Source organism: Nycticebus coucang, chromosome Y (assembly GCF_027406575.1).
Source record: "Nycticebus coucang isolate mNycCou1 chromosome Y, mNycCou1.pri, whole genome shotgun sequence".
NCBI classification, from domain to species: domain Eukaryota; kingdom Metazoa; phylum Chordata; class Mammalia; order Primates; family Lorisidae; genus Nycticebus; species Nycticebus coucang.
Window position 1 is genome coordinate 32,843,383 of NC_069805.1, and position 72,089 is coordinate 32,915,471.

Here is a 72,089-nt window from a genome sequence, read left to right on the forward strand (position 1 = left end):
ATGTTTTAGTGCTTCACAAACCCCCAGTCAAAAGAGATCTGTGCTTACATAGATACTTATAAACTTACATATTTGTGTTAATTAAATTTAAATTTTGCCATTTTTATTTCACATTTTAGGGCTTTTACCTTTAATCTTCATATGAAGATATTTGACTGTAGCTATAGGAATTTGAGTCATTTGCTAATATATGGGGAAATAATTATTTGCATTTTCTCTTCTATGAATTGACACTTCATATCCTTTGGTCATTTTTTTCTCTTTGTTTCTTCTTACTCAAAATATCTAAAAGTAGCAATCAAGAATTTGAACAAATAACAATTTATTGTTTTTACATTGCAAAATTAATTATGCCATTGTTACAATAAAAAACTTAAGTTAAAAAAACAAATTTAATGCTCCAGTTTCTTTTTGCATAATCCTTAGCAATTATTAATCTTTGCATGTTGCAAATATTTTTTCTTGCCTTTTTCTTTTGAATGACAACTTTTATAGCACCGTTGCCCCTTCACAAACCCTCGAAGGATTTGACTCTCTCCATGTACTACCCTAATGGGGGTGATTGTTCTTTTAAATTCTTTCATAATTCCATTCACACTTACAGTCCAAGAGTTTCCCCTGCCTATTGCTTTTGTTGTATACTTAGATATTAGCGAGGAGGCAGCAGAAAACACTGAAAATCCTTTGAGCATAGAAGGAAACATGTAGTCTCACACTTTGAGTTAGTCATTATGAAGTCCTAATAGATGGTAGAGGCATAATTACATATGCTCTGTAGTAGCTAATTGTTTTCCTACATAAATTTTCCTTGGCTCCTTGCAGTTATCTTTGTAAAGTTTACCTTATTCCTGTTATGCAGATGAGATTCCAGTTAAATCATTTAAATTTACACATACCTAGTGAGTGGTGTTTACTTGGGTCTTTTCCAAACTGAATCTTCAAAGGTGATTAAGAGAAGAAAGTATTAAATCATGAGCAAATTTAAAACTTTTAGGGAACAATACATAAATCATTATGATTATGAATTTGTATAGAAAGTGAGATATCTTGAATTATCCAGTCTGAAAACGTGATGGTGGCTAGGGCGCCAGCCACATACACCGGAGCTGGCGGGTTCAGACCTGGCCTGGGCCTGCCAAACAACAGTGACAACTACAACAACAAAATAGCCGGCATTGTGGTGGGCACTTGTAGTCCCAGCTACTTGGAAGGCTAAGGCAACAGAATCACTTAAGGACACGAGTTGGAGGTTACTGGAGCTGTGACACCATGGCACTCTACAAAGGACGACATAAAAAGACCGTCTCAAAAAAAAAAAAAGTGATGGGTTTTTGAATTCAAAAGTAATTAGAATTTTTTTGTCTTTTAATTTCTGAATTTTCCAGTTTTGCCACAATGCACAAGTATTATGTATATAATAAAGTTTTAAACACCTCATAATTAGCCATTGTTAAAGGAGTGTTCTGCACCCAGCACTGCATTTAGTTTTGTTGAGGCAGGTATGCGGGAAGGTATCAACAAAGACAATACTATAGTTTGTCTTATTAAGGTTTCACACTCAGGGTACAAAATACAGATGTATGAGAGGGTAATAGTATTTTTTAATGATCCAAATTGTGTTTTAGTTGATATAGAAGGGAACAACATGGTAAGCCCTGTGAAGACATGGAACATGTATCTCTTTTTCTCTATTCCATCACATTGTGGATGGTCAGCACATATTCATTAAATGAAAATGAGAATCATCTCAATGTCAATGACAGGAGAATGGTCTGTCATAGAGGATGAACTGGGAGAAGACAAGGGTAGCAGTTGAGAAGGGCTAGAATTACTAGGATGAGGGACTTATGATGTAAATGAATTTCGAAGGTGGGAACTCATGTTTCACAAATTTTCTTATAAACTAATTCTGGAAGTTATATGGACTTTAAATTGTGAGATCATTGGTTCTTCGATTTTAAGGTTTTAGTGTCCAATTCTTTTATTTATTTATTTATTTTTTTGAGACAGAGTCTTACTTTTTTGTCCTCGGTAGAGTGCTGACATCACAGCTCACAGCAACTTCCAGCTCTTGAGCTTGGGCGATTCTCTTGCCTCAGCCTCCCGAGTAGCTGGAAGTACAGATGCCTACCACAACGCCCAGCTATTTTTTGTTGTTGTTTCAGTTTGGCAGGGGCTGGGTTTGAACCCACCACCTTCAATATATGGGGCCAGTGCCCTATTCACTAAGCCATGGGTGCAGCCCTAGTTCCCAATTCTAAGCACATATCTGAAGAAGACTTGCTCTTGAATGCAGCTTAAAATCTGTTAGGAAGAGGTAATTTATTTATTTTATTTTATTTATTTATTTATTTATTTATTTATTTATTTATTTATTTATTTATTTATTTTGAGTCTCAGGCTGTCACCCTGGCACTCACCCTGTGAGTGCCATGACATCACAGCTCACAGCAACTTCAGGCTCTTGGGCTTAAGCGATTCTCTGGCCTCAGCCTCCCAAGTAACTGGGACTACAGGCACCTGCCACAATGCCTGTCTATTTTTTTGTTGCAGTTGTCATTGTTGTTTAGGAAGCCCAGGCTGGGTTCAAACCAGGGATACATACATAATCAGTGTATGTGGCTAGCACCCTACCAACTGAGCTATGGGTGCTACTGAAGAGGTAATTTCTTAAAACAAAGATCCATGATTAGGAGAAGTTCTGTGAATATTTTGAAGTAATACTGCAGATTTTAGGGGGTAAATATATATTCAGGGCAAAGGGCCTACACGTTTTGTGCTCTAAAAAATAGGTCTTTCCTTAAAAAGGATAAGAATCACTCACTGATTGGAAATTTATGTTCAGTTTTTGATGTAGAATACTTACAATCTTAAAATAGTCCTAAATTTCTTATAGCAGAAACAGTCATTTTCCTTTACATATCTTATGTAAGGGAAATACATAGATAGATTAAGCTGTTTTGTATTTGCCTCTTCAGTGAGATTTGCTTTTCTTTCCCCTAATTACAAACATTTTGGTGCTTATAAATCAGGAAATATTTTATTTTAAATATAAAACCAAATATACTTTTAACTCTTTTAAGTTGGTGTTGGAGATTTCAGAATACTGACCTTTTTCATGCTGCTTTATTCTGGTCCCTCACCTCTTAACCATATTTCTGCTTTGGCAGGAAAACAGTCTATAATTCTAAATTGCTCTGGCAGACAAGCTATCAGTGGCACATACTGCTTAAAACCTCTATAGAATGGAATGCCTTGGAATATACAGTTGTCATTAAATGTTATGTGTATAGTAGAACGTAGGTTTACATTGGGGAATGGAGATAGAAAAAGTGAGGCAGCAGATCAAAAAAGTCCTAAAGACCTGGTAGGAAGTCATGGTAGTGACTCTAATTGTGGGCCCTAATTGAAGCAGAGTTATAACTTACACCACAACATTGTTGGGTCAGGGTTTAAAAGGTGTGGTATACAAGTTAGAAATAGCTTAATACTTTCTTTAGCATTGCTTTATTGTAGGGTACTGAATTCAGCTGATTTAAAGAGTTTAGGTAGAGTTTTTAGCTCATAGAGTTATTGTAGAGGCAGTGACTGTCATAAACTATGATGGTTTTTTAAAAAAATTTTATGATCTGTCCCAGTATTGTTTATTTTATGTATCACTGTTAAAACTACTCCCATTATGTAAGCAATTAAATATACTTTCATTTAAGGCTAAATTGTATGTTACTTATTTTTAAAGAAACCAGTCCAAGTGAAAAAGGCCCTATTTCCTTTTTTTCCTTTAATTTTTTTTTTTTATTGTTAAATCACAGCTGTGTACATTAGTGCAATCAAGGGGTACAATGTGCTGGTTTCATATACAATCTGAGATACTCTCATCAAACTGTTGAACTTAGCCTTCATGGCATTTTCTTAGTTATTGTATATAGACATTTGTATTCTGCCTTTAGTAAGTTTCGCCTGTACCCATTCTAAGATGCACCATAGGTGTGGCCCCACCCATTACCTCCCTTCATTCTAACCTCCCCCCTCCCTTTCCCTTCCTTGGCCCTTTCCTCATAGTCTTGTGCTATAGTTGGGTTATAGCCTTCATACGAAAGCTATAATTTAGCTTCATATTAAGGCTGAGTACATTGGATACTTTTTCTTCCATTTCTGAGATACTTTGCTAAGAAGAATATGTTCCAGCTCCATCCATGTAAACATGAAAAGGTAAAATCTCCATCTTTCTTTAAGGCTGCATAATATTCCATGGTATACATGTACCACAATTTGCTAGTCCACTCGTGGGTCAGTGGGCACTTGGGCTTCTTCCATGACTTAGCAATTATGAATTGGGCTGCAATAAACATTCTGGTACAGATGTCTTTGTTATATTGTGACTTTTGGTCTTCTGGGTATAAATCTAGTAAAGGAATTATAGGATCGAATGGCAGGCCTATTTTTAGGTCTCTAAGTATTCTCCAAACATCCTTCCAGAAGGAACGTATTAGTGTGCATTCCCACATGCAGTGTAGAAGTGTGCCCTTTCCTCCATATCCACGCCAACATCTCTGGTTTTGGGATTTTGTTATTTGGGCTACTCTTACTGGGGTTAGGTGATATCTCAAGGTAGTTTTGATTTTCATTTCTCTGATGATTAAGGATGATGAGCTATTTTTCATGTGTTTGTAGATTGTGCGTCTGTCTTCTTTGGAGAAGTTTCTCTTCAATTCCCTTGCCCACCCTGAGATGCGGTCATGTGTTCTTTCCTTGCAAATAAGTTTGAGTTCTCTGTGAATTATGGTTATTAAACCTTTATCGGAGGTATAACCTGCAAATATTTTCTCCCATTCTGAGGGCTGTTTGCTTGCTATACTTACTATGTTCTTGGCTGTGCAGAAGCTTTTTAGTTTGATCAGGTCCCAGTAGTGTATTTTTGAAACTGCTTCAATTGCCTGGGGAGTCCTCCTCATAAAATATTCACCCAGACCGATTCCTTCAAGAGTTTTCCCTACACTTTCTTCAAGTATTTTTATAGTTTCATGTCTTAAGTTTAAATCTTTTATCCAGTGAGAGTCTATCTTAGTTAATGATGAAAGGTGTGGGTCCAGTTTCAAAATTCTACAGGTTGCCAGCCAGTTCACCCAGTACCATCTGTTAAATAGGGAATCTTTTCCCCACTGACTGTTTTTTTTTTTTGTTTGTTTGTTTGTTTTTTGTAGAGACAGAGTCTCACTTTATGGCCCTTGGTAAAGTGCCGTGGCCTCACACAGCTCACAGCAACCTCCAACTCCTGGGGTCAAGTGATTCTCTTGCCTCAACCTCCTGAGTAGCTGGGACTACAGGCACCTGCCACAACGCCTGGCTATTTTTTGGTTGCAGTTTGGCCAGGGCCGGGTTTGAACCGCCACCCCTGGTACATGGGGCCTGCGCATACGTCACTATGTTTTTAATTGGCTTGTCAAAGATCAAATAACGGTAAGTAGCTGGATTCATCTCTTGGTTCTCTATTCTGTTCCAGACATCTACTTCTCTGTTTTTGTGCCAGTACCATGCTGTTTTGATCACTATCAATTTATAGTATAGTCTCAGGTCTGGTAGCATGATTCCTCCTGCTTTGTTTTTGTTTCTGAGTAATATCTTGTCTATTCAAGGTTTTTTCTGATTCCATATAATACGAAGTATTATTTTTGCAAGATCTTTAAAATATGACAATGGAGCTTTAATAGGAATTGCATTCAAATTATATATTGCTTTGGGTAGTAGGGACATTTTAACAATGTTGATTCTTCCCAGCCATGAGCATGGTAAGTTTTTCCATCTGTTAACTTCTTCAGCTATTTCTTTTCTTAATGTTTCATAGTTTTCTTTGTAGAGATCTTTCACATCCTTTGTCAGGTATACTCCCAAATATTTCATCTTCTTTGGCACTACTGTGAAAGGAATAGAGTCCTTGACTGTTTTTTCAGCTTGGTTTTGTTGGTAAATATAAAGGCTACAGATTTATGGGAGTTGATTTTGTAGCCTGAGACATTGCTGTATTCCTTGATCACTTCTGAAAGTTTTGTAGTAGAATCCCTAGTGTTTTCCAGATATACGATCATATCATCTGCAAAGAGCGAGAGTTTGATCTCGTCTGACCCTATGTGGATACCCTTGATCGCCTTTTCTTCCCTAATTGCAATGGCTAAAACTTCCATTACAATGTTAAAGAGCAATGGAGACAATGGACAACCTTGCCTGGTTCCTGATCTAAGTGGAAATGATTTCAATTTAACTCCATTCAATATGATGTTGGCTGTGGGTTTGCTGTAGATGTCCTCTATTAGTTTAAGAAATGTCCCCTCTTGAGATACTTTAGTAAGAATATGATCCAGCTCCATCCATGTAAACATAAAAGAGGTCATGTCTCCATTTTTTATGGCTGTATAATATTCCATGGTATACATATACCACAATTTGTTAATCCATTCATGGGTCAATGGACACCTGGGCTGTTTCCATAAGTTGGTGATTATCAATTGGGCTGTAATAAACATCCTTGTGCAAATGTCTTTGTTGTAAAGTGACATTTGGACATCTGGATACATACCTAATAGAGGAATTACAGGATAGAATGGCAGGTCTATATTTAGTTTCATAAGTGTTCTCCAAACTTCTTTGCAGAAGGGACATTTAGTTTGCATTCCCAGCAGCAGTGCAGAAGTGTTCGCTTCTCTCCACATCCATGCTAACATCTGTAGTTTTGGGATTTTGTTATTTGGGCAACTCTTACAGGAGTTAGATGATATTTCAAAGTGGTTTTGATTTGCATTGCTCTGATGATTAACAATGATGAGCATTTTTTCATGTGTCTGTAGGCCATGCACCTGTCTTCTGCAGAGAAGCTTCTGTTCAAGTCTCTTGCCCACAATGAAATGGGATTACTTGTTCTTTTCTTATTCATAAGTTTGAGTTCTCTGTGGATTCTGGTTATCAAACCTTTGTCAGAGACATAATCTGCAAAAATCTTCTCCCATTCTGAGGGCTGTCTGCTTGCTTTACTTACTGTGTTCTTGGCTGTGAAGAAGCTTTTAAGTTTGGTCAGATCCCAGTAATATGTATTTGGTGTTGCTTCAATTGCCCAGGGGGGTCCTCCTCATAAAGTGTTTTCCCAGGCCATTTTCTTCAAGTGTTTCCTCTGAACTCTCTACAGGAATCTTCATTAAGTTTAAATCTCTTATCCAGTGAGAATCAATTTTTTATAACGGCAAATGGTGTGGGTCCAGTTTCAGTCTTCTACAAGTCTCCAGCCAATTAACCCAGCACCATTTGTTAAACAGGGAATCTTTCCCCCAGTTTAAGTTTTTGATAGGCTTACCAAAGATCAAATGATGATCAGTGTCTGGGATCACCTCTTGGTCTTCAATTCTGTTCCATACATCTACCTCTTTATTTTTGTGCCAGTACCATGCTGTTTTGATCACTATAGATTTACGTAGCACAATTCCTCCTGATTTGTTTTTATTTCTGAGTAGTGTCTTGGCTATTTGAGTGGTTTTTTAATACCACATAAAATAAAGTACTATTTTTTCCAGTTCTTAAAAGTGTGACAGAGTTGCTTTAATAGGGATTGCATTAAATTTGTATATTGCTTTGGGTACTATGAACATTTTAACAATGTTGATTCTTCCCAGCCATGAGTATGGTATGTTTTTCCATTCGTTAACATCTTCAGCTATTTCTTTTCTCAGAATGTCACCGTTCTACTTATAGAGATATTTCATGTCTTTTGTTAGGTAAATTCCCAGATATTTCATCTGCTTTGGCACTACTGTAAAAGGGATAGAGTCCGGGATTGTTTTTACGGCTTGACTATTGTTGACATATATATAAGCTACTGATTTGTGAGTGTTGATTTTTTATCCTGAGATGCTGCTGTGTTCCTTGATCACTTCTAAGAGTTTTGTTGTTGAATCCTTGGGGTTTTCCAGGTATAAAATCATATCATCTGCAAAGAGTGAAAGTTTGATCTCCTCTGACCCTATGTGGATACCCTTCATTGCCTTCTCTTGCATGATTGTGATGGCTCAGGTTTCCATTACAATGTTAAATAGCAGTGGAGACAATGGGCATCCTTGCCTGGTTCTTAACCTGAGTGGAAATGTTTTCAATTTTACTGCATTCAATGCGATATTGGCTTTGGGTTCATTGTAGATTGCCTCTATTGGTTTATGAAATGTCCATTCTGTACCTATTTTCTTAAGTGTTCTGATCATGAAAGAAAGTTGGATATTATCAAAAGCTTTTTCTGGATCATTTGAGAGAGTCATATGGTCTTCATTTTTTATTCTGTTTATGTGATGTATTATATTTATAGATTTATATATATTGAACCCTGGGATCAATCCAACTTGGTTATGGTGTATACTTTTTTCAATGTGTTGCTGGATTGTGTTTGCTAGGATCTTATTGAATATTTTGGCATCTATATTCATTAAAGAAATTGGTCTACAATTTTCTTTTCTTGTTGGGTCTTTTCCTGATTTGGGAATCAGGGTGATATTTGCTTCGTAGAATGTGTTGGGGAGTAGTCCCTATTTTTTTTTTTTGTTTTGTGGAAAAGGTTATGTAATATAGGTAGTAGTTGCTCTTCAAAGGTTTGGTAGAATTCTGCTTTGAAGCCAACTGGTCCTGCACTTTTCTTTTTTGGGAGATTTGGTATAACTGATGCAATTTCAGTACCTGTTATAGGTCTATTCAACATTTCCAATTCTGTCTGCCTGAGTCTAGGAAGATGGCATGCTTCCAGGTATTGGTCTATTTCTTTCATATTTTCATATCTCTGGGAATAGAGCATTTATAATATTTATTAATGATTTTTTGAATTTCTGAGGTGTCTGTTGTTCTTTTGCCTTTGTCATTTCTGATTAAATATATTAGGGATTTTAATTCTCTGTTTTTGGTTAGCCTAGCCAAAGGTTTATCAATTTTATTAATCTTTTCAAAAAAACAACTTTTTGATTCATTGATCTTTTGAATGACTCTTTTGTTTTTAATTTAATTTAATTATGCTCTAATTGTGGTTATTTCTTTTCTTCCACTGGGTTTCGGTTGAAATGTTCTTCCTTTTTCAGTTGCTTGAGATGTTGACTTCTTCTCTTTCCATTCTCTTGGGGAAGGCTAACAACACTATATATTTCCCTCTTATGAATGCCTTTGAAGTTTCACACAAGTTGTGATAATTCACGTTTTCATTATCGTTCTGTTCCAAAAAAATTGGTAATTTTCTTCTTAATCTCGTCTGTGATCAAGCTATCATTCAGCATAAGATTATTTAGTTTCCATGTCTTTGTAGGAGTATGAAGATTACCGTAGTTATTAAGTTCAAATTTTATTCCCTGATAGTCCAAGATAATACAAGGAATAATTTATATTCTTTTAAATTTGTTGAGGTAAGACTTGTGACCTAAGATGTGATCAATTTTGGAGGAAGTTTCATGGGCTCATTGAAGAATATGTATTCAGCTTTGTTGGGATGAAATGTTTGGTAGATGTCTGTTAAGTTAATTTGTTCTACAGTCAGGTTTAAGTCTAAAATTTCTTTGCTTAGTTTAATCTTGCAGGATCTATCCAACACTGTCAAAGGGGTGTTAAAGTCTCCAACAGTTATGGTGCTGGAAGATATCAAATCATTCCTGTCAGTTATGGTCTCCTTTATAAATTGAGGAGCATTCTGGTTGGGTGCATAAATGTTAACAATTGAAATTTCTCATGTTGAGTATTTACCTTGACAAAATCTAGTGACCATCCTTGCCTTTCATTACCTTTTTTGGATTAAAGCCTATTGTATGTGCAAATAAAATTGCAATCCCTGCTTCTTTCATTTTTCCATTTGCCTGAATTATAGATGACCATCACTTTATCCAGAGTCTATTTTTATTCTTTAAGATAGATGAGATTCTTGTAAGCACCAGATATCTGGTCTGAGTTTATGTATCCAGTCAGCCAACCTATGCCTCTTTAGAGGATAATTTAAACCATTTACATTAATTGAAAAAATTGATAAGCCTAGTAGTGATTTAGGTGTAAAATTTTTCAAAATTTCAGTGGAGAATCCAACCCTCCCACTATAACACAACCAAGTTACAACTCTACATCATTTTTAATGGCTGAATAGTATTCCATGGTATACATATACCACAACTAGTCAGTCTATTCCTGGATTGCTGTTTGTTTCCACATTTTTGCAATTGTAAATTGAACTGCAATAAACAGTCCAGTACAAGTGTCTCTGTGGTAATAGAAATTTTTTTCTTCTGGGTGGATGCCCCGTAATGGGATTGAGGGATCAAATGTGAGGTCTAGTTTGAGTTCTTTGATGGTTCTCCATACTTCCTCCCCAAAAAGTTATATTAGTTTGCTGTCCCCCCAGCAGTGTAAATGTGTTCCTTTCTCTCCACAGCCCGCTCTTCCCTCTGCAACCCTGAGGGTGGAGACTGCGAGGGCAGTTCTCCCACAATGCCGGCATGGGTGACCCACAACCAAATACTAGCTCCATTGGAATTCAGTGGCTCAGTCCACAGCCCTAGACAATACTTAAAGTCATCCACAATCTCACTCAAGTTCTCTCAAGATAGTTCAACCAAGAGCCCATCCAAAAAATCAAAACAGCGCACAAGGAAGGCCTTCCCTGTTTGCAATCTCCTGCTGCTGTAGTTACAGCTACAGGTGGCCTCAGAACAAACAAACACAACCACTTGCCAGTTCTCCACTGCTTTTGTCCTTGTTCTGGGGTACAGAAGTCCCGCGCTGTTTCCCTGTATCCCAAAACAAAAGTTTCTTGGCAGATCCCAAAATCCAGAGATGCCTGGTCTTCTCTCCCCACTCTCACCACACCTGATTGCAAAGAAGCTTTTACTCGGCTGCCATCTTCTTCCACCCTGCTTTGTGGAAATTTTCATTCCAAATATTTCAAATCCAAATTTGGATGACTCTACAGGTGAAGAATTCGTGCATATTGAAGACTGATTTTACAAATTTAATTGTAGGCTAATATCTTCACATTTCATTGCATGTAAATTTTCATTGTTTTGTTTATTTACTTATTTCAAATTAATTCAAGGAAACAAATCTTTAGGTTACATTGTTCACACTGCCAAGGTAAAGTTCAAGGTGTAGGAGAGCATCCACCATGATGGGGAGGGGCATGATCAATGCCCTTGCATTGTGCACAGTAGGTGAGATCCTACCAAATACCCTTCCTCCTCCCTCTGCTCGCCCTACTCCCTCCCCTTTCCTCTCCCTCCTCATTTCTGTCCCTTGCTGGACTATATTTGTGTTTGATCATTTGTATGAATGTTAAATGCTTATATATTGGTTTCTTTCTCATTATTGAGATATTTTACTAAGAAGAATGTGTTCTGACTCCATCCAGATAAACATGAAAGATGTAAAGTCTCCATCTTCTTATGGCTGAATAGTATACACATACCATAATTTGTTGATCCATTCATGGGTTGATGAACATTTGGTTTGCTTCCACAACTTGGCAATTAATAATTGAGCTGCAATAAACATTCTGTTGTAAAAAATGACTTTGTGGTAAAATGATTTTTGTTCTTTTGGGTAGTTACTTAGTAATGGAATTACAGAATCAAATAGAAGGTCAACTTTTAGTTCTTTGAGAATTCTCCTTACTTCTTTCCAAAAAGATTGTATTAGTTTGCATTCCCACCAGCAGTATAAAAGTATTCTCTTCTCTCCACATCCATGCCAACATCTGCAATGTGGGACTTTGTGTTGTGGGGATAGTCTTACTAGAATTAGGTAATATCGCAAAGTGATTTTGATTTGCATTTCTCTGATGATTAAAGATGATGAGCATTTTTCCATGTGTTTGCTGGCCTTTTTCTCTGTCATCTTCAGAGAATTTTTTGTACAAGTCTTTTATCCTTATAAAAATGGGGTATTTGCTCTTTCCCTATGGATTAATTTGAGGTCTCTGTAGATTCTAGTTATCAGACTTTCCTAGATTCATAAAATGTAAAAATTTTCCTTTCCTAAGGCTATTTGTTTGCATTGACTGTAGTACCCTTAGCTGTGCAGAAGCTTTTTAGCTCAATCAAGTCCTATTTATTATTGGTGTTGCTGTGATTGCTGGGGGGAGAGGGTTCTTCCTCATAAAATATTTTCCCAGGCCAATACTTACAAGTGTTTTCCCCACACTCTCTTTTAGAATTTTTATTTGTTTTCACATCTTAAATTTAAACCTTTTATCCAACAAGAATCATTTTTTGTCAGAAGTGAGAGGTGTACATCCTGTTTCACTCTTCTACACATGGCTAACCATTTCTCCCAGTTTGTTAAATAGGGACTCTTTTCAACGTGCATGTTTTCGTTAGACTTATCAAAGATCAAATGATGATATATGGCTGAATTCATCTCTATATTCTCTATTATATTTCATATATCTACATCTCTATTTTTCTGCCAGTACCATGGTGTTTTGATCACTATAGATTTGTGGTATAACCTGAAGTCTGGTAACACGATGCCTCCAGATTTGTTTTTATTTCTAAGAGTTGTATTGTCTATGTGAGATTTTTTTCTGATTCCATATAACATTAAGTACTGTTTTTCAAATTCTGTAAAGTATGACATTGGTGTTTTGATGGGAATTGCATTAAATCTCTAGATTGCTTTGGTAGTGCAGACATTCTAGCAATGTTGATTCATCCCAACCATAAGCTCGATATGTTCTTCCATTTCTTAACATCTTCTGCTATTTCTTTTCTCAGGGTTTCATAGTTCTCTTTATAGAGATCTTTCATGTCCTTTGTTAGATATATTCCTAGGTATTTTATCTTCTTTATCACTTCTTTAAAAGGAAGAGTCTTTTATTATGTTCTCAGCTTGACTGTTGTTGGTATATATGAAGGCTACTGATTTGAAGGTATTGATTTTGTGTCCTGAGACACTGCTATGCTCCTGACCACTTCAAAGAGCTTTGTGATTGAGTCTCCTGGGTTTTTCAGACATAAGATCATGTCATCCAAAGAGAGCAAGAGTTTGACCTCCTCTGATCCCACTTGAATACCCTTGATCTCCTTCTCTTGCCTGTTTGCGATGGCTACGACCTCGAGCACTATGTTCAAGAACAGTGGAGACAATAAATATCCTTGTCTACTTCCAGATCTGAGTGGAAATGCTTTCATTTTTACTCAATTCAATATGATATTGGCTGTGGGTTTGCTGTTGAAGGCCTCTATAGGTTTAAGAAATGTTGCACACAAGTCTATTTTCTTAAGTGTTTTAATGATGAAAGGATGCAGATATTATGAAAAGACTATTCCGCACCAATTGAGAGAATCATAAAGTTTTTGTTTTTTATTTTATTTATGTGGTGAAATATATTTATGGATTTACATATGTTGAGTCACCTTGTAACCATGAGATAAAACCAACTTGATCATGTTGTGCCACTTTCTTAATGTGTCATTGTATTCTGTTTACTAGGATCCTACTGAATTTTTTTTCATTGATACTCATTCATGATATTGATTTACAGTTTTCTTTCTTTCTTGGCTCTTTCCTGGTTTAGGGATCAGGGTGATATTTGCTTTGTAAGATGTGTTGTGGAGGACCCTTTCCTTTTCTATGTTTGAGAATAGATTATGTATTATAGGTAATAGTTCCTCTTTGAAAGTTTGGTAGAATTTTTATGTGAAACCATCTAGTCCAGGGCTTTTCTTTTTGGAGGAGATTTTGTATATTTGATGTTATTTCACTATTTGATATAAGTCTATTAAAATTCCTCATTCTTTCTGGTTGAGTTTAGGAATATGGTGTGCTTCTAGGTATAGGCCCATTTCTTCTACATTTTTGTATTTCTGAGAATAGAGTTTTTTTATAGTAATTGTGGAGGATCTTTTATATTTCTGTGGTATCTGTTGTTATTTCCCCTTAATAATTTCTAGAAGAAATTATTATAGAAATTATTAAAGATCTTTTGTTTCTGTTTCTGATTAGTCAAAGTTTTATCAACTTTATTAATCTTTTCAGAGAACCACCCTTTTTTTATTGATCTTCAAAATGATTCTTTTGCTTTTAATTTCATTCAATTGTTCTCTGATTGTGGCTAAGTCTTACTTTCTGCTGGGTTTGGGATCAGATTGCTCTTCTTTTTCCAGTTGCATTAAAACCCCTAGAGGGCTAGTCTAGTTATGGCTGACTTCCTCTCTTTCTGTTTTACTGAAGAAGGCTTCTACTGCTATGAATTCCTCTGCCTTTGCAGTATGCCACAGGTTTTGATAGTTTGTGTCTTCATTAGCATTTTATTCCAGACATCTGGTTATTTAGCATAAAGTTATTTAGCTTCCATGACTTTATTGGAATATGAAGATTTCTGTTGCTACTGACTTCAAATTTTATTCTGTGATTGTGTGATTTATTCTGTGATCCAAGCAGATACAAGGAATAATTTCCATTCTTTCAAATTTGTTGATATTAGACTGTGTCCTAAACTATAGTTAGTTTGGGGTATGATCCATGTCCTGAAGGCATGCATTGAGGAATGCAAACTTTTTTATGCTGAAATATTTTGTATATGTCTATGTCTATTTGTTCTAGGGTCAAGTTTAAGTCCATTATTTCTTTGTTTAGTTTCTTCTTAGAGAAACTATCTAGAACTGCCACGGGGTATTCAAATCTCCAACTATGATAGTGCAGGAAGATACCATATTGTTCAGATCAGTTAGGGTTTATTTTAGAAATCAAGGAGAGCATTCAGGTAGGGCACATAAATGTTAATTATCAAAATCTCTTCATGTTGTGTCTTTGGCTTGCCATCCCAGGCTTTTCTTATTTTTTGTTGGTTTAAAACCAATTGTACCAGAAAATAAAATTCAGACCCAGGCTTTCTTTTTGATTTCCATTTGCCTAGATTACTGTTTTTTATCCCTTCACCCTGAGTCTTATTTTATCCTTTATCTCTCCTAGAGGAGGACAGATACCTGGCCTGAGTTTTTTTTTATCCAGTCAGCCAACCTGTGTCACATTAGAGAAGAATTTAAGACATTGTCATTGATTGAGAGAATTGATAGCTATGGTAGAATTTTTGTCATCTTGTTCTTCAGAGATCCAATGCATATTGTTTAAACTTTTCAACATAGTGGAAGCCAGGCTTTGTTGTTTAAATTTTGAGTAAGTTTTCTTTGTGAGGACTGTCATGCTGGCCATTATGAAGAATATGTCTGAGTGCTTCCTAGAGGGCTAGTCTAGTTATGGCAAATTTCTTTAACATATGGAAGTCAGTAAAGTATTTGATTTCTCCATCACAAATGAAATTCAGTTTAGCAAGATACAGGATCCTGGGATGAAACTTATTTTATTTAAAAGATTAAAGGTCAGAGGCTCCATCCAGAAGGAGAGATAAACAACAGAAGATTCTCAAGAAAGCTGATGGTTTGGAGCTGATCTAAGAAAGAAGATTGAGGAATGCACATCACCCTTGCAGAGGCAGGCTGCAACCCCACGGAAACAAGCTATAGGTTCAAAACCCATCGCCAAGCTGACCTGAGTCCTGTCCCCCATGAGAACGGCTCATACTGAACTTTCTACAAAAAAGAGAACAGAGTTCAATCTCATTTTTACCCCACGGGAGAGAGCCACTATTAACAGGATCTCCTTCCCTAAAGAGATCCCAGATGTGAGCCTCGGCTTCCTCCTGCCCAACGTAAAACTGAACACATACCTGCAATTGTGAACTCCCAGCCCACCCCTCCATCCCTACCCCATGTTTTGGAAGTCTATCCCCTGTGGAGTTCAGATTGTTTGGGCAATTTCTTGAGAGGTATGGTCATGGCTTTGGGCTCTATATGTCTGTTCTAAAACAGCTACATGGGCATGAAGTCGGGATTGCAGACAAAGGGCACCAAGCAGGAGAGGGAGTAATGTGGCCCACAGCAGAATGAGGCAGTGGCAGTGACAACAGGGCTCACACCCTGGGTCATACTTTGGAGAAACATTTCCTATTTTTTTTGGCAATCAGAGGGAGCCAGGCCTCTACCCTGAAGGGAGCCACATGTCAAGCAGAACTGGGATAAAAACACAGGCTCTGTGAACTGGGAATATGCCTTCGGTGGTACCTGCCTGGGCAGGATGAAGCTGGGACTAAGATAAGAGTACCCGTGCAGTTTTGGCACTCACTGTGCAGTGTGGCGGGGCTGAGGCAGAGTCCCAGCTTTTGTGGAATCAAAATATGCCCAGCCCACAGTGTAGCATAGCTGGGAAAGAATCTCAAACTCTGTTAGAATACACAGTGACAGCACCAGCCTTGGGTGGGGCTGGGACAGAGACACTCTCTCTGAGCTCTAATTGCACCCAGCCCACTGCAGAGTTCACTAGAGACAGAAACTGCAAACTCCACGAGAATACACATGACAGCAGCACCAGCCCGGAGTGTGGCTGGGACAGAGATGTATCCTTCTCTGAGCTCTAGTTACACCCAGCCCACCACAGAGCACAGTGGAGACAGAGGCAGAAAATCCATGAGATTACTCATGGCAGTGGCACCAGCCTTGGGCAGAGAAGCTACTGAACACTACAGGGAACCAGGGAGCCCAGATTCAGACCCATGAGGTTACTCTGGTGGAAGATTATAACACACAGGAGACTCTGATCTTCCTTTCCTCAGGCAGACCCATATCCCTGTTGCTTCCACCTAGTGAAGGGACCAGGGCTGTAGTCCTGTGGGCCTACCAGTGGCAGGGTGAGGCTGCAGCATAGGGCAGGGAAGGAGGCACCAATTCCTCTGGCCTGACTATTGGCCTGAGTGAACCTTCCCATCCCCTTGACTACCAGAGAGAGCCAAACTCCAGCATTTTGGGTTTCTGGGTCCAAATTGCCTGTGGAAACCTACCACCAGGTTACTGATCACTAATCGAACTCTCACAGTTCAGCAGTGTTTTGTACTGCCTGGGATAATTGCTTTTGGAACTATGGATTTGGGCAGTCCACACGGAGACCATCCAAAATTGAACAGAGGTTGTGTTGAACTGAGAGGGACTGACCCCTCCTACAATAGGTTGCAATACATGCTGGAGAGGGGTGAGGGATCTTAGGTTCCGGTACCTCCCCCTAGCTGAGATTTTATCCTTCTCTTATGAGTCAGTAGCATAGAAGACAACAAGTAAGAGCCGGCTAGCTCTATCACACCAATTTGCTTCTCAGTTTCTCTAGCTGCAGGTCTGAAAGGGACGTTTGTAAAGCTAAGGAAAAACCACAAGCACTAATCACTGCTCTTTGGTAAAGGGCTAGTGAACGACATTCGTGGAACCCCAAATTCAATCACACCCTTCCAGTTTTAATACCCCAATACAGAAATTAAGCATGAAGCAGAACCAGAGGAACAACTCTGGCAACATGAATAATCAGAGAAAATCAACTCCCCAAGGAATGACAAAAGGTATATGTCAGAAGATGTTATTTATAAACAAATGGTCAAAATGTTAGAAGTATAATTCAGAATTTGGATTGAAAATAAGATGAATAAATTGGAGGAACAGATGGATATAGAAATCTAAAATGTTGTACAAAAGTTGTCTCAAGACGTAAATGAATTCAAAGACAAATTTATCAAGGATATGGATGTAATGAGAAATCAGATAGCAGAGCTCAGTGAAATGAAAAATTTATTCAAGGAGCTCCAAAAGTCAGTAGAATACCTCCATAATAGAAAGATTTTTTTAAATCGAAGACAAAACATATGAACCCACCCAAACATTCAAAGAGGCAGACAGATGGAGAGCAAAACTGATCTTTCCCTGAGAGTGTTGTGGAATATTCCAAAGAACAAACCTTCACCCTGTAATATTTCCTTAAGGAAAAGAGGATGGTTCTAGAAAGCACAGATTCTTTACTCTAAGAGATTATGGACGAGAATTTCCCAGGCATTGCAAGGGATACTGAAATTCAGATAGCAGAGAGTTTCAGAACCCCAGTATGTCTCAATTCAAAAAACACATTTCTAGGCACATTGTAATTAACTTCACCAAAGTTATGACTAAGGAGAAAATTCTGCAAGCAGCTAGGCATAAGAAAAGCATTACATGTAAAGGGAGAAATATCAGAATTACTGCCGATCTCTCAGACAAAAATTTCCAAGTCAGAAGAAGTTGGTCTTTAACCTTCAATCTCCTAAAACAAAATAACTTCCAGCCCAGGATCCTGTATCCAGATAAAATAAGCTTCAACTATGATGGAGAAATCAAATACTTTGATGACATACAGATGTTGAAGAAATTTGCCAGAACCAAACAAGCTCTCCAGGATATTCTCAGTCCCATCTCCATCATGACCAGCCAAATGGTCCTGGGGCAAAATAAACTCACCCTGAAATTTTGAATAAAACCTAACTTTTCCACAGGAGGGTAAGGACTAAAAATAAACACTAGACATTTGATAAACATGACACCAAAAACACTATCATGCTTTTTAATTCTCTCAATTAATGTGAATTGCTTAAATTGTCCTCTATAGAGGCATAGATTGGCTGACTAGATACATAAACCCAGACCAGATATTTGTTGCATAGAAGAGGCGCACCTTACCATAAAAAATAAAAATAGACTCAGAAGGGATGGACATCTATAATTCAGGCAAAAGGAAAACAGAAAAAAAGCAGGGGCTGCATTTCTATTTGCAGATACAATAGGCTTTAAACCAACAATAGTAAGGAAACATAAGGATGGGTACTTCATATTTGTCAAGGTAAACACCCAACATCAAGAAATTTCAACTATTAACACTTATGCACCCAACCAGAATGCTCCTCAATTTGTAAAAGAGACCATAACAGACCTGAACAGACCCTTCCTGCACCATAATAGTTGAAGATTTTAATACCACTTTGGCAGTGGTGGACAGATTCTCCATGATTAAACTAAGTAAAGATATTTTGGACTTAAACCTGACCATAGTACAATTTGACTTAAGAGACATCTAGAGAACATTTCATACGAATAAAACTGAATACATCTTCTTCTCATCAGCCCATGGAACTTCCTCCAAAATTGATCACATCTTAGGTCACAAGTCTAACCTCAGAAAATGTAAAAGAATATAAGTTATTCCTTATACCTTCTCAGACTATCACAGAATTAAAGTTGAACTCAACAACAACAGGAATCTCCATACTCATACAAAGTCTTGGAAGCTAGATAACCTTATGCTGAATGATAGCTGGGTCATAGGGGAAATTAAGAGGAAAATTACTCTTAGCAAAGTAAATCAAAAATGGAAAAAAAATGTATCCAGTGTACTCAGCTCTACTGTGAAACTAATTTATAGCTTTCACATGAAAGCTGTAACCCAATTATAGCCTCAGAATATGGGGAAAGGGGAAAGATGAGATGAGTGGTGGATAGGTAATTGGTGGGACCACACCTACGGTGCATGTTACAAGGGTACTTGCAAAACTTACTAAATGTAGAATATAAATGTCTTAACACAATACCTAAGAAAAAACCAGGAAGGCTATGTTAACCAGTGTGATGAAAATATATCAAATTGTCTATAAAACCAGTGTATGATGCCCCATAATTGCATAAATGCACATGGTTATGATTTAATAAATAAATAAATAACATTGCTCTAAGTGAATCATGGACCTATAAGTAAGGGCTAAACTACAAATGTTTAGAAAGAAAACATAGAAGAAAATTCATGTGACCTAGGATTAGACAAAGAGTCCTTAGATAGAATTCAAAAACCCTAATCCATAAATGAAAACTTTCATAAATTAATCCGCATCAACATTAAAAAAGATTGTTTATTACAAAGGCACTATGTAGGAAATGAAAAGAAAGCCACAGATTGTGGGGAAAAACACAACTCACATATGTGCATATCTGTTAAATGACTTCTATCTAGATGTATGAAGAGCTGTCATAATTCAATGATAAGAAGATAATTCAATTAAAATGTGGGTAAAATATTTGAACAAATATCTTCCTTTCACTAAGGAATATGTACAAATGTCTAATAAGCATCTTAGCAGATGCTTCACATCATTAGTCATCAGAGACATGCAAATTAAAACTACAATGAGATACCATCACACACGTACTAGAATGGCTGTAAGCAGTTAAGGGGTTGGCAGATTACTGGGCCATTATTTTTATAAATAAAGTTTTACCACAACACAGCCACTCCCATTTGTTTATGTACCATCTATGACTGCTTTCATAGTATCATAGCAAAGTTGGGGAGTTGCTACAGAGACCGTAGTGGACTACAGATTCTAAAATATTTACTATCTGGCCCTTTACAGAAAAAATAAAAGTGTTTGTGAGTTCGTGGTAGGTAAATTACACCTCAGCATTGCTGATGCAAACATAAAATGCTATAGCCACTTTGGAAGACAATTTGGTGGCTTCTTAAATGGTTAATCATAAATTTACCATATTATATAGCCATTCCATTCCTAAGTAATGAAGAGAAATGAGATGGCATGTCCAGATAGACTTACATAGGAATGTTCACAGCAGCACTATTCAGTACAGCCAAAAAATGGAAAGAACAAAATATTCATCATCTGCTAAACAGAGAAGTAAAATATGGTCTATCCATACAAAGGAATACTTTTTACTGCTTATACATGCTATAACATGGATGAACTACAAAAACATTATGTTAAATGAAAGAAACCCAATGCAAAACATCGTGTATTATTAATAATATTGAATTATTTCATATATATGAAATGTCCAGATAAGGCCTTAAATCTAGAGACAGAAAGCAGATTAGTAGCTGCCAAACTGTAAGTGTAGAAACAGGGATTGACGACAAATGAACACAAGGTATCTTTCAAAGGAGTAGGGCGCCGGCCCCATATGCTGGAGGTGGCAGGTTCAAACCCAGCTCCAGCCAAAAAACTGCAAAAAAAAAAGAGTGATCAAAATATTTCAAAACTAGATTATGGTTGTGAGACAAGGTAGCAAATGTAAGAAGTCATGTTTGCTCATTTATGTTTGCCTACATAATTTCACAAAGCCTCTGTCTCTATGACAATGTGCAGCTCTCTCGAGGGATGCTTTGAAGACAAAACAGGATAGAGCACACAGCCCCCCACATATCTTGCCTCAGTTACTATATTTCTTTGTCTGGTTTTATAAATGTAATTGATGTATCTGACCATCACTGGTTAATTCTCATTCATATGACTATAGATTTTCGAAAGTGGTAACAGGTACATACGTAACCAAAGTGTAGAGCTTCTTTGATGAATCTTCATCCTCATTACTTTTTCTGGACAACTGGACATGGGTGTGGTATGGGATATTGCTATTCCTTTGGCCCAGTTTTGCTGAGCCTGGTATCTATGCACACATCTGGAGTTTTCATCTTCTTCATGGCAAATTTCTGGATCTCTCTGAGTGCCTGAGGTCAGCACTTCTTGAAGCCCACTCCATAGAGGTGCTTGTAAATGTTGACTGTGTATTCCTAGAGCACAATCTCATTGATAGCAGAACTGCCCTTCTTCTCATCACCCTTCTTTGCGGGAGCCAGCTTGCTGGGCTCAAATTAGAAAGAAAGGATACAAGGGATTGTAGAGGAAAGCAGCAGTCACAAGTCCCTCTGTTTCTTAAAAGATAAGATGATGAAATGAAACTACATTAGAACAATTTACTCCCTCAATACATAAGAAACGAGCAATAAGTTGTAAACACTGAAATTCATATACATACACATACATGTGCACACATGTGTCCACAGACATTATTGAAATCAGCCCAACTAGACTGGTGGCCAAGAAAAGAACCAGAGAGGTCTGACGCAAATAGAGAGGTCTAGCTTGGCTCAATATCTATCTCTAGCCTATCTGCCCTATAGCCTCCTTGGTGAATTGATAAAATCCTGAAAATGCTGGCTAATGTCATCAAACCTGAAGTGATGTAAACTGAATGAGAATCTTTATCTTTTAGTTCTTCTTACTACACAGTATATATAGCTCCTAGAGAAGAATAGAGGTGGTAAAAAATGAAAATGACTCTCAGACTAAAGGGAAATTTTCAGAACTACCCATTGAACTGGAAAAATGTTCCAAATAAGAAGAAACCCTAACAGACAATTCATTTTAAAAAGATTGTTTTAAAGTCCACTGAACAAAGGCCACCAGGAGCATTTCTATAATAAAAAAAGTTGGTTCATTTATCTTGCTGCAGCAAGGTAGAAAATACTCTAGAGCAGTGTTTTTCAACACTTTTTATCTCACATCACACTTGAACCTATAGTTAAAATTCTTAAATTATGTTGATGAAAAACAAGAGTGAGAAAAAAGATTATGGGCTTGTTGCCCGTAGTTCAGTGGTTAGGGCATCGGCCACATACACTGGAGCTGGTGGGTTCAAACCGGGCCCAGGCCTGCTAAACAACAATTAAAACTACAACAAAAAATAGCCAAGCATTGCGGCAGGTGCCTGTAGGCATAGCTACTTAGGAGGCTGAGGCAATAGAATCACTTAAGCCCAAGAGTTGGAGGTTGTTGTAGCACTTTACCAAGGGCGACATAGTGAGACTCTGTCTCAAAAAAAAAAAAAAAAAAGGAAAGAAAGAAAGATTAGAAAGATTATACTTACTGTGCTTTGAACTTCTTTCAAAAATAATTTAATTAATGATTTTTAAAAATTTTCACAGCATACCGAAGATAATCTCCTGGTACACTAGTTAAAAATGACTAGTCTAGAGAAACTCCCTCAGGAAAAAGAAGCTGAAAGGAGCTTCTCACAGGATTTGGGCTTGTGCTAGATTATCCCAAGAAAAATTAAAAAAGTGAGGATCAGTTGAGGACTGAGATTTTCAATAAATTGGGGAAATTAAATGGCTACATAACCTATCAACTTTTATATCAGATATAGGATTAAACCAAGACTAAAGTTGTCATTGGTAAAGGAACAGTAGTCACTCAGGTTACTCAGAAGATAGGGATGTTTTATTATTTCCATGGTTGCAAAATGGTTTTATCTCTGTCTTGTTCCAAACATAGTCACAAAGTGGCCTTGTCTGTATCTTATTTATATTCTAGAAAGTATTCTTTATGTCAATTTGAGAATACCATGAACTGGTTGCTACCTGCTAAAAAGGAAGCTTCATTCTATCTCAAGATGATTTACCACCATAGCAGTAAGGAAAATGCAAATTCCAGCAATAAATACCCTTCAACTTACAGTAGATTGGCAAAAATTTTAAAAATGGTAATACCCATTGCTAAGGGAAATGTAAGGAAATGATGTTTCTCATACACTGAAGACAGAGAATGAATTGTTACAAGTTTTTAATGTTATTATTATGGAGTATTTCCAACATATATGAAAGAAGACTGGCTCGGCACCCATAGCACAGTGATTACGGTGCCAGCTATGTAACCCAAGAGTGGCAGGTTCTAACCCAGCCTAGGCTAGTTAAAGAAGGACAATTGCAACTAAATATAGCCAGGCATTGTGGGTAACTGTAGTCCCACCTATTTGGTAGGCTGAGACAAGAGAATCCCCTAAGCCCAAGAGCTGGAGGTTGCTGTGAGCTGTGACTCCACAGCACTCTCTAGAGGATGCCATAGTGGGACTTCGTCTCAAAAAAAAAAAAAATAGGATAAGACAATGGATACACAATTGGACTTCCATAATAACAGTTTCAACAACTATGAATTCATAGCCATTCTCATTTCATCCATGTTTCCATCCACTTCTTTCCCTTGAGTATCTTTCTGAAGCCAATTAGAAGCAAATTATTTTATCCATAGATATTTTAGTATGTATATCTACCATTACTTCATCTACAAAACCATAAAAATTCCTTAATTTAGTGAAAGGTCTACTTACTGTTCAAATGTCTAATTGTATTATAAATTCCATACTTATTTGTATATTTTGTTTGAATCATGATTCAGATAAAATCCACTCATTTATATTAGGTGATATGACACACAACCTTTTAAAGTAATATGGCCTTATACACTAAAAACAAAAATACACATATCCTTTGATCTAGTGAGTTTAATTTTAACAATCTATGGATGAATGTATGAGAATACTTATTGTGACACTATTTGTAATGACAAAAAACTTGAAAGCAACTTGAATATGCGGAATTGGAGGAAGGGTAAATAAATATGTACCAATATGGTAGAAATAACTGTCACCTAAAAATTATGTTATCAAAAAATTACATTTAAAAATCTGAGGCTGTTGATCTGGTGGCTGCCATGGTGACTTAAGCAAAATTACTATAGCTGAGAAATATATATATATATAGTTCGTTATCTCACTTTAGTAAAAGCAAATGACAAATTCACAATCTTTTATATATCTTTATGTGTGTGTTTTTGTGTGTGTGTGCGTGCGTGCATGTATGCATGTATCTATTTATCGTTGGAAATGCTTATATGGAGAAAGAAGAATGGGCTTACATACCTAGGCAAACAACATTTCTGGGTGCCCAACCCTTTTTGTTTCCTGTTGCACATTACTAAAAATAAGAGTTGTCTTGGGCCATACAGTAAATACACAAACACTAACAAAAGCTGATTAGCAAAAAAATAAATAAATAAATAATCTATGCATACTTTTCATGACATCAGACACCACATACAAGCAAAAAAAGTCCTCACAAAATTAACATGCAGCCTACAGGCAGCAGATTGGACACCCCTGTCTGGTCAAGGAAAAATGTATAAGTCAAAAGCACAAAGGGACACAAAAATAAAAACAGATTATAAAAATCAGAAAGTATTTACATTATACATTAAGTGAAATGTATAAACCGAAACTCTAGCCACAATATTGTTACAAGTATGTAAAGCAGCATATGCATACAATGATACCTAGGACAACAGAAGACTTGAGTTTTACATTTTTGACTTGGATGTCTGTTTTCACAAGATTAATGTTCTATATATCATTACTCAAATGCCTATTATAACAAAAATAAGAGCACATCAATTTTGTGTGTTTGACTTTGTTTATCAATAATATGAATGCAAAAAATGTTCAGATAATTCTGTAGAAAATTGATGTTAAGTAACTTCAGTAGTTTGCTAACTCAAGGCAGACAACATACTACTTGTACTTGTAGCAGATAAAACTACTCCCCCCAAGAAATCCTGGAATGCCTAGTTTAATACAGTGTCAGCTGATAATTTCTAAAAAACTAAGTTATGCATTATGGCCATTAATGCAGTTTGGCCTCAATTAGTGTCCTATCCCAACTATAACTCAAATAAAAAAAATGTAAAAGTATGGCACGCTATATTTCCTACTGTACTTACTGCCAATAAACAAGTTGTTTGAGATAAAGACAGGATTTGTGCAATTCATCCCTTCCTAAATTATTTCCTACATTATTCTAATGTAATGTATTGCTTTGAACAGTCTCTTTGGAGCACCACTTGCCCAGGAGTCCATTGGCCCCAGAGGAAGTTGACTCAATTCTCCTACTACTTGTCCTCATTTAATTAAAATTCGTGAATTACCATAGTGCCAAATGTTCCTTCAAATGCTGTGCACCAAATCAGACAACTGTAAACAGAAATATAAATCCAATGCTGAAACTCTGTGGCTGTAAAATGTTACAGAATGTGCTTATAATCATTTTTAATACTCCTATTCACTCAAAAATGATTAATTTCATTTTTTTTTACCCTAGAATTTGCAGATTCCCAGAAGTTCTGGGTACTCAAATAGAGAAGGAGAGTTAGGATTTTAATAAGCTTATTGATGAAAGCCACTAGGATAATAACGTCATCAATTAGCCTGCTAGTTGAATTCTACTTAAGAACTGATTGATGTTGTAATTCAGATTAACTATTTAGTTCCTCTTTTTTTTTTATTTTTCTCCTGCTCCCACACTTGAATAATTTCCCCATCAAAAAATGCCATTTTGAATATTTGGACAAAAAATTGAACTTTAAATCAGCAACTCCACTTCTAGAATTCAAATTTTAAAGAGGCATTCAGTCCAGAGTACAAAGATATATGCCTACAGGTGTAGGATAATACTGTAAATATGTTCATTATTTAATGCCTACTGTAATAAATTAACCAAGCAATGTAATACTTTAATTAATCAGTGTTAATTATCCATAGACATTCTACTGTTAGCTATTGGAAAAGATGAACAGCAGAGGAGGCAGAAAAGTCATTGTATATGAACAGATAGTTTAGAGGAAAAAACTCAAATGGCCAACGAACATTTTAAAAGTAACTCCACACATAATGAAGCAAATGCAAATCAAGACAAAATACAATCTCAAATTATTCGATTAGTAATTACTAAAAAGCTTGATGACCAGTGCTTGAGGAATTCTGGCAAACAAGCATTCTCAAAAACTTGTTCAAATGTTTTTTAGTGCAACATTTCTGGATGACAATTTAGTGTTTCTATCAATATATAAAACACATATGTCCTTTAACCCAGTTCCCAGTACTTAAAGATTTCCCTATAGACATGAAGGCAATAACATAATTGGTAATAGTAAAAACAAAATATGCGACAAATAAAATCCTATGAACAACCAAACATCCATTGTAGAAAAGCAGTTAAATAACTGGTGGTACATCCTCACAAGTGACTTTTTTATGCAAGCTGTTAAAAAGAAAAAGATATATTTATACTGCATTTAGAGAATGATCCCCAAGATACATAAAACGAGAAAAGCAAAGTAAATAATTGCATATAGTAATTAATTGTAATTAATTAATTATTACAATTGTAATAATTGTAATCTTTTCAAGCAAGAAACAGAAATTGAAAAGCAATAAGTATATGCCATAGTTTTATATATTTTCAAACATTTCCAGGAAATGAATAAAGGAATTCAGTCTTGAGAAGAACTAGGTAAGGGAGAGTGGCTTTCAACTTTTCAGTTTCTAACTTTTTTGTAGCAAGAATTTTCTAATTTCACAGATGTGTTGCTTTTAATTGTATAAATTGCTCAGTTAGGGGTATCAGGAATGGGAGAATGTGGTACAATATTTTGTTAGGTTCTTTATGCTTTTCTATATAATAATAAGAGAAAATTTCATACTATTTTAAAAACATGAGCCAGTAAAATTGATTTTATATGGATATATATTTAAGACAGAGTCTCACTCTGTCGCCCTGGGTAGATTGCTGTGGTGTAATCATAGCTCACAGCACCCTCAAACTCCTGGGCTCAAGCAATACTCTTTCCTCAGCCTCCCAAGCATCTGGGACTATAAGTGGCTGCCACAACACCCAGCTAGTTTTTCTATTTTCTGTTTTCTGTATGCAACAAATAAAACCTTATAAACAAACAAATATCCATCATACAAAAGCAGTTAAATAATTGGTAGAGATGGGGTCTCACTCTTGCTCAGGCTGTTCTTGAATTCCTGAGTTCAAGCAATCCACCAGCCTCAGCCTCCCAGAGTACTAGGATTACAGGCAGAGCCAAGGAGGCCACTAACTCATAGCCTTGTGTACGGTTCCAGCTTCAGCCTTTGGAAAGAAGGCATTGGTAAATCCTTCTTGTAACATACTCCGGATTTCTTTATATTTAGCACAGGTGGGGGTCTTGCTTTTGTGCAGACTGGTAAGGAGCTCTTGACTTCAAGGAACCCACACAGACCAGCCCACCAACTTCCTGGAGCTGTAGGTTTGGTTAAAGGACTCCAACAACCACCACGATTTCTCCTGCCACTCTCTAACTCTCTTACTATCCTTTTTCTCTCCTTTTCTTTAATTTTTTTCTTCCATTCCCTCTTCTTTATTTTTCTCTTTTTCTTTTCTTTTTCCCTCTTACTTTTTTCTCATCTTCCTCTTGGCCTTATACCAAAGGCCACTTCAACATCTAAACTCTGGGACAAATCATTTACTTATTTATTTATTGAGACAGAGCCTCAATATGTTGCCCTGGGTCGAGTGTTGTGGCATCACAGCTCACAGCAATCTCCAACTCCTGGGCTCAAGCGATTCTCCTGCCTCTGCCTCTGAAGTAGCTGGGACTACAGGTGCCTGCCACAGTGCCTGGCTATTTTTTGAATTGCAGCCATCATTGTTTTTGGTGAGCCCAGGCTGAATTCAAACCCACCAGCTCATTTATTTTCTTAGCTAGCACCTGTGGCTGAATCCTTAGCTGCTTGAGCCACAGGTGCTGAGCCTAGACAAGGAATTTATAGCAAAAGAGAGAGATAACAGGAAAAAAAATAGAAGGAAAGAGTTAATGAGAAGAAAACATTAGGAGGAACAAACAGGAAAATTTTGGCAACACAAAAAACCAGAATACAGCAACTGCATCCCCCAAAGGAACATGAGGTAGAAAACACAGGGCATTCCACAAGGAAAGAATTAATGGAAATGAAAGAAATGGAAGTTAAAATATGAATGGCAAAAATAAGAAAGAATTGATGAGCACATGGAAAAACAGAACCAAAAAAAAGGACAAAAGCTATAAAGAATATAGAAAGGATATGGCATAGCTTAAGGCCTTAAAAGAATCAATCATGGAACTTAAAGATGAAGTAGAAAGTATCAATAACAGATTAGACCATGGAGAAGAAAGAATCTGAGAGCTATAGGATACAGCTCTTGAGCTAACCCATCCAGTTAAAGAGGCACAAAAGAGGACAGAGAAAGCAGAATATTTGCTCAGAGAATTATAGACTTCATGAAGCATTCAAACATACAAATTACAAGTATTCCTGCAGAGGACAAAGAATGTTCCAAAGGAATGGAAGTCCTATGTGTGGAGGATATCATAAATGAAAATTTCCCAAGTATCACTAAAGATTCTGAAACACTCCTTTTTGAGGGATATCAAACTCTGAGCAATCTCAACACAAAGAGAGTATCTCCAAGAAACATTGTAATGAACCTGTCCAAAGTCAAGGCAAAGAGAAAATTCTGCAAGCAGCCAGATTAAGTGCCAATTGACCTAAAGGGCAAGATCCAGCAGGGTGATAGTTGATTTTTCAGCTGAAACTTTCTAAGCCAGAAGAGAATGGTCAGCCACATTTATCCTTCTTAAAAAAAATAATCTTCAGCCCAGAATTCTGTATCTTGCTAAACTAAGCTTCAAAATTAATGGAGAAATAAAATATTTTGCAGATATGCAAATACTGAGGAAATTCACCACAACAAGACCAGCTATAGAGGAAATACTTAGACCTATTCTGCACACCGAACTTCACAATGGATCATCAAAGCAAACAAGCACAAACTAGACAAAGCCTGGCTTCCACAATAGCACAAAGGATAAAACTAAACAATGGACCTTCTCTAAATAAGATGAAAGAACTCCACCACACTTATCAATTCTCTCAATAAATGTAAATGGATTAAATTTCCCACTGAAGGGGCACAAGCTGCTTGATTGGATTGAAAAGCACAAATCATCCATATGCTGTCTCCAGGAGGTACACCTAACCTTGAACAACAAAAGAAGACTCAAGGTAAAGGGTTGGAAAACAATATTTTAGGCAAATGGAAACCAGAAGAAAGGATGGATCACAACCATATTTTCAGATACAAGGGCTTTAAAGCAACAAAAATTAAGAAAGATAAAGATGGTCACTTCATGCTGATCAGGGAACAATACCTCAAGAGGACATTTCGAATTCTAAATAGTTACACACTCAAGTTAAATGTTCCCAGATTTATGAAGCAGGCATTGATTGGTCTGAGCTATATGATACACTGCAACACCATAATAGCTGGTGACTATAATACCCCTCTGGTTGAACTGGACAGATCATCTAAACAGAAACTAAACAAGGCACTTAAATTCAATCATAGAAAAAATGGCCTTAATAGACATATACAGAAAAAAACATCCCCAAATAAATGAATATACATTCTTCTTTTCAGCCCATGGAACATATTGTAAAATACATCATAATGTAGGTCACAAATCAAACCTCAACAAAACTTTAGAAATTGAAATTGTACCTTGTATCTTCTCAGACCACGGGGCAATAAAGATAAAACTTAACTCCAAAAAAATTATCCCCACACAAAGACATAGAAACTAAACAACCCTATGCTGAATAACATCTGGAAGAGATACAGGAGGAAATTATTAAACTCCTCAAACATAACAGCTATGGAGCTACAAGTTACCAAAACTTGTGAGATACTGCAAAAGCAGTCCTAAGAGAGACATTTGTCATATTCAATGCATACATTCAAAACACAGAAAAAGAGCAAATCAACAATCTAATGAACCATCTTAGAAATGGAAAATGAAGAGCAATTCAATCCCAAATCTACCAGAATAACCAAAGTTAGATCAGAAATAAATGAAACTGAAAAAAATAAAATAAATAATCACTCAGAAAATTAACAAAAAGTTGATTTTCTTTTGAGCAAATAAATAAAATAGAAAAACTTTTGGTCAGGTTTAGTAGAAATAGAAAAGTAAAAGCTCTAGCAACCTCAATCAGAAGTGAAAAAGGAGAAATAACACCAGATACCACTGAGATATAAGAAAATTATCCCTGACTAGTACAAGAAACTATATGCCCAGATTTGACAATGAGAAGGAAATGGAACAATACCTGGAATCATACTGTCTCCCTAGACTTAACCAGGAAGAAATAGATCTCTTGAACAGATCAAGCACTAACACCAAAGAAACAATAAAAAATATTCCAACACAAAATAGTCCTAGACCAGGTGGTTTCACACCACAACTATATAAAACCCTCAAAGATAAACTTGTACCTATGCTATAGAACCATTTTCAAAACATTGAGAAAAAAAGGAACTTTCCCTAACATGTTCTATGAACCAAATATCACCCTGATACCAAAACCAGAAAACGACCCAAATAAAAAGGAGAATTAAAGATCCATTTCACTAATGAATATTGATTCAAAACTACTCAGTAACTTCTTACCCAATAGATTACAGCAACACACTAAAAAAATTATATACCACAATCAAGTAAGTTTCATTCCAGGTATGTAAGGCTGGTTTAACATATGCAAATTTGTAAATGTAATTCACCGTATTAACAGAAGCAAAAACAAAGGCCACATTAATGTTCACAGCTATGATTTAATAATTAAAAAAAAGTCCATATGATCCTTCCAATAAATGTAGAAAAAAACATTTCATAACAGGGCAGTGCCTGTGGCTCAAAGTAGTAGGGCGCCAGGCCCATATTCCAGAGGTGGCAGGTTCAAACCGAGCCCTGGCCAAAAACTGCAAAAAAAAAAAAAAAAAAAATTTTGAAAACACTCAGTAGCCTTTTCTAACAAGAATACTTAAGATCTTCCTGGGGTGGGAGCCGGATAGCCGGCGGGAGGGCCACTGAGGACACGCCACCAGTGCCTCCGTCCCTGTGAGCCTGTTCCAGGAGGCCCAGGGCTGCCACAGTGCACAGGAGCCAGGGCCTGCCTTGCAGGCCTTGAGGGAAGGGGGTGCCTTGCGGTGCCGCCTGCGTTCCTAGGGCACCACGGTGCCACTGGTGGCTTCTGCAGTGGCAGCTGCAGCGGTGGTGGCTCGGCTGCAGTGGCAAAGGCGCAGGGCACGCCTCCATAGTCTGAGCTGGGCTGCAGGCAGGAAGATGTTCAAGCCCAGCGCAGTGTAGGCCACAGTGGTGGCAGCGACGGCCCAGGGCCTAGAGATGGTGGAGCGGAGGGGCTGTGCAGGCTCCACAGCCACAGGGAGAACGCATTTCCTGGGCAATCAAAGATCTATTCCTACAGGAGTCCGAAAAAATTCTCTGGAGTGCTTTACCCCCTTCAGGAAGAAAATTCAGTTGCACATCTCGATGTCAAATACCAGGGGAAACCATTAGATGGAATCTACAGGTGACGAGAAGAGAAAAGAAATCCTGGAAATGCAATATGGAATACCATGAAGTCTGAAGAACAGATCAAAGATGACAGAAAAGGTCCCCTGGCACCTTTGCCAAACCAAAAGTCTGAAGCAGCAGAGCCTCCAAAAACTCCAACCTGGTCTGGTGATTCTACCAATGCAGCAGTTGCCAATCAAGCTCTGAAAAAGCCCATCATGGGCAAACAGACCCCTCGGGAGAAAGCTCAAGGAAAAACACAACAAAAATGCAAGCTCACAGATTTCTACCCTGTCCGAAGGAGCTCCAGGAAGAGCAAAGCTGAGCTGCAGTCAGAAGAAACAAAGAATAGATGAATTGATCGAAAGTGGGAAAGAAGAAGGCATGAAGATTGACCTCATTGATGGCAAAGGCAGGGGTGTGATAGCCACCGAGCATTTCTCCTAGGGTGACTTTGTGGTAGAATACCACGGGGACCCCATCAAAATCACCGATGCCAAGAAGCGGGAGGCTCTGTATGTGCAAGACCACTCCATAGGCTGTTAAATGTACTATTTCCAGTATCTGAGCAAAACCTACTGTGTGGATGTAACTGGAGAGACAAATCGCCTGGGAAGGCTGATCAATTCTAGCAAGTGTGGGAATTGACAAACCAAACTGCACACAGGGATGGCATTACCTCACCTCATCCTCATCGCCACCTGAAATATTGAGGCTGGACAGGAGCTCTTGTATGACCATGCCGACCGCAGCAAGGCTTCCATCAAAGGCTACCCATGGCTGGAGAATTAGCTGATTGGCCCGTCGCCCTCCTTCCCTCACCCCTTCTTCTTCAAAGGACAAAGTGCCCTTAAAGGGAATTGATTTTTTTTCTTTTCTTTTCTTTTTTTATTGTTAAATCATAGCTGTGTACATTTGTGCAATCAAGGGGTACAATGTGCTGGTTTCATATGCAATCTGAAATATTCTCATCAAACTGGTCAACGTAGCCTTCGTGGGATTTTCTTAGTTATTGTATGTAGACATTTGTATTCTGCATTTAGTAGCTTTCTCCTCTATCCATTCTAAGATGCACCGTGGGTGTGGCCCCACCCATTACAGAAGGGAGGGGGGAACTCAGGGTGCAGCGAGGGTAATGGGTGGGGAATTGATTTTTTTTTTACACACTTAATCTTAGCAGATGACTTCAGATGATTTTTGAAAAGTATATGCGGATGCCTTTTCACTGTAGTATTTAAATATCTGTTACATGTTTCCAAGGTAGACTTGAACAGATGGCCATATAGTAAGAAAACTTTTATATTCCAGTTGCTATTGTACTTTTCTTGTATACAAGTTGAACATTTGTGCAACCCTGTGTGCAATCAAGGACTCAGCACAGGTTTTAGAGGAAAGAGTCAAACATGAACTAGGAGGCTGGGCAAGTCTCCTGCCTCCAGTGGAAGAGCCAGGACTTTGTCCCCACACTCCCAACATCTATGTTTGGTGGGTGTGAGGAAGATGCTGCCTCCTGAAGCCTGGACGACATGTTTTCAAGCTCTTGTTCTCCTGATATCTCATCAGGCACACATTGAAGTATATGAATATATAATTTTTAAGGTTTCACAGTAAGCTAGTCTTCCCCTCTGCATTCTTGAAAGCTAACTGACCACGTGGCCTTGAAGCATGTTCCATGCAGAGATTTACTCTTCCAGAGGCTACTGCCTTTCTGGGCACCTTGAAGCATCAGGGCAGGAAATCAAACCAGTTGTGGGCAGGGAAAGCACTGCTTACCTACCTTGCCAGGGCAGGGTTTCCTGAAACTGGGTTAATTCTTTATAGAAATGTGAACACTGAATTTCTTTTTAAAAAATAATAGTAATAAATAAAAAAACCCCAGGAAATTAAAAAGAAAGAAAGAAAAAAAAAAACAGAAAACAACTTCCATGTATATAGGTCTTGAAGTGAGTGAAGAGGCTGTGTTATATTGGGGGCTGTTTTCATTTTTGTAGAAGAGATCTGAGATGGTATTCTATTCTAATTAGAAATAAGTTTTGTAATGGGGAAAAAAAAGAACACTTAAGAATGTAGGTATAGGTGGCACATATCTTAAACTGATTGGAGAACAACCCTATGCTGAATATGACATGTAAGACAAACCCACAACTAATATACTAAATGGAGTAAAACTGAAAGCCTTTGCACTTAGAAAAGGAACCAAACAAGTATGTCCTCTGTTCACTACTATTGCCACTACTATTCAACATACTGCTGCTGGAAGTTGTAGCTAATTCAATCAGCAAGAGAAGGCTATAAAGGGCACCCAATTGAGGGAAGAGGACATCAAATTCTTGTTCGTTGACCAGAATATTATCTTATACTTAGAAAACCCCAGAGACTCAACAACAAGACTCATGGAAGTAATCAAGAAATATAGTAACAACTCAGGGTATAAAAACGGTGTTCACAAATCAGTAGCCTTTGTATATGCCAATAACAGCCTAGTCAAGAAGCTAATCAAAGATTCAATTCCTATCAGAGTACACTCAAAGAAAATGAAATACCTGTGAATATACCTTAAAAAAGGTGAAGGATCTCTACAAGGAGACTTATGAAACCTTAAGAAATTCATGAAACCTAACGAATGGAAGAACATACAATGATATTGGCTGGGAACAATCAACATTGTTAAAATGTCTATACCACCCAAATCAATTTACAGATTCAATGCAATCCTGATTAAAATACCAACATCATACTTTGTGGAACTAGAAAAAATAACTGTTTGTTTTGTACGGAACCAGAAATAAAAGCATATAGCCAAGGCAATTTTTAGTCATAAAAACACTGCTTTAGATTACATTATAAGTTGACAGTGATCAAAACAGCCTGGTATTGGCACAAAAATCTGAACATAGACATTTGGAAGAGGATAGAAAATGATAAACAGATGAAACCAATCTCTTAGACCCATCTGATCTTTAACAAACCAAACATGCAAAAAGCTCCCATTCAACAAATGTTGATGGTAGAACTGGATAACCACATGTAAAAGATTGAAATTGGACCCACATCTTCCACCATATACAAAAATTGATTCAAGATGGATAAAAGATTCAAATCTAAGACATGAAGTGACACAAACTCTAAAGAAAGTATGGGGAAACCTCTTAGGGATGTTGGCCGGGGGAAAGATTTTTTTATGAAGAAGACGTCAGTGGCAATCACAACAAAAATACACAAATGGGACTTGATTAAACTGAAAAGCTTTTGCACAGTTAAGGACACAATAATTAAAGCAAATAGACAATTTTCAGAATGGGAAAAGATACTTGAATGTTATGAATCTGACAAAAGCTTGATAACCAGGATGGATAGAGAACCCCTATTAATCAACAACAAAAAAAGAGAAAACAATCTTGTTTATCACTGGGTAAAAGACATGAGCAGAACCTTCTCTGAGGAAGACAGATGAATGGCTAAAAAATATGCAAAAATGCTCATTGTTTCTAATCATCAAAGAAATGCAAATCGAAACCACCCTGAGATATCACATAACCCTTATCACAACAAACTATATCCAGGAGTTGCAGATGCTGGCATGGATGGAGAGAGGGACACTTTTATACTGTTGGTAGGACTGCAAGCTAACCGCTTTGGAAAAACCTGTTGTAGGATGGGGACAATTTTTTAAAAAAGAAAAATCTAAAAGAATATTTTAGAAATCTTTCAGTGTATTTGGATGTAAAGAAACATAATTAAAAATATAACAGAAAAAAACTTCCTTGTGTTGAAGAAAGTCTTATTTATACAGATTGGAGTAGTTAACCATATTTTAGGCAAAAAATCAATGAAAAAGAATTTTATCAATCTTATAAATAGCCATGTCCTCACAAAATCTTAAAAATTCCTATAGGTACTTAGGAAATATTACTTTCATATTACATTATACGTCAGAGAAAAAACAAACTATATTCATTTAAACTCAACCATTTCCACAAGACAATAGAACAACAACATGTTTAGTTTTGAGGTAGAAAGTTCTGGCTTTTACTTTTATAATACATAGTACAGGTGAATTATCTTTGCATGTAAAAAACATACCTCCTGAATAAAAAAACATCCTTATTGCCTTATTGAACAAAATGTTTGTTAATGTACTTTAACTGATTAAGAAATGATGCTAAATTATTAAACATGAATAAAGAAGCCATGGAATGAAAGTTCTGGCAGTGATCACTGACTGCAAGAGAGATGTCTAAAGAACTGGTAAATATTGTCAAATTGACTATAAATATTAGATGTTACATTAAAAGGGAAAAGTGAAAAAAGTAGTAACCTGGAATTTAAATACCAAATGACACTAACAACATTTGAAGAGAGGTGACAAGTATAGTAAAGTCATCTTTCAAATTGGGAGATTTTATGATAATAAAGGTGATATAATACAAAACAAAGATAAAATTTTATTGTCTTATTTAACATCAGATAACACTGTCAAAATATGTAGAGCAAAATTTGTTAGAAATGTAAGGCAAAATTGACAAACATAATACTAATTGAAAACTTTTAATGGATTTTCTAGCATATATAATTCCTTATTAAACAGAAAGTCTCAAAATTGCAGACGTTACCAGCATAACCATTAGTACTTATGGTACGAAGCCAGAGTTTTGCCATATTCAGTAAAAGCACATAGTTGTCATAAATTAATTAAGTAGGAATGAAAATGTACTGAGAAAATCAGGAGGAAGAAGTAAGAACTGATCAAAAGAGAAAAGCAAGATGTTAATAAAGAGTAAACATTAATGATTTAGAAAAAAATTTTTTCTAGTATTTCTAAACAAAACAGCAGAATGAAACCTCGAATCGCTTGTCTGACAAGATTGAATAGACAGATGGCGAGCATATCTGATCAAGGAAAAAAGAATACAAATTCACAAACATCATTAGAGAGTAAGAAAATTGATAAAGCCACAAAATGTAAAAGATTTCTTCAGATTTTAGCAGAATATTGTATGTAGATCTTACCTAAAAAAAATTAAAACGTGGTGGCTCATGCTGTGATCCCAGCACTTTGGGAGGCTGACACAGAAGGAAGACTTAAGGTGGGAGGCCGACAGAGAAGGATCACTTGAGGCCAAGAGATCAAGACCAGTCTGGGCAACATAGCAAGACCCATGTCTCCACAAAAAATAAAAATGTTAACCAAATATGGTATACAACTACTCACTATGATGAGGCAGGAGGATCACTTAAGCCCAGGAATTTGGAGTTGCAGTGAACTGTGATTATGCCACTGAACTTCAGCCTGGGTGACAGAGTGAGACCCTGTCTTGAAAGAAAAAAAAAAAAAAAACTTAAGTGGTACACAAAGAATAAGGAGACAGAAAGGAGAAAGATTTAGAAGACATGGGAGCAAAGATAGTCAAATTGCCATGCTCTTCTGACTTGTCTAAAGTTATTTAGGCTAGAAAAACCCTGATACTGAACTCTGAGAAAGGAGGGCCACAAATAGAAAACTATAGAACAGTTTCCATTTTAATACCACACCTAACATACAGCAATGCTCAATGAAAACAGTGCTATCAAATTGGTAAAGATATTTTTTAAATAGTATTCAGATGTCAGTGAGTTTGCAATGAAGCTGGCATCATATCCAGTTGTTGAAAGTGCTTTCTGAAAACAGTTTGTTAGTGTGAAAAATTCATAAAGACATAACCAGAAGTACTAACTACATATACATACACATATGTAAATGTTTTTATATATGTGTGTGTGTATATATCAACAGATCTGTTAACATAATAGTGCTTATTAATGCAAAAAAAATTAGAATAACCTAAATGCCCAAATGGGCAGAGAAGTAATTTTTTTTTTTTTGAGAAATAATTTTAAAAGCATATGTATGGGCCAGGTATAGTGGTTCATGCCTATAATCCTACCATTCTGGGAGGCTGAGATGGGAAGATGCCTTGAGCTCAGCAGTTCAAGACCATCCCGAACAAGAGCATCATCTCTACTAAAAATAGAAACTACGGCTTGGCACCCATAGGTCAGTGGTTAGGGCGCCACCCACATACACCTTGGCCGGCGGATTCAAACCTGGCCCAGACCTGCTAAACAACAATAATAACTGCAACAAAAAGATAGCCAGACATTGTGGTGGGTGCCTGTAGTCCCAGCTTCTTGGGAGGCTGAGGCAAGAGAATAATGTAAGCCCAAGAGTTTGAGGTTGCTGTGAACTGTGACACCACGGTACTCTACCTGAGGGTGACATAGTAAGACTCTGCCTCAAAAAAAAAAAAAGAAAAAATTAGGCATTGTGGTGTTTACCTATAGTCTTAGCTACTCAGGAGGTTGAGGCAAGAGGATCACTTACACCCATTAGTTTGAAGTTGTTATGAGCTAGGCTGACAACACAGCACTCCAGCCTGGACAACTGAGTGAGCGTGTGTCTCAGAAAAATAAAAAGGCATATCTATGTTGTATAGCCATTGTGTTTATAAATTTTTCTAATGGTATGGTACCTTTGTACTGTGTATACCAAAATATAAGGTAATCTACATATCCCCAGTAAGAATTTAAAAATAGGAAAGGTTTTGTGACCTAGTTGAATAAATAAACTATATAGGGATATAGATAAAACAGATCTCTATTCAAAGTATTAGTTTAAATATACACATTTGAAATTACATACATATTAATTTAGAAATAATATTTTTTTCCCCTCTTCACTTATAAAATGGTTATTTGTCATTGTGGAGTGTTTTTGAGATGGGGTCTCACTAGGTTGCCCAGGCTGTCCTCCAACTCTTGGGCTAGAAGGATCTTTCTGCCTCTAATGCCATCTAAGTAGCTGATACTACAGGTCCATTCCAGAACACTGGGGATAACATTTTTTAAAAGTTTGTATATATTTTGACTTCCTTGTTTTCATCATCACCAGAACCACCGTTTAGCCATCTAACAGTTTTCCATCTTAACATCCATGTACCCTCTTTTCTATATTACAGCCCTTTTGAATCCAAGTATTGAGGCTACTATGGGAAAATTATCCAAATTATAATTACCCACTTACTATTTGTATTCTTCATAACATAACCACTCATACTCCTGGTTTTTAAAATCTCCATATTTTTTATGAAAACATTCAAAGTTCCAAAGTGCCAAAGTTCAAGGAATTATACGTGGAACCCTTGTACCCATCAACTACATTTAACAGTTGTTAACTTTTTCTCTTTTTCCTTTATTACGTATCTACATGAATCCATCTTATTTTTTGGTGCATTTTATAAGAAGTTACAAATGTCCCTAGACACTTTTGGATGCATTTTATTAACCAGAATTCAATATTTATAATTCTTTTTTGTAGTATTTGCAGTTTTGAAATTTATATATATATATATATATTTTTTTTTTTGATACGGAGTTTCACTATGTTGCCCTTGGTAGAGTACTGTGGCATCATAGCTCACAACAACCTCAAACTCTAGGCTCAAGTGATTCTCTTGCTTCAGTCTCCCAAGTAGCTAAGACTATGGGCACTGGCCATAATGCCCGGCTATTTTTAGAGATGGGATCTTACTCTGGCTCAGGCTGGTTTTGAACCTGTGAACTCAAGCATTCCAACTGCCTTGGCCTCCCAGAGTGCTACGATTACAGGCATGAACCACCTTGTCCATAATTCTTTTTTTTTTGTAGAGACAGAGTCTCACTGTACCACCCTGTGGCGTCACACGGCTCACAGCAACTTCTAACTCTTGGGCTTACGCGATTCTCTTGCCTCAGCCTCCTGAGCAGCTGGGACTACAGGCGCCCGCCACAACGCCCGGTTATTTATTTATTTTTTTTTTGATGTGTTACTTAGTTTAATGTAAGCATTTCACATTGTATATCGAAGCAGTACCCTAAACCCCATAAATGCATCAATGTACAAAGTTATCATTTAATAAACTACTTCCTCATTTTCTTTTTCTTTTTTAATTAAATCATAACTGTATACATTGATATGATCATGGGGTATCATACACTCGCTTCATAAACCATTTGACACATTTTTATCACAGTGGTTAACATAGCCTTTCCGGTGTTATCTCAGTTACTGTGCCAAAACATTTACATTCTACCTTTACCAAGTTTCGCAATTTTCAAAAAAAAAAATGATGTATGCCCATTAGTTAAGCTCAAATGCCCACTTGTTCTGTACTTTTCTGCAGTTTGGCCGGGGCTGGGTTTGAACCTGCCACCCTCGGCATATGGGGCCGGCACCCTATTCACTGAGCCACAGGTGCCGCCCCCCATAATTCTTAAATATGACATTCTATGAGTTTTATTAAAGGGCTAGACCTGTATAATCCAACCTCATCAAGATACAGAATATCTCCATCACTCCAGAGAGTGCCTTCATGCCTCTTTCTAGTCAATTCTGGCGCCTACTACTGATTATATTTTACACCAGTCATAGTAGGATGATGTGGTTAGGGCGCCAGCCACATATACCTTGGCTGGTGAGTTCAAACCCAGCCCAGGCCTGCTAAACAACAGGCCTGATGATGATGGATCCTAATCATCCTACTATGACCAGTGTAAAATACTGGTTATAAAGCCAAGATATTTATATGGCTTTCTCATATCAAAAGTGAGGGGAATAACCAGTATTTCTCTAGTAGATAATTGTAGTGGCACATAGACTGTATGGTCAGTATCAGCATTATCAAAGGAGGGAGAAAGGCTCATGGTATGCCTAGGTGTGATCCTGAGAAGGATATGACATCTCACTTTGTGTTATTCCAGCTGAGAGTAAATAATCATGAGGAATTGTTTTTTAAAATCAAATGTCATGAAAGATTAAGAAATGGTCATGTGTTGAGAGACAAGTAAAGCTGGTAGAAATGTTTAAGACTGTCTAAAGAGTGGGCGGCACCTGTGGCTCAGTGAGTAGGGCGCCAGCCCCATATACCGAGGGTGGCTGGTTTAAACCTGGCCCCGGGCAAACTGCAACAAAAAAATAGCCAGGCATTGTGGCAGGCGCCTGTGGTCCCAACTACTCGGGAGGCTGAGGCAAGAGAATTGCATAAGCCCAGGAGTCGGAGGTTGCTGTGAGCTGTGACGCCACAGCACTCTACCCAGGGCGATAGAGTGAGACTCAGTCTTTTTTTTTTTTTTTTGAGACAATCTAAAGAGATAATAAAGGTAGTACCTGCTTCTGGACTGGATCCTGTACTGGAAGGGAGAAATGATTATAAAGGCCATTATTAGATCATTTAACAAGGAATATACACAGTAGATTAGTGTAAATTTCAATGTAAATGTAAATTTATGAAATTGACAGTTGTACCATGGTAACAGAAGAGTGTATCCTTGTGTCTTAGGAAATACTTATTAGACAATGCTGAAATATACTTCAGGTTATAGGACCATACTACATGTAATTTATCCTCATATACTTCAGGAAAAATGTATATATACACATGTGTATTATCTATAGAGAGAAAGCTTATTATAACAAGGAGGTTAAACATTAGCAATGAGCAACTCTGGATAACAGATATATAGATGTTAGTATTGTTTATTTTTCTTTTTGTGCATCAGTAGCCTGTGGTCCCAGCTACACCAGAGGCTGAAATGGGAGGATTGCTTGAGCTCAGGAGTTAGCAGCTGCTGTGAACTATTGTCATGCACTGTACTTGAGCCTGAGCAATAGAGCAAGGTCTTGTCTCCCAAAAAAGAAAAATCATAACCTGCAAACTAGTAGTGGTTATTACTATTGTCTTAAGTCATTGCTTTTAGATATTTTCAGTAAACAGAGCAAGAAAATTTTACGTATTTGTATATATTATTTATCTCATCAGAAGTTAATTTCAAACACACAAAAAGTTAGAAAAATAAATAATACCCCTTTCCCCGAAAATAAGACATCCTCCGAAAATAAGACCTACTTACAGGAAAGATAAGATGTCCCCTGAAAATAAGACCTAGCGCGTCTTTGGGAGCACACCTTAAAATAAGACACTGTCTTATTTTCGGGAAAACAGGGTACTAACATCTATGTATCCTTTACCCAGATTTCCGTATTGTTAACGTTTAACCTTATTGCTTTTTTGTTTTTAATTTTTTTGTAGAAATGAAGTCTTGCTATGTTATATAGGCTGATCTCAAACTGCTGGCCTCAAGTAATCCTCCTGCCTTGGTTTTCCAAAACAGTAGTTGTGAGCAATTGCACCCAGAGAGATAATGATCTTAAAATGTTTTCTACTAAAACTATGCCTTCTTAGAAGGTGATGATTCCAAGTCTGGGGCAGGAAATATATAAAATGAGCTTGGAATATTTATCATTCCATATTTCAGTGAAGCTATCAAAGACTAATATGAATTCTTGTCAGAAGGCCTTAGGATACAATTTTAAGCTATTTTATCTTGGTCAAAGATGGGACAGTGTAGGCTTTGATAAGATATAAATTACCATGGTTTAAAACCCCTCAAAAATGTTTGAATTCATCAGCTTATAATGATAATTTTTAAAATTAATTTATCCTTATCCAAGGATGATAACCAGTTCATTATCTTAAAAATTAGGCAGATGGCCAGCCACAATGGGATGTGCGGTAGTCTCAGCTACTCGAGAGGCTGAGGCAGGAAGATACCGTGAGTCTGGGATTGTGAGGCCAGCCTGGGCAACATAATGAGAATTGTTTCTTAAAAAAAAATTAATCATATGAAGAAAACAATCATTTATCTTACCTTTCTGATATGAACTCTTGTGCCAGTGGTTTATCTCATCATAGGTAAGGGGAGGTGTAATCCAGCTTAAAAAAGTTTAAAAAGTTAAAATATGACCTTCTTGTAATCCCTAATTAGTTAATATATCTAAACATTGAACATCGATAGTTGCTAATACTAAATAGAGAGAAAGAAAACTTTACATGCCCCCTGATGAAATAACTTAGTATACTCTAGACTATGGCCTTGTCAAAGGAATCAAACCTTTGTCTGGTCAGTCCTCAGGATCCAGCTGCCTGTTTGTAGGAAATGCCAAGGTCAAAGGAGCAAACTCGTGAATTACACCAAGAATATTCAGTGAGCAAAATTTAGATTGTGGGAAACCCAAACAGCTTTGATTCTTTGACAGATACATTGTGTAGGAAACAAAAAAAAAGAAAACCTTTAGCGAAAAATAAAAATGATTTTAAAAGTCATTTCAAACTTTTAAAAAATGAGAAAGACTAAAAAATTAAACATGTATTTAATAGGTGATTTATTCTCAAAACTCAGGGTATGGCACATAAAAGATCCAGGATATTGGTAAACTTTTTTTAAGTACTAAGGAATTCTTAAGATTATATGTTAAGGGGAAAGCCTGTGATATATTCCATGATTTTGACAAGGGATAATTAATAGTCAGGGTTTCCACTAAACTATCATCCAACCGAAGTGGGAGTAAGAATAGGAAGACTAGAATGCAAGTGGGGAAGGAATAGAGAAAATACATTATTGGTAATGGGTTGCCATTAATATTTGAAGGAAGTAAATGTTAATGAATGGAACTAAAACTAGGCAAATTGTGAAGGTGGCAAATTTACTTTTAATGTCTATTTTCACTTGGTAGTAAAAATGTAAACTCCTTAAATGTTTATTGTGACAACCTAAACACAGGTATTTTTCTTGTTGTTTTAACAACAGCTATTATGATTTTATAACCCTAAATTCTAATACATCAAAATAAAAGGTATTAACATTTCACTTAAGATCATTCAGCATCCTCAGCTTTCAAAGAAATATAGTAAACACCTTAAAACAATGAAAATAGTGTTAACAAACTATACTCTAAATTAGTATGTGACCCCAAATGTTGGTCTTCTTAACAGGTGATGGGCAAAATCCCAACTGTAGAACCATCTTCAGAAAAGTTGGCATGACACTCATATTCACTCTTGTCCCAAAGAGGGTGGGCATGACAGTGGGGCTCCTGGGCCTAAGCATCTGGTTGTAGTATAAAGCAGGAAAGGGGAAATGTCTGGACAGGGCTCTTGGAGGGGAAATCACTAAGATACAGCCTGAAAGTATGGCTCATTAGGGTAGATTTTGTAACTTAGAGTGTGGGTGAGGTAGCCCCCAGTGAGGTCTCATAAGTGGAGGGTAACACTCCCTCATCCCTTGTAGGATTTCATTGTTTGAAAATGATCTTGAAGTTCAGCTTTATCTTGGAGACCACAGTATGTGCTGCCTTTGCCATTTTCCTCCTGCCATTTCTCAATCAATGTCTCATCTCCAGCCCTCTCTGGAAGTTTGGCCCCTAAGAGCTTGGTGGCAAAAGACTGTTAGCATGGCAGAGCCAGATGTGAGCTACTTCCCTCCAGGAAGGCAAAGCTCTTAGAGCCGGCAGGACACCCAGGCCCTCTGTCTGCTGCCTCCTCGCCCCACCTCCCTGGTGGCCTCATGGGGCCATTGTCTGCCTCTCCGAGATTATATGTGGGTGGCCTTGTCCTGTGATATTTGTGTGACGCTCATGCCTATGAATGTTTGGGGAAGAATTGAATTGTATTTGTTTTGGCATGTTGAAAGTATCAGGCTTACCTGCTTCAAATTTATGGGCACCCAGCTGTCACTGGAAAGTATTTACTCCCCGCCTCCCCACCCCCACGGTCCAGGTCTGCCAGCCCTTAAAGGCAAAAACCTTTTGAAATTCAGGGTCAGCACTTGCAGCCAGAAAGTGGTTGTACTGTCCACCTTCAGATAGCTCGGCCCCAGAAAACTTGAAGCAGTTAAGTCCCAAAATGCCGCCACTCATACAATTCAATTTCTCCTCAAACATAGGCAGGAGCATCAGACAAGTAACAGGACAAGGCCTCCTACATATCATCTTGGAGAGGCAGACAACGGCCCCATGAGGCCACCAGGGAGGTGGGGTAGGAGGCAGCTGACAGCAGGCGTGGGTGTCCTGTCTGCTCTAAGATGAGAGCTTTGCCCTCATGGAGGGAAGTGGCTCACCCTGGCTCTGCCATGCTAACAGTTTTTTGCCAGCAAGCCTTTAGGGGCCAGGTGGCAGAGAGGTTGGGAGATGAGGCATTGACTCAGAATATAAAGGATAAAAAATGACAAAGGCAGCACACACTGTGATTATATCCTACAAGGGACAAAGCAGCAGGAAATGGAGAAAGAGTCCTCTAAGGCAGTGGTTCTCAACCTGTGCGTCGTGACCTACAAGAACTGTATTAAAGGGCCACGGCTTTAGGAAGGTTGAGAACCACTGCCCTAAGGGAACTCAGGGAAGAGAGCCACTTCTGATAGCCAAGCCAAGTAAGGAAATGTTTTAGAAATAAGAAGTCTTTCCCAATCCTATCAAATGCACAGACATCCAAGTGGGCTGCACCTTGCAGCTGCCAGCAAAGATGGCTGTCACGGCAAAGGTGGGCATGGAGGCCACCTGAGTAAGGTTACACACTAAGCAAGAGTTAGGGAAGTGAGTGAACTGAATGTACAGAATGTTCTGCAGCCTCACCAGTGAGATTGTCTAAGTAAAGGTCCCTGGCTCTGCCCTGCTATAACCAGCCTTCCCTTCCCCCAAGGCAGGTATTTCCCCCAGGAGAAGGCAAAGGGCACCAGGGATGCCACTGCCCTGCTGGTGGCTGAATCCAAAGATCTGAAGCAGATTTCCTTCACATAAATCAAAGGGTAAAAGGCTCTTTCTAATAGGTGCCATGGTCCAGATTTGGGAAAGGTGCTGGGGGACCAGAGTCAAGGGACAAAGGCAACTTTTTAGAGGTGAGCCTCCTTCTGACCTTCATTTGCAGCCAAGCACCTGTATTCTTGAATCCTGCATTAATGGGCAATACAGGGGCTGGAGACACGACAAGCCCACCTCCCACAAAGCCTTGGGTGGGTGTTGAGGATGCTCTAATGGAGATGCTGCTGCCGGTTGTGCCCACTCCAGTGGTGGTGGTGTTCTGATGGAAGGTGGCACTGGGGGTGGCTCCATGTGCAGGTTTCTTGACAGGCGGGCTGGGCACCTTGAAGACCTCGCTTGTCTGGATGGGTGTGCCTGGCTCCATGTGCAGGTTTCTTGACAGGCGGGCTGAGCACCTTGAAGACCTCGCTTGTCTGGATGGGTGTGCCTGGCCTTGAGGTGGCTCCACGTGCAGGTTTCTTGACAGGTGGGTTGGGCACCTCGAAGACCTCACTTGTCTGGATGGGTGAGCCCAGCCTTTTCTGACGTAAGCTCCCCCCACAGCTGGTGGTAACATGGCACTGCAGCCTGGGAAAGAGAGTGACACTCTGTCTAAAACAAATCAATGAATAAATACATACATAAATAAAGCATTTGCAATTAGTGGTGACTGGATGAATTTTCAGTAAATAATGTTGGAAAAATCTTCTCTTAGATTAGTTCAGGTAACCTGGTATCTATAGCCTCAGTGTTTTAACACCATAAATAGGAGATCATTTCTCTCTCTCCAAAACCTAAATGGGTGTTTTTTTCCTGATTGGCAGTGATTTGGGGATCACAGTTTCTTCTATCATAGCCCCACCTTTAAAACAGGCTTTCCCAGTGCATGGTCATCTGCACCAAACACAAGGGGAAAGATCAGTGAGGATGGCAGCATGAGGCTTTTATGCATCAGGTCTAAATGGAGTTCCCACTTTCTACCCACATTCCATTGGCCAGAGCTCAGTCTCCTGGTCAGAATAGGCTCAGAAAGGTGAAGGGCTGTACACCAAGGGAAAAAAAGAAACGTTTCATCAAACATTTCTATCTGTTTGGGAAAAAAAATAAAAACTGGGGAAGAGGAGCAAGATGGCGGCCAAGTAACAGCTTCCTTGCAACCGGGCATGATGAGTCTGGGGAGACAAGACTCCAGGCATCTCTGGCTTGTGGGATCTGACCATAAACATCCCTTCGAGGACACAAGGAGTCAGCAAGAGCCTTCTGGACCACAGGAGGAGCACAAAAGCAGTGGAAAACTGGCAAGTGATTGTGTGTGTTCATTCGGTCTAATCCTACTGGCAGCTGTAAGTAAAGCGGCAGTGAGATTGCAAACAGGGAAGGCCTTAACTGTAAGTTGCTTTGTTTTTTTTGGACTTGGAACTCAATTGAATTACTTTGGGAGAACTTAGACGAAAGTGTGGAGGACTTTGAGCATTGTCTAGGGCCTCAGACTGAGCTAATAGTGTTCATCTGTGGTCCAAATGGCGCCATTGTGAGAGAAGTACCCCATCAAGTTCTTCCCTCAGGGTTGCAGAGAAAGGTTCAGCTGGGAGCTAGTAATCTAGTGACTGAGCAGCCTAAAGGCAGGGACTGAGATGCCTTGCAGCCTTAGCCCTCAGGGGCATAAGTGAGATTGGTTTTGGCACACTGGGTAAGTGGATAGCCACTTCAGGAGTGATCCCAGTGACAATCACTTTCCTGGGAAAGCTTCTGCTTAGCTAAGTTTAGCAGTTGAAAGTGCCTTTGACTTGGGATGAGGAGAAATTTAGGGTCTCCGCTTTAGGCTCTCAACCCTGCAGGGTTTGAGAATCAGCAGAGGCCTCCAGGCTCCATCTCATACAGGCATATCAGCATTGTGATTAACAGCTCATACCCCAGTAGATCGCCTATTGCCCAGACAATATTCATCAAGAGATATATACTGCATTTTTATCGGTTGTTATTATTGTTGTTGATGTTTTGTTTTTCATTTCAACTATTTCTCTATAGATTTTTCTTTTCTTTCTTCATTTTTATAGTGTCAATATAATTTCCCATTGTTGCCTTATTCAACAATTAGAACTTCATTTTTGCTAGTGTTTCTACCCGTATTCGGTGGGATTACACCAGCGGTGCATCTTACAAGGGTATATGTGAAACTTGGTAAATGGTCTGTGAAGCTAGTGAATGATGCCCCATGATTATATCAATGTACACAGCTATGATTTAATAAAAAATAAAAATAAAAAAAAGTTTCCTTTTTCTAAGGGTAAATAATTGGCCCTAAAAGATATTTTAATCAGAACTTGGTAGATAAAAAAAAAAAATACCTTTACAAACTAAAAAAGTGTTCTAAATACAAACCCTCGCCTTAAACAAGGTTATAAAGTCTTTACTGCAGTTTTTTGTCTAGAGAGGAAAATGAGGTGTGTGCTCCTTAGCCAGAGTGGAGCCATCCAAAATGGTTAAAACTGCTTTGTTCATGACCTTGCTGAGGCTCAGAGAGTTTGTGCCTGAAAGTAAAAATCTGACATCTAAGCTCACCTGAGCCTGAAAAAAATAAGTGTTCCCTGCCCAGCCCTAAATATCAGCCCCTTCACAGCAACACAGATGAATCAAGGATTTGACTCCCAAGAAGACAAGTGAGAATGTAATAACCAGCATAAGGACCCCTAAAAGCCCCTAACTGTCTCAGCCTGAGTCCCTGCATGTTTCAAATGCCCCCCCTTGGGTTAATTCTGAGAACAAGTGTCAGTACAAGGAAGTTTTCTGAGTTCCCAAAGACTCCTAGGCACAGGTAAAACAATGGTGAAAACTTACTCAAGCAGAGTTTTCCAAGCTACTGCATCTCCTAACTTTGGCCCCAGCACAATTCTGAAACAATCAAGGCTACAGAAACTCATTTACTTTCCTATAGATAATGTGGGTATTAAAATAATCATCTCAAACTAGTCGGGCCTGGTGGTGGGTACCTGTAGTCACAGCTACTTGGGATGCAGAGGCAAGAGCATCGCTTGAGCCCAAGACCTTGAGGTTGCTGTGAGCTGTGACACCACAGCACTCTACTGAGGGCGACAGAGTGGGACTCTGACTCAGAAAAAAAAAATGATCTTGGAGGAATGTAGGGTGAATTATTCATTCTTTACACAAATATTTAGGAAGGCCTATCACGTGTTAGATGCCAGGGTTGGAACAGTTTAGGGACAAGGCCTAGATCCCTGGAGCAGGAGAATCCAGCATTGAAGAAGGTTGGAGATGGTTCCAGAGGATGCCCCAGGCCAGAAGACTTCAGTGTGACCCAAGAGAAGTGGGCTGCAAGGAGTCAAGTCTTCCACAGACCCTGCCTCCCAGCAGACAGCTCAGTAGAGGGGTGTCTCAGTGGCTGCAGGGCCTGTGGGTGGCAAAGGCTCCAAAGCCTCGAGACACCTCAACGTTGAGTTCACTCAGGCTCCAGTGGAGGAGCAGGCAGGGGAGGAGGACACAGCCCCGTCCTGAGGGTGGACACAGCAGCAGAGGCTGGTGCCCCTGAGACCTCCCCCTAGGAGAAGCTGCAGGGAGCAGCAAGGTGGTCTGAGCCCCGCCCTGCCCGTCCTCCCCCTTCTCCTTTCACAGATCAGGTCTCTGGTCTGAAGTCCCCTCCTCTGCCAGCTCCCTTGCCCATTTGTCTTTCACCCATTCCCCTCCCCACACAGAATAAATCTCTGTCCAGTCCCTCACTGTCACCTGCTTATCACTGGCTCCATACTCAAAATATTTTAGTTTGCAGATAAAACCTCACTTAGGAAACTGTGAGAAACAGGCTTGTTTCATTACAGCCTCATCCCCACGTCGAAGCCCTGAGATGAGCTGCATCCAGTAGTGGCCTAGGCTTCCCCGGATCCAGGGGAGAGTCAGGGACCCTCAGCCCTGGAACTCACCTGCATCTCAGGTGATACCAGGGAGGTTCCCTGGCTTGTCCCGTTTCCAATAAGAGTCACAGAGAACAAGACTGATGTCACCTTCTATTTTCTGTCAAAGATCCCAGCCTTGCACCACTTGACACCTAAGGACTGAAGTAGTTTTAAAAAGCTGTTATCCAGTTCTCAGATTGTTCATGAGAGGTTAAAAGCTTTCTGTACTATGCTGTCAGTTCTGGGCTGTTTGTTGTTTTAAATTTATATGAAAATAGTTTCCTTATCTGGAATCTCACTATGTATAGAACTTAGAGGCAATTCTGCACGACACATGCTTTTGCTGGGACCTGGAGCCTACTGGGTTTGCAACTTGGTACCTGACAGCTGTTCTAAGGCTGCTCAATATCAAGTTCTTTCCGAACTGTTAATGAAAGTTTCTTCTATGTGTTCTAGCAATAGTGCTAACTGTTTACATTCATTTTGTCTCATTTTATTCCACTTAAAGGAATTTTAATTTTTCACGGAATATTGTTTTGTACTCTTTGCCACATGATTCAGTAGAGGCATTGTGTGGGCCTGTGGTTAATAATGATGATTTCCTGTGTGCATTACAGCAAGTCCCTCCACAAATCCTGGTTCCACTGGAACATTGTCTGCAGAGGCTACAGGGGACATCTCTGGACCTGCGTGTGTCCCCTGTGGTGACTGAGTGACAGGCTCTAGAACAGACCTGGAACCCAGTGTAGCCCTGGGGCATTGTGACTGGCACAGGTGAAGTCTACAAGATGCTGTGTCTCCTGAGCCTGGCCTGGGTGGATGGGCCTCGTTCTGTCCACTCTATTGTCTCTAGAAGGAGATCTGTTCTTGAACATGAATTTTATGCTCATGGAGGTGAGCAGGCTCAGTGTGTAATTTCAACAATACCTCAATCTAACGTGTTTTGAAGTCAGGGACTCAAGAAGAGCCTCAGACCTTCCTGGCTTATTCATAATTAGAATCAAGATTATGAAAAGATTCCTGACACCATCAGCTACTGGGAAATGCAATAAGTTTTAGAATGAGGTTCCACTGCAGTCCCATCAGGGTGGCTATAAACAAAATTACAGATAATAGCAGATGTTGCTGAGAATGTGGAGAAATTGAAACACTCACTTGTTAGTCATGGAGATGTAAACTGGTGCAGCCTCTTTGGAAAGCAAACATTTTCCTAAAAAGAGTTACTATGTCACTCTGAAATTTCACCCCTACTAGACACCCAAGATAAATGAAGACATATGTATACCAGTATTTACAGTGACATTGCTCATAAAATCAAAAGGCTTAGCACCCAAATCCCCAAATGATAAATAGTTAAACCACCTTAGAATATCCATACTGTGGAGTGTTTTTTGGCAATAAAAAGGAATGAAGTGCTGATACCACTAAATTAAAATTTTATGAAGTACAATTCCAAACAAGTGGACCAATAAACATTTTAATGCATTATTTCCTTAAATTATGGAAAAAACAAAAATTGGATTTTTAGCTCAAAGTTATAATAATACTGGCTATTACCATAATAATTGTTTCTTTGTAGAATAATGGAAATATTCACATTTATATTATGGTCATTGGTTGTACAACACTGTACATACTAAAGAAATTGAAGCTTATAAATGTATGCTATTTGTGATGTGCTTTAAAAGATGTTTTCAGAAAAACAGTAAGAAAGACAGCAAGTCACTGACATGGGAAGGTCGCTGACCCCCTAAACATGTCTGTGATCTGAGAATCAGATCCCCAGATGTGGACACTTCAGGGCTGGTCACAGTCAGGCTCTAGGCTGGGGTTTGTCACAGGCAGTCGTGAGGGTGATCACCGGGGAGCAGGGGCAGGTTTTTGTCTCAGTTCCCCATGAGTCTGGAGCACTGTGTCAACATTCAGACTGCTGTCCCATGTGAAATAGTAATAATCAGCCTCGTCCTCAGCCTGAAGGCCCAAGATGGTCAGGGAGGCCATGTTTCCAGACTTGGAACCAGAGAAGTGATCAGGGATCCCTGAGGGCAAAGAAGTGCTGAGCATCACAGTTTTGGGGGCACCACGAGAAATCTGCTAGTGCCATCTCACACCATACCTTCCAACATTGTTGCTGTTTCCAGAGCAGGACAGAGTGATCACCTGTCTCATAGACCCTGACACCAAAGCTTCCTGTGTCAGTCTGGACTGTACCCAGGACCCTGGAACAGAAGAGGTGGAGACACAGAGAGATGAGTCTGGAGTCAGTGTCCACCACATGCTCTCAAAATGAAAGGGAGAAATCACCGCAGGTGTCCTCCCCACCCAGGCACTTCTGCTTCCAAGGGCCTGTCACCTGGCAGAGAGTGAGAAAGGTGAGCAGGAGAGGGGCCCAGGCCATGGTGGAGATTCCTGCCAGCTCTGATTCTTGAGGGCCCAAAGCTGCCTCAGAGCTTCCCCTGTCTCTTGTACCTACTTCCCCACTGTGGGGACTGAGAGGGCTTTTCATGCAAATCATTCCCTTCCCTTCAAATGGCCTCCCAATCCCTGGGCACGGAAGCTTCTGTGCATGAGGCTGGCAGGGCCTGGCCTGAGCCTCCCCAGGGCTGGCGCTGAGATTAAGCAGCCAGTCTGTCCCCCGGGACAGTGAGCACCAGGCCCCCAGCAGAGAGCAGGTGGCTGGTTTCCAGTCGGGCAGCCCCATAGCGCCCCCTGCTGTCCCAGGTATGGATTAGCTCAGGTCTGGGATGCCAAAGAGAGGACCCTGAGGAGAGCACTGGGCTCCCCACCTCTTGTCTGCTGCCCTCCTCAGGCAGAGGGACCTGTTCACTGGCTGGTGCCTCCTCCACAGGACAGCTGCTGACCTTGGCTAAGCCCTGACTTCAGTGATGGGGCCTCCTCGGTAGTTTACTCTGTGGCCATTTCTTCCACTGTGGATTTGTTGTGGGGTCAGCTCACCAGAACCACAAAGGACAGCGAGAGCCCAGCCAAGACCTGTTAGTTGAAAGGCCTAGGATGCTGGCTTTGCTTTCCCTCTGCCCATGCTGCGCCATGACAGGGTGGTTGCCTTTTCATGTTCAGTTGTGAGACTTTCTATTATAGGTGAGATATTAGAGCCTTCTCAGATATGTGATCAGCATGTGTTTCTTCTGTTGGTGTTTGACTTTCTATCTCTTTGATCATGTCCATTGACAAACACTTAAAAATTTTCATCAAGGCTCAGCGCTTGTAGCAAAGTGGTTACCGCACCAGCTATATGCATCAAGGGTGGCGGGTTTGAACCTGCCTGGGCCAGCTAAGCAACAATGACAACTGCAACAAATAAATAGCCAGGCATTGTGGTGGCCACTTGTGGTCCCAGCCTCTTGGAAGGCTAAGGCAACAGAATTGCTTAAGCCCGTTGCTATGAGCTGTGATGCCATGTCACTCTATGGAGGGTGACATAGTGAAACACTGTCAAAAAAAAAAATCATCAAATCAAATTCAAAAGTTTTGTAGGTTATACTTTTGGTGTCATATCTCATAACCCATTCCAATATCCATATTTATTAAGCTTTTATAGTTTTATGTTTGTTCAAAGTGTTTTATACTTACAACTATTGCATTTAGATCTTTACTACACTTTGAGTTTGTTTTTGAATGTTTTCTAAGGTGGAAGGCCATAGTTATTATTTTTCATGTATATATCCAGTTCTTTCAGCAGAATTTCCAGAGAAGCTGGAGAACCTATTATTTCATCCTGTATGTTCAATTGTCTAGAGATGTATAATTTCTGAGCTCTCAATAATACCCTAATTAATTACACAGCTATCCTTATGCCTGTACTGCACCATTTTGATTAATGTAGGGTTATACTAAATTTTGAAATTCTGAAGTGCAATTTTGTTCTTCTTCTATAAGACAATGGTAACTGGGATCCTTGCTATTCCATGTCAATTTTAGGTCACTTTCTGTTTATCTGTGGAGCAGCAACCACAACAGCACATGGAGCTTGTAGAGACGCTGGTGAGTCTGTGGTTGCCTTTGGTGCACAGTCAGCCCTCCACGTCCAGGTCTTCACATCTATGGATCCAACCAGCCACAGTCAGAAAGAGTTTGAAGAAACAGTGAAGATGCACAACAATGCACAATACTACACATGAAATACAGCATACCTGTGACCATAGATTCTACACTGGGTAAGGTATTATAGTCTGGAGATGACTTTTTTTTTTGAGACAGTCTCACTTTATAGCCCTAGGTAGAGTGCTGCAGCATCACAGCTCACAGCAACCTCAAACTCATGGTCTTAAGCAATTCTCTTGCCTCAGTCTCCATAGTAGCTGGGACTACAGGTGCCCGCCACACAGTTGGCTATTTCTTTGTTGTTGTTGTTGTTGTTGTTGCAGTTGTCATTGTTGTTCAGCTGGCCAAGGCTGGGTACGAACCCATCAGTCTTGGTGTATGTGGCCGGTGCACTACCCACTGAGCTATGGGTGCCACCCGTCTGGAGATGATTTTAAGCATATGAAAGAATGTGCTTAGGTTATAGGTAAATACTCTCCCTTGAGCACTTGTGGATTTTGCTATTTACATGTAGTCCTGGAAACAAGGTCCCATGGATACAGGGGAACAACTTAACAATAATAAGATATATAACCCATGAATTCCATTTGTTTAAGTGATCTTTAATTTCTTTAACAGATATTTTTCAAGGAGCATGACTTCATCTTCCTTCCTTAAAATTATTTTTAAGGATTATATAATGGTATCATAACAGAAATGTTTTCTTAATCCTTCATTTGAATTATTTTTTGTTAATATGTAGAAATACAAGTCAATTCTGCATGTTTGTTCATTAACCTGAGAGTTCCCTGAATTCATTTAACTCTAATTTTAAATGAATTTTGCAGGAATATGTAACTGTCATCTTTGGATGGAAATGTTTTTATGTCTTTCTTTCCACCATGAGTCACTTTTATTTGATATTCTTGCCTAATTTTTCTGGATATGACTTTCAATACCATGTTCAATCAAAATGGTAAAAAAAAATATTTTTATCTTTCTACTGAATATCAGTGGGAAACCGTTTCAGTCATTCACCACTGAGTATAATTTTAGCTGCCTGAGTTCCAACTAAAGTTTTTGTTTGTTTGTTTGTTTGTTTATATAATATTGTGGAATTATAATGTTGTGTAAGTTACTTTCTGTCCCTAGTCTATCAAGGGGGGGTATCATAAAAAGGGTGTTTATTATTGTCAGTTTCTTTTCTCCATCCACTCGTATGATCTATTCCCCAAGTCATCATTCCATGGATGTGTATTATGATGTCGGATGTTCTTGTATTGAACCAGCCTTGTATTCCTGGTCACATTCTGCTTGTTTATAGCACACGATCCTTTTAATACGTTGCTGGATTCAGTTTGCTACTATTTTCTTGAGGTTTTGCATCTTCATTCATAAGGGATATTGGCTTTGGAATTATTTTTCTTGCAGTATCTTGGTCTCCCCTTTGTATCAGGGTAATGCTGGATTAATGGAATCAGTTAGGATATATCATCATCTTCACTGTATCCTGGAAGAGATTGAGAAGGATTGGATGTTGCTCTTTAACTGTGTCATAGAGTTCACCAGGAAAGCTGTCTGGTCTTAGGCTTTCCCCTGTTGGGATATAATGTATTAACAACTAATTCCATTTAACGTATCTGTTTACATCTTTCTAGATGTTTTATTTTACATTGAATCAGGTATGGTAGCTTCAGTATGTGTAGGAATTTGTCTATTGCCTGTAGTTTAACTAGATTGTTGCTGTAAAATTGTCTGTTTTTATTTCTTAAAGGTGAAAAGTTAGATTGTTAATTTCAGATCCTTATTGTTTCTAATGTTGGCATTTATAGGTATAAGATTTATTCTGAGCACTGGTTTCACTGCCCTCCATAACTGTGTGAACGCTCTGTCCACTGCTCCTAGGAAACTTAGCCTTACATCTTTAATGTCCCCAGGGGAAGTCAGGATGCTCCTCATGTGCCCGAGAATTAAAGGGGTGTCAGTGCTGGGAGGAGCTGGTGAATGACACTGAGGGGGTAAGAGCGCGGAGATTTCAGGTCCCTTGGGGAAGCAGAAAAGGTGACATGGGGAGGATACCAGGAGAGGGAGGGGTGATCTTGGCAGAGGAGAAGCCATCACGGGGTCTGCATAGAGAGCCCTGCCCTCCTGGGGAGGCCTAAGGAACTTGCAGAAGGTGGTGGGATGAATGGATGAGGGTGGGAGGCAGCTGGATAGACTCAGAGAATCTGTGGGAAGACTGACCTGGTCAAAGGCAGTCCAGTCTCAGCTCAGTGTTGTCCAGTGGCAGCTCTGTGGGCTCACATGCTTTTTATCTGTAATCTGTCTGGTCTCTTCTCTGGGCACCCTACAACTCCCTTTACATGAAAAGGTCCATGTCCTCATCTTCCCTCCTCAGTGCTCTGGTGACTCTGGGCAGGGACATGAATTGTGCTGACTGACTTTGCTGCTACTGCTGCTGCTGTTCCTCAGGTCACCACAGTAAGAGCAGGTAGCCTCTCAGGAGTTCCACACAGGCTGGGGGTGGGGGGAAGAGTGGTCAGCCCATTGGTGGTGGGGGCAGGAACTTGCCTCTGAGCTGTGCTCACATAGTTCACAGGGCCTTCTGTGGAGTGTGGATGACAAATAAATGCTCATGGAGCCATTTGGGGATGCCCAGCACAGCCTGCTGAATTCCATAGTGTTGACAGGGCACATGAGTCTGTCCTGTCCTTCTTAATTCCTGATACTTGGAGTAATTTCATGCAAATATCAACCTATTCCTTTCCTTTCCATACCTTGGTTGGAAAGGATCCATTGTGTGGAGAAGGAAGAGAAACTCTGAGTCATCCCCATGGGCTAAGGGATGTCCATGCACCAGGTACCTTAATGGGGCTGGAGCAGTCTCACCTGCAGGAGAGTCATCACACCCAGTCCCGCAAGGGGACGCTCAGCCATTGCACTAGAGGGGACACATTGGTGTTCTCTCTCTCCCTCAATCTCTCTTTCTCTCAGTCAGACCAGCCATGCCCCCTGCTGGCCACAGAATCACATCCCTCTTCTATACATTACACAGCTGACTGTCCTAGCAGGTTCACCTGCCTTTGATGACTTTTTTCAACTGGAGGAAGAAGTGTGGTATTGTAGGATTGTTTGCCCCCAGGTGCCATCATGAAGAGTCTCTTGGGACTGCAGGAAACCACATTTGTTCTTCTGAATCCCCCACCCCTGCACTTTCCACTTCCTGCAGGGACTCCAGTGACCCCACTGTGGTAGGCCTTGGTTTCAGCTCTCACTTAGGCTTTCCAGACACTCTGCTCACACTATTATAATGTACCTCTTTATTAACTTCATGTCAATTTACCTTATTGCAGTATGCTGGCATTTTCTGCAGGATCCCTAATTAATACTCTCAGCCATATTTGTGTCATATACAGACTAAGTTTTGAAAATTAACTAACCGTACTCGGAAACAGTCAAAACTCTTCTTTCCTTGGAAGGATTCTGTGTCCTAAGCAAGGAATAACTGTTCTCATAGAGATGACTCAGAGTGTCCTGTTAGTGATGGTGCAGACATCCTATAAGAGGAGTGGGGGCTCCCTGGAAAGGCCACAGACTCTCACTGTGGACCCTAAATGGCTGGAGATTTCACCACTGATGCTGGTTGTTGCCCTAAGCAGTGAGGCCTGTTGACTTTATGGGATGATCCTCAGGTTCTGATCTAGAGGTAAGATAGAAATGAATAATTTTTCTTCTTTCTAGAGGAAAGAAGGCTCTAAGATAGAGACCTTCTGAGCAAACTTGGCTGCACAGGTGATAATTCAGTGTTATCATGAGGGCTCTATTTTTGCTTTTTGCATTTCTCAAAATTCAGAATAATGAATGGAAAATTGAAGGTACAGCCTTTATGTGCCTGATGGTCCTTCCAATTAGAGTGTGTGTGTGTGTGTGTGTGTGTGTATGTATATATATTATTTATTTCAAAGTTTAAAAATTGTGATAGGACGGGGCCCTGAGCAGAAGAAGGTTTTTGTCTCACCTCTCCATTTGCTTGTGTCACTGTGAGAAGCATTGTTGTACCATATGGCACAGTAATAGTCAGCCTCGTCCTCAGCCTGCAGCCTAGAGATGTGCAGGATCCCTGAATTGGCCGAGGGGTCTTTGGATCCAGAGAAGTGGCTGGGGACCCCAGAGCCCTGGTGCTTATCTGAGTCTGACTTGAATCTCAGGAGATACCGGGGAAGGCTCCCTGGATTTTGTTGGTGCCAGTATATCCTGTAGCTACCAACATTGATGCCACTTCTCAGGGTGCAGGTTAATCTGGCGGATGATCCAGGAGATGTAGAAAGGGAGGGCAGCTGAGTCAGCACAGGCTGGGAGAGGGAACCTGGAAAAACAAATGCTCAGTGGTGCTGGTGTAGGGACCAGGGTAATGTTTTTCAGAGATCTTTGCAAGAAGATCCGGAATTAGGGTAGGGGCTCTTTCTGGCCTCTGAGGCCTGTCCCTACCTGAGCAGTGAGACAGGACCAGGAGAAGGACAGGAGCCCAGGCCATAGTGGACACAGCCATGGTCGCCACAGTGGGGCTGGGCTACTCCAGGCCCCCTTTTCTCCCCATCCTCTGCACAGAAGGGGCTGCTCATGCAAACGTGTTTCCATGCACCGACTGCCCAGCCCCTCCATGACCCTGGGATGGGACTTAGCTCTCCCTGCAGACTGAGGAAGGGTGGATTGGCTTTGCCCCTTGGGAGAGCCCTGGAAGGAGGCATCTGCTGAGACCATACAAAGGTCGCTGCTCAGGGGACTGTGCCAGGCCAGAGAGGACACAGCTGCTTAGTCCCCATCTCTGAACATAGGGCCCAGGCCAAAGGCCCAGGCTCCTTGGAGTGACTGGTCCTCCCTGATCAGGTGTGTAGGGACCACAGGGAAGTCCCCCAGTGCCCCATGCTTGTCTCTGCTACTTCTCAAGTCACTGTCTTTTTATAAGGCACAGTCTGTCAATTCTGACACTTTGTGTGTAATTAATGTCATTCTCACTGGCAAAAGGAATCCTGGACTATGAGAGGTGAAAAACTGTATATAAATGACAACTTAATTTGTTAGCCTCCTCGGAAGATGCTACAAATATAAAATTCCTTCCTTGGTATGTTATTTAATATATACATATATATGTACTTTTTCAGGACCATGGTTCTTATAGGAAATATATTCCATCTCAACTGATATGAGTGCACTGGTGTTTTGATTTTCAGATTTGTGCTGTGGTAATTGCTGTGCTGATTGACACAGCAAAGAGAAGCACAGTGGACCCTGATGTTTGCACCCAGGGGGCTCACATGGTGCCATGTTGCACTCAAATAAAGTCCGGCTTTTGCTCCATCCTCAGACACACTTTCCTCAGCATCCTCCAACTGCCCCACCCATTCAGAATCAACACCCCTATAGATTCAGAGCCCATGAACCCATCATTATTTTCCTCACCAGTTTTCTCAGGAGGTTCTTTGAGGAATTTGGCATTGAACAGTGGAATATATGACATTCAGGAACCATGCAGTGAATTTTGAGCCTGATATTTAATATTTTGATTACAATGAGTATTACACAAGTTTTTAGTTCAACAGAATATTAAGTGACATTCACCCCAGCTCATGTCAGCTGACTTCTGTCCCCTGAACCTGCTCCTCCATCCACTTGCTCCCTATGGTGTTTTTTTACTTGATACCTGGAGGGCAGTCAGGTCCTTCTACACTGTCTGTGCAGGAGTCCAGGGGGTCCAGTCCATCCTACTGGTCACCTTCCCCAGGACTCAAGTCAAGGTTTATCTTCTGTTGTCTAGCCTGTGAGGTCAAAGCTGTTATTGAAAAGTTCTTTGAATCAACTCAAATCTTGCACTAAAATTTCCACAAAGAAGAAATTGTCATCTTGGACTCAGACTTGTGCCTCTTCCTGGGATTGTGATTTAGGTGAACTCACCTGCACATTTGTCAGATGGGCTGAGTTTGGTGCCAGGCAGTGCTTTGATTTCCATGGAAACAGAAATGAGAAAGCAGAGAAATAGCAAGAACCCCATGTCGTGTTCCCCTGCATCTCCAATTCCTGTGGGGAAACCCCACAGAGAACAGACACGGCGCCCACTAACACTGTGGGCCTGTGGACCCTGCTCCGGGTAGCTGAGAGCCCTTCGTGCTATGTTCCACACTGTCTGCACAGCTCCCTCCTTCTGTCCTCTGCCTGCTCTGCCCCCGGTGCTGAGTGCAGCTCCCGGTCACTGCTCACCTGGGCCCTGCACAACCCCTCTGTGTGACTTGTTCACCATTTTGTCCTCACATTATGTTCATCCCTTTATAAAAGAGAGGGACACTTCAAACCCACATATGAAGAGTCTGGTGAATGCCCCTATCTGTTTACAAATATACCACATGTTCTTCCCCATGAAGAAACTGCAACACATTTAGCTTTTCCCTCCCTCCTTCCTTCCCAGACTCTGGCCTCACCTCCCCCTCCTGTGCCTGGACAAAAGCATGTGATGTTCCCATGGAAACATGGCTCCTAACCCTGGACCCCTGCCCTTTCCTCACTGCTGCTTCTCCTGCATATCCTGTTCCACTGACCCACGGGGATGTTTATTTCATTGTGCATAATGTACAAGGAAACCTATGCAGGTAAAACTTCATGGCCCTCTGTGGACAGCTCCCCAAGTACAGTCTGATGATAAAGACACTAATGGAGACGCAGAATTGTGATCCCTGTTGTCAACACGTGTTTCCCTCTTGGCTCGGCCTCCCCAGAGCATGCTGTATATTGTGCTGTTCATTTTTCCTAAACATTTCACCTTTCCCAGAATGATGACAGAGCATCCGAGGAGCAGAGATGAAGAGTCACCTGGGCATCTGGCCAGGTTTCAGGATGACTGGAGGGTCTGTGGCATTTGAATTCAAGGCTGTCTTTAATGAGGGTCATCAGAGGAACATGATGCACAGAGACCCAAGGGCTCTTCCTCACAGTCATTCCATTTGAAACCGTGATGAAGGAGAGTTTAGTCTCCTCCTGGATAAATGGTTTAAACACAGCCTTCCTGTGTTCAAGAGATAATCAAAAATGTCAACTGGAATCGATGGCCCAGTCCAAATCCCAATATTGTGCAATGTTCAGATAAAATTTCCTGGTGTTCACGGATCCCTGTAAGACCCTTGACTGTGGGGTCCTCACAGAGGGAGGATAGGGGATTTATTGTAACACAGAGCTGCTCTCTGTCACTGTACACACCACACTGACATGGGGACTTTCTGTAACACCCTGGCCTCCTCTGAGTGTCCTACAGATGGTGGGGCCTGAACGTGGCCCTGACAACCCCACAGGAACTCTTCTGTCATCCTACCCACCCTCATTTATCCTGGTGGAACTTCCCAGGCCTAGGCCATTTATGACAGTAACTCAGAGCAGCTGTCACCTCCTGTGCTGAACGTCACCGTGTTCCCTGATGACAGCGAGTGTTTCCTGCACAGGAGCAACACCCCCCTGTGGATGCTCTGTGGGCCCCTCCCAAGGCTTAAGGAGCACAGTCCAATAACCCAGAATCTGCTTAAGAAAGAAGTGTGCCCATTGCTGGGCTCCCCATGAGTGTGTCCGTGGGGGCCTGTGTGTTTGTGTCTATGTATGTCTGTGTGTCTGTACCACCGTGTGCACACACAGTCCCCTACTCTGAGGTCACAGCCTCTGGTTCTGACCTGTGTTTGGGTGGCACAGCTGCAAAGCTTCGTCTAAGGTATTTGGTTCAGGCTGTGTCCGCCCACTGTTTATGGGCTGGATGTGTGGTCACTTGTTACCTTATGGATTGAAGCATAACAGTCTTTCTTTGTCTTATCCCAATTCAACACCTATTATCATTTTATGACATTTCCTATTGGCCCTGTTGTGCAGACATAAGCTGAACAACACGTGCCAGAGTTCACTGAGATTCTGAGATGTGCACACATTTTCATCAAATTTGGGAAATCTTTATCATTTTTATTTTTTTTTAGAGTTGGGGATTCATTGAGGGTACAATAAGCCAGGTTACACTGATTGCAATTGTTAGGTAAAGTCCCTCTTGCAATCATGTCTTGCCCCCATAAAGTGTGACACACACCAAGACCCCACCCCCTACCTCCGTCCCTCTTTCTGCTTCCCCCCCATAACCTTAATTGTCATTAATTGTCCTCATATCAAAATTGAGTACATAGGATTCATGCTTCTCCATTCTTGTGATGCTTTACTAAGAATAATGTCTTCCACTTCCATCCAGGTTAATACGAAGGATGTAAAGTCTCCATTTTTTTAATGGCTGAATAGTATTCCATGGTATACATATACCACAGCTTGTTAATCCATTCCTGGGTTGGTGGGCATTTAGGCTGTTTCCACATTTTGGCGATTGTAAATTGAGCTGCAATAAACAGTCTAGTACAAGTGTCCTTATCATAAAAGGATTTTTTTCCTTCTGGGTAGATGCCCAGTAATGGGATTGCAGGATCAAATGGGAGGTCTAGGTTGAGTGCTTTGAGGTTTCGCCATACTTCCTTCCAGAAAGGTTGTACTAGTTTGCAGTCCCACCAGCAGTGTAAAAGTGTTCCCTTCTCTCCACATCCACGCCAGCATCTGCAGTTTTGAGATTTTGTGATGTGGGCCATTCCCACTGGGGTTAGATGATATCTCAGGGTTGGTTTGATTTGCATTTCTCTAATATATAGAGATGATGAACATTTTTTCATGTGTTTGTTAGCCATTCGCCTGTCATCTTTAGAGAAAGTTCTATTCATGTCTCTTGCCCATTGATATAAGGGATTGTTGGCTTTTTTCATGTGGATTAATTGAGTTCTCTATAGATCCTAGTTATCAAGCTTTTGTCTGATTGAAAATATGCAAATATCCTTTTCCATTGTGTAGGTTGTCTCTTTGCTTTGGTTATTGTCTCCTTAGCTGTACAGAAGCTTTTCAGTTTAATGAAGTCCCATTTGTTTATTTTTGTTGTTGTTGCAATTGCCATGGCAGTCTTCTTCATGAAGTCTTTCCCCAGGCCAACATCTTCCAGTGTTTTTCCTATGCTTTCTTGGAGGATTTTTATTGTTTCATGCCTTAAATTTAAGTCCTTTATCCATCTTGAATCAATTTTTGTGAGTGGGGAAAGGTGTGAGTCCAGTTTCAGTCTTTACATGTAGACATCCAGTTCTCCCAACACCATTTATTGAATAGGGAGTCTTTCCCCCAAGGTATGTTCTTGTTTGGTTTATCGAAGATTATGTGGTTGTAAGATGTTAGCTTCATGTCTTGGTTTTCAATTCGATTCCAAGTGTCTATGTCTCTGTTTTTGTGCCAGTACCATGCTGTCTTGAGCACTATGGCTTTGTAGTACAGCCTAAAATCTGGTATGCAGATGCTCCCAGCTTTATTTTTATTACTAAGAATTGCCTTAGCTATATGGGTTTTTTTCCAGTTCCATACAAAACGCAGAATCATTTTTTCCAAATCTTGAAAGTACAATGTTAGTATTTCGATAGGAATGGCATTGAATAGGTAGATTGCTTTGTGAAGTATAGACATTTTTACAATTTTGATTATTCCTGTCCATGAGCATGGTATGTTCTTCCATTTGTTAATATCCTCTGCTATTTCCTTTCTGAGGATTTCATAGTTTTCTTTATAGAGGTCCTTCACCTCCTTCGTTAGGTATGTTCCTAGGTATTTCATTTTCTTTGAAACTATGGTGAAGGCAGTTGTGTTCTTAATTAGCTTCTCATCTTGACTGTTATTGGTGTATACAAAGGCTACTGACTTGTAGACATTGATTTTATATCCTGAAACATTACTGTATTTTTTGAAGACTTCTAGGAGTCTTGTGGTTGAGTCTTTGGGGTTCTCTAAGTATAAGATCATGTCGTCAGCAAAGAGGGAGAGTTTGACCTCCTCTGCTCCCATTTGGATTCCCTTTATTTCCTTGTCTTGCCTAATTGCCTAATTGTATTGGGTAGAACTTCCAGCACTACGTTGAATAGTAAAGGTGACAGAGGACAACCTTGTCTGCTTCCAGTTCTAAGAGGAAAAGCTTTCAGTTTTACTCCAATCAGTAAACTATTGGCTGTGGGTTTGTCATAGAGAGCTTCAATCAGTTTTAGAAATGTGTCACCTATGCCTATGCTCTTCAGTGTTCTAATTAGAAAAGGATGCTGGATTTTATCAAATGCTTTTTCTGCATCTATTGAGAGGATCATATGATCTTTATTTTTGCCTCTGTTAATATGGTGGATAACGTTTATGGACTTGCATACGTTAAACCAGCCTTGCATCCCTGGGATGACACCTACTTGATCATGATGAATGACTCTTTTGATGATAAGCTGTAATCTATTGGCTAGGATTTTGTTGAGAATTTTTGCATCTATATTCATGAGTGAGATTGGTCTGAAATTCTCCTTTTTGTTTGGGTCTTTTCCTGGTTTTGATATCAGGTTGATGTGTGCTTCACAGAATGTGTTGGGGAAGATTCCTTCTTCCTCAGTTTTTTGGAATAATTTCTGCAGTACAGGAATAAGCTCTTCCTTGAAGGTTTGATAGAATTCTGGAGTGAAGCCATCTGGAGCAGGGCATTTTTTGTTTGGAAGATTTTTTATTGTTTTTTTGATCTCAGTGCTTGAAATTGGTCTGTTCAGGAGCTCTATTTCTTCCTGGCTAAGTATAGGGAGAGGGTGTGATTCCAAGTATTGATCCATTTCCTTCGCATTGTCAAATTTCTGGGCATAGAGTTTCTGGTAGTATTCAGAGATGATCTCTTGTATCTCTGTGGGATCAGTTGTTATTTATTCTTTATCATTTCTGATTGAGGTTACTAGAGATTTTACTTTTCTATTCCTCGTTAGTCTGGCCAATAGTTTATCTATTTTATTTATTTTTTAAAAAAACCAACTTCTTGTTTCATTAATTTTCTGAATGATTCTTTTGTTTTCAATTTCATTGATCTCTGATTTGATTTTGGATTTTTTTTTCTTCTACTGAGTTTAGGCTTAGATTTTTCTTCTTTTTCCAATTCCATAATATCTCTTGTGAGATTGTTGATGTGCTCTCTTTCTGTTTTTTGAATTTAGGCATCTAAAGTGATGAATTTTCCTCTCAAAACTGCTTTTGCAGTATCCCACAGGTTTTGGTAGCTTGTGTCTTCATTGTTGTTATGCTCAAGGAAGTTAATGATTTCCTGTTTTATTTCTTCCTGCACCCATCTGTTATTCAACGGAAGATTGTTTAATTTCCATGCCTTTGGGTGGGGTTGACCGTTTTTGTTAGAGTTGAGTTCCACCTTTAGTGCCTTAGGGTCTGAGAAGATACAAGGTAAAACTTCAATTCTTTTCATTCTGTTGTTATTTGTTTTGTGTCCCAGGATATGATCAGTTTTGGAGAATGTTCCATGGGGTGATGAGAAGAATGTATATTCTTTATCTTTGGGGTGGAGTGTTCTATATGCGTCTATCAAGCATAGTTGCTCTAGGGTCTCATTTAAATCTCTTATATCTCTGTTTAATTTCTTTTTAGAGGATCTGTCCAGCTCTGTGAGAGGGGAGTTAAAGTCCCCTGTTATGATGGTATTATCAGTTATCATATTGCTCAAACTGAGTAAGGTCTGTTTCAAGAATCTGGGAGCATTTAAATTGGGTGCATAAATATTTAGAATTGAAATGTCTTCTTGTTGTATTTTTCCCTTGACCAATATAAAGTGACCATCTTTGTCTTTTTTGACTTCAGTTGCTTTGAATCCACATGTATCTGAAAAAAAGATTGCAACTCCTCTTTTTTTCTGAAGTCCATTTGCCTGAAAAATTGTCTTCCAACCCTTGACTCGGAGACTTAATTTGTCTTTTGAAGCCAGGTGTTTCTTGCAGACAGCAAATGGATGGCTTGTGTTTTTTAATCCAGTCAGTCAATCTCTGTCTCTTCAGTGGGGAATTCAAGCCATTAACATTTATTGAGATAATTTATAAGTGTGGTAGTATTCTATTCATCTTATATGGTGAGAGTCCATTGCTTAGTTTCATCTCTTGCATCAGTGTGGAGGTTAGGTTCTGTCCTTTAATTTCTGAGTTCTTACTTTGCTGCTGATCCATTGTGGTGGTCAGTGTGCAGAACAGGTTGAAGTATTACCTGTAGAGCTGGTCTTGTTGTGGCTAATTTCCTCAATGTTTGTATATCCGTAAATGATTTGATTTCTCCGTCAATTTTGAAGCTTAGCTTAGCAGGGTACAGAATTCTGGGCTGGAAATTGTTCTGTTTAAGTAGATTAAAGGTAGATGACCATTGTCTTCTTGCTCGGAAAGTTTCATTAGAGAAGTCTGCGGTCACTCTGATGGATTTGCCCCTGTAGGTCAATTGGTGCTTACTCCTGGCAGCTTGCAGAATCTTTTCTTTTGTCTTGACTTTGGACAGGTTCATCACAATGTGTCTTGGAGACACTTGGTTAGAGTTGAGGCGACCTGGGGTCCGATATCCCTCTGAAAGCAGTGTGTCAGAATCTTTGGTGATATTTGGGAAATTTTCTTTTATAATATTCTCTAGTATGGCTTCCATTCCTCTGGGGCATTCTTCTTCCCCTTCTGGAATTCCTATAACTCGTATGTTGGAACGCTTTATAAAGTCCCATAATTCCACAATGAACGTTCTGCTTTCTCTCTCTTCTTTTCTGCCTCTTTTACTATCTGAGTTATCTCAAGAACTTTGTCTTCTACTTCTGAAATTCTTTCTTCTTCATGGTCTAACCTATTGCTGATACTTTCCATTGCATCTTTAAGTTCCCTAATTAACTGTTTCAGTTCCTTCAGCTCTGCTATATCCTTTTTATATTCTTCATATGGTTCATCTCTTATTCGATTCTGGTTTTTGGATTTCCTTTTGGTTATTTTTCACTTTATTACAGTTTCCTTCATTGTTTCCATCATTTCTTTCATTGTTTTCAACATGTGTATTGTAAATTCCCTTTCTGTCATTCCTAACATTTCTTTATGGGTGGAATCATCTGCAGTAGCTACCTCATGGTCCCTTGGTGGGGTTGTTCTGGACTGGTTCTTCATGTTGCCTGTAGTTTTCTGCTGATTCTTCCTCATGAGTGATTTCTTTTATCTGTTTCCTTGCCCTAATTTTCCTTTTACTTCCTCTTGCTCTTTAAGTTCTCGTGCCTGTGGACTAAGGGTTACAGGACCAGAATTGTGAGAAGGTTGAAGAGCAAGAAAGGGATGAAATAAAGGAGGAAGGAGTGAAAAGAAAAATAGAGAAAGGAGAGGGGGTGGGTAAAAGGAATATTGACGAAAAGAAGAGAGGCACAGAAAGAGGGAGACAGAGCAATATAGGTGTACAGTAGGGTACTTTGACACAACCTTAAAAATACCCCACCTTCTTGGGGTGCCCAGTTGGGTGGTTCTCTTGAGGTCAGCAGCTCTTTGCTAACCTGATCAGACACAGTACCCCACCTCCACCAAGTAGAGAGGAAAGACAAAAATGCTATAAATCAAAGCAAAACAAGCAAACAGAAAACCTTAGTGGATGAAATTGGGTGAAAAACCAAATAATAGCAGTAGAAACACTAGCAAAAATGAAGTTCTAGTTATTGAAAAAGGCAGCAATGGGAAATTATAATTAAACTAGAAAAATTGAGAAAGAAAAAGGATCTGTATGGAAAAGGTTGAAATTAAAAAAGAAAACAACATCAACAACATCAAAATAAAAAAAAAAGCAGTATGTATATGTTATTGAATATTGTCTGAGCAACATGTGGTCTTCTGGGGTATGAGATGTTAATCACAGTTCTGATACTACTGGAGGCTGCTAATTTCTCAAGCCCCAGCAGGTAGACACCCTAAATCTCTCTTCAGCCCACTTAAACAGCACTTTGAACTTGAAAATTGCTGAGCAGAAGCTTTCCCAGGAAAGTGCTTGTCGTTGGAATCACTGCTAAAGTGGCTATCCACTTACCCAGTGTGCCAAAACCGGTCTCACTCGGCCCCTGAGCGTTAGGGCTGCAAGGAGGCTCAGACCCCACCCTTAGGCTACTTGGTCGCTGGGTTTCCAGCTCCCACCCGATTCTAGCACTGCTACCCTGAGGGCGGAGCTTGCTGGGGCAGATCGCTCACAATGGCTCCCTGTGACCCACAGCCAAACACTATTAGCTCCGTCTGGCTCAGCGGCTCATACTGGGGCCCTACACAATGGCCAAAGTTCTCCGCACTCCCACTCAGGCTCTCCCCAAGGCAGTTCAACTGAGTGCCAAGTCCAAAGACACCAAAACAGTTCACAGGTAAGGCCTTTCTGGTTTGCAGTCTCACTGCTACTGAACTTACAGTTGCGGGCGGGTTTAGATGGATTGAACACATGTGACCACTTGCCATTTTTCCACTGTTTTAGTCTTCTTCTTGGGGTCCAGAAGTTTCTCGATGACTCCCTGTATCCTCACAGGAGTGATGATAGGCATATCCCACCAGCCAGAGATGCCTGGAGTCCTATCTCCCTGGACTCATGGTGCCCAGATGCAAGGAAGCTGTTACTCGGCTGCCATCTTGCTCCGCCTCCCCCATCTTTATCATTTTTCAAGTACATTTTTCTCTCTCTTTTTCCACTCCTTTCCTTCTGGAACTTTCTTTATATGTAAGTTTGTGCACTTTGGTATCACAGAAGTCTCTCAGGTTCTGCACTTTTAAGAATCTTATTCTGTCCTCCCCCTCAAAGAGGATAATGTCAATCTCTCTGTATTTAGGTCAAGGACTGTTTACCAATATTCTCTTTTAGATGAGATGTTCTTCCCATAGTTTTCCTATAAATTTAAAGGTGGCTTTCTTTTTTTTTTTTTTCTTAGTATATTTATAATATCTGATTTGATGTTTTTGTCTAGTGACCCTAATGCATGTGCTTCTCTGGGGACAGTTTCCACTGTGTGTGTCTATGTGTGTGTGTTTTTGTGTTTTCCTAAATTGCTGTTGCATAGTTTTGTTTGCTTTTTTCCCTGTGAGTGGGAACCATTTTCCTTTTCCTTCTGGTCATAAGTACCCTTTGAAAAACAGAGATCTACACATGAAAGCTATAACCCAGTTACAACCTAACAATAGGGGGAAGTGGGAAAGGGAGGGGAGGGAGGGGGGTGGTGGGTAGAGGGAGGGGGATCGGTGGGATCATACCTGTGGTGCATCTTACAGGGGTATTTGCGAAACTTGGTTAATGTAGAATGTAAATCTTTTGGCACAGTAACTGAGATAATGCCAGGAAGGCTATGTTAACCATTGTGATGAAAATGTGTCAAATGGTCTATGAAGCGAGTGTATGATGCTCCATGATCATATCAATGTATACAGTTATGATTTAATAAAAAAAAAAAAAAGAAAGTTTGCAGCAGCTCAATTCACAATCCTCAAGACATGGAAGCAACCCAAGTGCCCATGAGCTTATGACTGGATTAACAATCTGTGGCATATGTATGGAGTACTATATAGCTATAAAAGAGATGGAGACTTCACATCTTTTGTATTAACATGGATAGAGCTGAAATATTCTTCTTAGTAAAATATCACGAGAATGGAAAAAAAAAAGAAAAAGAAAAAGAAAAGCAGAGATCTAGGGCGGCACCTGTGTCTCAAAGGGGTAGGGCGCCCGTCCCATATGCTGGAGGTGGTGGGTTCAAACGCAGCCCTGGCCAAAAACTTCAAAAAATAACCGAAAACCAGAGATCTAAAAATACAATGTGTAATACAGTGTGACTGCTCTGGACATTAGGTCCCTTCCTTGAGTTTCTTTCTGGATCTTCTCTGCCTCCTTCTTTTATCCTGTTCTCATGGTTTTGTTTACATGGAAACATGTATGTGGATTTTGTGTGTCAGGGAGTTTACTTGAAATTAAAAATCTCAGGGCACTCAAGAACCAATGAGTCAAAATGCACCTTTTAAAAGATTCCTAGGAGAGTCATGTGCTTATTAAATTTCGAGATTATTGTTTTAAAGTTTGCAAGCATAGATTTGCTTCTGATTTGTTCCTTGAGATGCAATCTGTCCTCACAGACAGAGACCCCGCAGACTCACATCTGGTTTCTCCATTTGCCTCCATTCAAAATGGCAAAAATCTTTCATGTGAAGGTCCTACATTAGTCAAACGATCTATGAACCAAGTGTATGGTGCCCCATGATCATATTAATGTACATATCTATGATTTAATAAAAATAAAAAAAGGAAAAAATAAAAAATAAAAAAATAAAAGTTGTAAGAATGAAAAAAAAAATGGCAAAAATCACCCCTTCACTACACAAAATGCACAGAAATAACCAGAAGTGTGCTAGTAAAAATAAGTTAATAATAGTGAGTCTCTTTACTTTTTTTTTGTTGTTGTTGTTGAGACAGGGTCCCACCCTATGCCCCTGAGCAGAGTGCAGTGCGCGTGGTAGCTCATCACAACCTCAGATTCGGGCTGTGGGCACCCCGCTGCCTCAGCCTCCGGAAGCCCCTGGGATTACAGGCACTCGCCACGGCGCCCGGCTGGGTTTTTCCATTTTTTTCACGAGTCGGGGTCTCACTGTCACTCAGGCGAGTCTCGAACTCCTGAGCTCAAGCGATTCTCCCTCCTCAGCCTCCCACAGCGCTGGGATTACAGGCATGAGCCACCACGCCCAGCTTTAGTGAGTCTCAATAATAATAATACTAACAATATCACCACTTCATTATTGGTCCTTGAAAACATACAGTTAGACAAACACTATAATACATTATTATCAGTTAGAATAAGACAATATAAAACAGTCAATAATATGCTTTTTAAAAAACAGAAAATTATTTATGTGAATCTTGACTGAATATAGAAGTGAATAGAAGGTTAACTGTTTTTTTTATTTTTACTTTTATTTATTTATTTATTTATTTTTATTAAATCATAGCTGTGTACATTAGTATGATCATGGGGCACCATACACTTGGTTCATAGATCATTTGACACATTTTCATCACACTAGTTAACATAGCTTTTGTAGCATTTCCTTAGTTATTTTGCTAAGACCTTTACATTCCATATTTACTAGGATTCACATATACCCTTGTAGGATGCACCGCAGGTGTAATCCCATTAATCCCCCTCCGTCCCCTCCCTTTCCCCCTTCTCCCTATTCTTAGACTGTAACTGGGATATAACTTTCATGTGAAGGTCCTACATTAGTTTCATAATAAGGGTGAGTACATTGGGTACTTTTTCTTCCATTCTTGAGACACTTTACTAAGAAGAATATGTTCCAGCTCCATCCATGTAAACATGAAAGAGGTAAAGTTTCCATCGTTTTTTAAGGCTGTATAATATTCCATGGTGTACATATACCACAATTTATTAATCCATTCATGGATCTATGGGCACTTGGGCTTTTTCCCTGACTTAGCAATTATAGGGCTGCAATAAAGATTCTGATACAAATATCTTTGTTATGGTGTGATTTTTGGTCTTCTGGGTATATGCCCAGTAGAGGGATTACAGGATTGAATGGCAGATCTATTTTTAGATCTCTAAGTGTTCTGCTATCTCTTTCAAAAAGGAATGTATTAATTTGCATTCCCAGCAGCAGTGCAAAAGTGTTCCCTTTTCTCCACATCCAAGCCAACATCTCTGGTCTTGGGATTTTGTAATAAAGATTCCCTATTTAACAAATGGTGCTGGGTGAACTGGCTGGCAACCTGTAGAAGACTGAAACTGGACCCACACCTCTCACAATTAACCAAGATAGACTCTCACTGGATGAAAGATTTAAACCTAAGACATGAAACTATAAAAATACTAGAAGAGATTGTAGGGAAAACCCTTGAAGAAATTGGGTTGGGTGAGTTTTTTATGAGAAGGACCCCCTGGGCAATTGAAGCTGCTTCAAAAATACACTATTGGGACTTGATCAAACTAAAAAGCTTCTGCACAGCCAAGAACACAGTAGGTAAAGCAAGCAAACAGCCCTCAGAATGGGAGAAGATATTTGCAGGTTATGTCTCCGACAAAGGTTTAATAACCAGAATCCACAGAGAACTCAAACGCATTAGCAAGAAAAGAACAGGGGATCCCATCGCAGGCTGGGCAAGGGACTTGAAGAGAAACTTCTCTGAAGAAGACAGGCACACGGCCTTCAGACTTATGAAAAAATGCTCATCTTTAATCACCAGAGAAATGCGAATCAAAACTACTTTGAGATATCATCTAACTCCAGTGAGACTAGCCTATGTTAACTATGTTTTTGATGTGATTTGATTAGAAGAGTTGGAAATATGAAAAGAAATGTGAAAGAAATACACTCAAATTCTGAAATAAGATTTACGTGTATTATTTAAGAAGAACACTTCTCAACAACTTATTTTTTAATACTTTTGTGCAATGAACTTGTATTGCTTCAAAATGCAACAAAATGTAAAGTTAATGATATTTTAAAGAAAGTCCCCTTCCCTTTGTACATGGCCAGCAAAGACCATTATCATGGACATTGACTCCAACCCCTCACTCTGAGGCAGGTTGGAATTACAGCACACCAGATTCCGTGCTTTCTGGACCAGTTCTTCACAAATCATCCATCATTTCCTCAACTCTAAGCCTCAAAGACACATAGGATTCAGTTCAGACATGTCCCCTCACCTTTTTTTTTTCTTTGGATGGTCACAATTTGGGCTGTCCTGAGAGTTCAGGCATCTGGTCCTGTAATCCAGGTATGTTATGATCATATCTGCACCCAGG

The 72,089-nt window shown here is 39.5% G+C and overlaps 1 pseudogene and 1 gene segment (V, D, J or C); one reads left to right on the forward strand and one right to left on the reverse strand.

The window, feature by feature from the left end:
* Positions 1 to 15,553: 15,553 nt before the first annotated feature.
* On the forward strand, positions 15,554 to 32,569 carry LOC128579065 (N-lysine methyltransferase KMT5A-like; annotated as a pseudogene).
* Positions 32,570 to 51,187: 18,618 nt separating this feature from the next.
* Positions 51,188 to 57,905, reverse strand: LOC128579066 (immunoglobulin lambda variable 5-39-like). The segment is given in 3 exon segments: positions 51,188 to 51,369; positions 57,390 to 57,737; positions 57,860 to 57,905. Coding segments are annotated over 3 exon segments (576 nt in total).
* Positions 57,906 to 72,089: the final 14,184 nt, after the last annotated feature.